General features: G+C 32.6%; 2 protein-coding genes and 3 long non-coding RNA genes across 5 annotated transcripts in view; 2 read left to right on the forward strand and 3 right to left on the reverse strand.

The window, feature by feature from the left end:
- Positions 1-16,567: 16,567 nt before the first annotated feature.
- LOC128291483 (uncharacterized) lies at positions 16,568-19,282 on the reverse strand. Its single transcript, XR_008281275.1, has 3 exons — positions 19,220-19,282; positions 17,750-17,832; positions 16,568-16,636 (listed from the first exon to the last, which is right to left on the reverse strand). It is a non-coding gene; the product is annotated as an uncharacterized LOC128291483 (long non-coding RNA).
- A 418-nt stretch (positions 19,283-19,700) lies between these two features.
- LOC128291877 (uncharacterized) lies at positions 19,701-21,282 on the reverse strand. Its single transcript, XR_008281845.1, has 2 exons — positions 21,137-21,282; positions 19,701-20,220 (listed from the first exon to the last, which is right to left on the reverse strand). It is a non-coding gene; the product is annotated as an uncharacterized LOC128291877 (long non-coding RNA).
- A 2,583-nt stretch (positions 21,283-23,865) lies between these two features.
- On the forward strand, positions 23,866-25,892 carry LOC128291441 (uncharacterized). The gene is made up of 4 exons (XR_008281229.1): positions 23,866-24,002; positions 24,075-24,263; positions 24,456-24,704; positions 25,561-25,892. It is a non-coding gene; the product is annotated as an uncharacterized LOC128291441 (long non-coding RNA).
- A 4,538-nt stretch (positions 25,893-30,430) lies between these two features.
- LOC108458420 (protein BREAST CANCER SUSCEPTIBILITY 2 homolog B-like) lies at positions 30,431-37,489 on the reverse strand. Its single transcript, XM_017757808.2, has 20 exons — positions 37,115-37,489; positions 36,887-37,042; positions 35,561-36,598; positions 35,360-35,466; positions 35,115-35,269; positions 34,698-34,820; positions 34,401-34,598; positions 34,246-34,327; positions 34,104-34,154; positions 33,939-34,014; positions 33,710-33,821; positions 33,546-33,617; positions 32,732-32,927; positions 32,475-32,657; positions 32,136-32,278; positions 32,004-32,066; positions 31,711-31,909; positions 31,316-31,480; positions 31,135-31,223; positions 30,431-30,793 (listed from the first exon to the last, which is right to left on the reverse strand). The coding sequence occupies exons 1-19, from the start codon at positions 37,257-37,259 to the stop codon at positions 31,167-31,169; spliced, it is 3,321 nt and encodes a 1,106-aa protein (XP_017613297.1). The 5' UTR covers positions 37,260-37,489; the 3' UTR covers positions 30,431-30,793; positions 31,135-31,166.
- Positions 37,490-71,083: 33,594 nt separating this feature from the next.
- Positions 71,084-72,089, forward strand: part of LOC108460852 (protein SIEL) — a 6,110-nt gene continuing 5,104 nt past the window's right edge. Inside the window, exons 1-2 of the mRNA XM_017760533.2 lie at positions 71,084-71,950; positions 72,061-72,089. The exon at positions 72,061-72,089 is cut by the window's right edge and continues 52 nt beyond it. Coding sequence (XP_017616022.1) covers positions 71,270-71,950; positions 72,061-72,089 — 710 coding nt within the window. The 5' untranslated portion in view covers positions 71,084-71,269. The remainder of the gene's footprint in view (positions 71,951-72,060) is intronic.

The following is a 72,089-nucleotide window of genomic DNA, read 5'->3' on the forward strand; positions in this document are numbered from 1 at the left end:
TGTCACTTGTATCCTAACCTATTCCTAAGGTTCAAACGGGCTCTTTCCTCGATCATTCGCCTTTGCCATCTTTCTCGTGATGTCAATATTGATACTCCGGTGGCAACTCATATTTTTCAAGCATTCCACATAATTTTTATAATAATTCAACAATAATCATAGAATGCAACAATTAGTAAATAATAATCATCATACCATTATCAAGACATAAACAACATATAGTAATGTTGCATCATTTACATAATATCAAATTATTCACATATATGTATACTTACAATTCATGTAATATCATAACATTAACATTAAAATACACATTGCATTATTAAAATCATATGAACTTACCTCGTATGCGAAAATGGTCATTTTTACCAGTTTGTCCACAACTTGGTATTTTGCTGATTTTAGCCCGAATTTATTTTTCCTTTCTCTATCATTTCAAATATAGCCTAATTAGGACTCATACTATTCAAATCAACCCAAAATCATATTTTGGAAAAATTACAATTTTGCCCCTAAACTTTCACATATTTACACTTTTGTCCCAAATCTCGTAAATTAAACTTCATCCTATTTTCTTATGTTTTATGATATGTTGATCATTTTTCCCTTCTATAGCAACATCCAATTCTCACTCTAACATGTACTTATGAACATTAGGTATTTTTACCGATTATGTCATTTTACTCGTTTTCACGTAAAATCGCTTAGCAAAAGTCGTTTATCTAACACCCAACCTTCATTTTCTATCATTAGACATCAAAATACAGTATATTATTCATGGGTAAATTTTTAGACATGAACCTTAGCTCAAATTAATGGTAGAAATAAGTAGAACAAGTTACCGGGATTTCAAAAATGTAAAGAACTTTAAAACGGGGCAAAAATGGACTTACAATCAAGCTTGGAAGTTTTAAAAACCCTAGCCATGTCTTCCATCTCGATATACGGTTATGGCATGAGAAAAATGAAGAAGATGACATCTTTTTCTTAATTATTTTAGCTTTATTAACCAATTTACTAAAATACCCTTAATGAAAAATAAATAAAAACATACCATGCCATGTCCATTTTTGTCCACTAATTAAAAAATGGGTTATTTACCATTTAAGGACCCCCAATTTAAAAACTCATTACTCACAAGTACTTAGTACCTTTGTAAACTAGAATACACATTTTGCAACTTTTACAATTTAGTTCTTTTGACTAAATTGAGTGCCCGAGCGTCAAAATTTTCAAACGAGATTTTCAAAAAATTATTCCGTAAAATCGTAAGCCATAAAAATATAATAAAAATAAAACTTTTCTTCATCGGATTTGTGGCCCTGAAACCACTGTTCCGACTAGTCCCAAAATCGAGAAATTACAATAATCTATCAACTAACATCAAAACACATTCACAAACATCAATGGAAAGTCCCTCAACCTTTAAAAATTTTGTAAATTAACCCCCAGGCTAGCTAGATTAAGCTAAAACGAACTCAAAAACATAAAAATCATTAAAAACGGGGCTTGAATTCATTTACATGCATCCAAATAAGCTTGATCAAATTTTTTTTCTTCTCTAATGGCTATTTTAGGGTTTGAAACAAAAAATGAAGACGATATCATCTTTATTTAGTGTTTTATTTACTTAATTTTTCTTTTATTTACCAATTTACTAATTTAACTTTATTATTAAAAAAACTTCAATAAAACCTATCCATGCACATCCACTAACTTTAAATATGGTATGTTTACCACTCATGTCCATTAACTTTCATTTCCATATCCATTTATCCCTTTTAACTAATAGAATTCAAATTTTACAATTTTATGATTTAGTTCTTTTACTTAATTAACCATTTAAAATTTAAAATTTCTTAACAAAATTTTAATACGACCTTAATATAATCTCGTAGACATTAAATTAATAATAAAATAACAACTTACTTGTCGAAATTATGGTCCCAAAACCACTATTTCTGACACCACTGAAAACGGATTGTTACAATAGTAATAATGTTTATGACAAATGAAAATCAAATAAATGGTAAGATTTGAATTCATGGGTACTTACTAAGCTTTCACGAGCTTAACTCATTATTTTTCAACGTGTAGGTGAAAGATAGGATTGAAGTTCTCGTTCAAAGTAGCAACCTTGACACATCTCATCACATCATCAAGTCTTAGGAGAAAAGGAGTATGAAATAAATTTCATGGTATAGAGTATGGCAAGTATATAGGAGAATTAATGAAGTAAGAAAGAAAAGGTCTAGTTGTTCCAATATTTGAGTTTAAGGTGTTTTGAATAGTAAATATGAGGTGTTACATAGTTTATGAGCTTTGATTATTGTTATGAAGTATTGTGGACAATTTTGGAATGATTTAGAGGTGTTTGAAAAAAAATTTAGGTCCCTTATTCCAAGTTTCATGCAACAGCCTGTTTTCAGTAAATGAGTTAGTGGATGTGCATAGCTTGGTATTTATGAAAATTTTTAAGTTAGGTAAGGTTAAAATGGTAATTAGGTAATAAATGAATAAATTAAATAAAACAAAATGTCATCATATTTGCTTCATCTTCTCCAACGAAAATACACAAGAAAATAGAGATTTTAGGAGCTTGAATTTTGGCTAGAAGAAGTCCTTGCATGTAAGTGAAGTTTTGTTCCATTTTTAATGATTTTTATTTTTTCAAGATCATTGTAGCTTAACCTAGCTAAATAGGGGACTAATTTGCAAAACTATTGAATATTTTGAGATTTTCCATTGATTAATATGTTAGGGTTTTGAAGTTTAATGAAAGAAAATGAATCTTTGTTGTTAGTTAAACAACTTTTGTTAAGTGATTTTTAAGGAAAATGTTGATTAGGCGTTAACTCAAATAACCTCGTATGAACATACCTTTAGCTATTATGAAGTTTAACGGACACAATTCTGTTATGAGCTTATTTGAGTTCGATACAAACTAGTACAGGTATTTACATGGAAATGGTTTATATATGATATACGGATACACGGTATAGATGTTACATGTACATGGAATTTAAATAATTGTTGAATTCATGCATGATTCTCAGTTTTTATATGAATACATGGCTAACTTGGCTAATGATCATGTGTTAGGCTTTGGCCAAATTGAATTGTGTTGTGCTTTGAGTTACTTACCTGAATTGTGGTTAATTGGTAAGTTAAATTCTGTGTTATACGAACTTACTAAGCTTAAATGCTTACTCTGTGTTATTTTTCGTGTTTTATAGTGAATCAGAAGCTCGATCAGATTAGAAGTTGTCAGAGATCTCATCACACTATCAAACGCTTATTTTGGTACTTTTGGTTATATGTTTTGGTTTTAATGACATGTATAGGTCATTTTGGCTAATGGTAGCCTATATGTTTTCTCATGTATTTAGCAATTTGATTTGACTTGTATTTGGTATATTTTGTTATGTATATATGTGTAAATGGCCTTATTATATGTGGTGTATGGTTTCCATGTGAATTTCTTGGTTGTGATTTGGTACTTGGATATCTAATAGTTGAGTTTGATAAGTGTCATACATGTTAAGTTTTAGGCACAATGATGCATATATGTGTTTGACCATTTAGGTAGATTTTGGGAGATATAATTAGCATGTTTTAGATGGCATATTGAGATACCTATGAGGATCATGGTTGTATGTGATGATACTACATGTTATAAGCTTGATGTTGGTTGTTTTGAATGCCTATTTATGTCTTAGCTATATGCAAATTGTTGTATGTAAGATGGTACCAATTTTGGTGAGAAATATGGCCTGGAAAATGGCCTATTTATGCCCACACGGGTGTGTGTCTCAGCTGTGTGTGACACATGGCCATGTGACATGGCCGTATGTCCCCTATAAATTCTAAAAGAAGCAAGTCAGTGGCTTCACACGGCCTGGCACACGGACGTGTAAGGTCATTTCGAAGGGTACACTGCCTGGCACACAGGCGTGTGGTTTGGCCATGTAACCCAAGTCAGTGAGTTACACAGGCATGGACGTGGGCTGGGGCACGACCGTGTGTCCCTATTTCGAATGCCCACATGGTCTGGCCATACGGGCGTGTGTCCCCTGCACTTTGAAAATTTTATATGTTTTCCAAAAAATTTCTTGAGTACTCGATTTAGTCCCGATTTATTTTTTTAATGTCTATTTGGGGCATCAAGGGCTCGTATTAGGAACTATATGATTGATTATGAATGGTTTTTTTATTTGAATGTATATGAACATGAATTGTATGTTTGATCGATTGTAAGTCCAGTAATACTCCATAACTCTATTCTGGTGTCGGATACGGGTTAGGGGTGTTACATTTATTGGTATCAGAGCTACGATTTAGTCGATTATCGGACTAACGTAGCGTATGTTAGTCTAGCTATACATGCCATTATATAAATTGTGATAGTGTGATATCTTTTGACCGTTTTTAAATCATGTTTTCATATAGTAATGGATTCCAATCGAGCAAATTTCGATGATGTAAAAAGTAACACGCTAACCTCCATTCGCAGAGCAGCACCGTCTAGATCGAGACCCGTATCTGAGGGTCATAGAGGAGAGGCTAAGGAAACCTTCTTCCAAATGATGAACAAATGGTTCATTGAGTTTGTACGAACTAATCCGGTCATTCAGCAACCTCTACCCTTTCCTTTTCCTCAATAGGTTCTCGTAGCTCCTCAAGTTTTGGAACCTGTACGCATGAGTAAGCCGCCTGTAAATAAAATTCGTAAATATAGAGCCGAAGATTTTAGAGTTACAGTTGATAATGACCCTAAAAGAGCCGAGTTTTGGCTAGAGAATACAATCAAAGTCTTTGATGAGTTGTCTTGTACGCCAACCAAATGTGTTAAATATGCTGTATCTCTTTTGAAAGATGTCGCATACTAGTGGTGGAACACGTTAATCTCCGTAGTACCGAAGGAACTAGTCATATGGGAATTCTTTCAGACAGAGTTTAGAAAGAAGTATATAAGTCAACAATTCCTCGATCAAAAGCACAATAAATTTCTAGAGTTGAAACAGGGTCGTATGATCATAGCTGAGTATGAGAGAGAGTTTGTTAGATTAAGAAAGTATGCCCGAGAGTGCATTCCAACCGAAGTGGTTATGTGTAAACGGTTTGAAGATAGGTTGAATAAATATATTAAGCTTTTAGTTGGAATACTTGAACTGAAAGAATTTGTTGTTTTAGTCGATAGAGCACACAAAGCTGAAGAGATTAGTAAAGAAAAGAGAAAAGTTGAATTTGAAGCTAGAGATTTGAGAAAGAGATTTACGGGAAAGTCACATCAGTCAGCAACGAAGAAATCTAAAGAACATCACTACCATTTTACTGTTTCTGTTGGCCATTCTAATAGAGATAGAGATGCAAGACACATCAATCCTAAACACCAGGCTAGATCTATAGCGAGTGTGGGTAGTGTTAGAAATACTAGACCCAAGTACAAACACTGTAATCAGCCACATTATGGCAAGTGTCAAGTGAAAAGCAGAGCATGTTTCAAATGTGGTTCCTTCAACCATTATCTTAGACATTTCCCTGAGAAGTCTGAGAAAAAAAAGCTTAAACCATGAGGCCAAGCAATATAGCTACTAGAGAAAGACTACCCCGAAACACCGACAATATGAATGGTAGTCGAGGTGCAATGAGAGATTCTACAATGAGATCTGAGGCACGAGAGCCAGCTAGAGCTTACGCTATTCACGCTTGCAAAGATGCATCAGCGCCAGATGTTATCACTGGTACTTTTTCTCTTTATAACATTGATGTAATTGCTTTGATTGATCCCGGATCAACCCATTCTTATGTATGTATGAATTTAATGTCTAGTAAGAGTGTACCTGTTAGGTCCACTGAATCCGTGGTTCAGGTATTGAACCCCTTAGGTCAGTATGTCCTAATCAATAAAGTATACAAAAATTGTCCTTTGATGACTCAGGGTTACAGTTTTTCAACCGATTTGATGCTTTTACCATTTGATGAATTCAATGTGATTTTAGGTATGGATTGGATGACTCTGCATGTTGCGATTGTAAGCTGTAGAAAAAACCTTATAGTATAAAAATGTCAAAACGGTGAGACTCTTCGTATTGAATTTGATGATTTGAGTGGGTCGCCTATTTTGATATCAGCTATGTTAACGCAGTATTTGAGAAAATGTTGCGGTGCTTACTTTGCGTATGTACTGGATACAAAAGCGTCTGAATTGAAGATTGAATTAGTTTCAGTGGTTTGTAAATATCCAGATGTGTTTCCAGAAGAGTTACCCAGGTTACCACCTATCAGAGAGGTTGAGTTTGCTATTGAGTTAGTACCGGGAACGTCACCGATATCTATAGCTCCATACAGAATGGCTCCTACAGAGTTGAAAGAGTTGAAAGCTAAGTTTCAATAGTTAACAAATAGAGGTTTTGCACGACCGAGTTTCTCGCCATGGGGTACACTAGTTTTGTTCGTTAAGAAGAAAGATGGTTCAATGAGATTGTGTATCGATTATCGACAACTTAACAAGGTTACGATCAAAAATAAGTATCCATTGCGGAAAATCGATGACTTCTTTGATCAGTTGAAAGGTGCAACAGTGTTTTCAAAAATTGATTTACGTTCTGGTTATTATCACTTGCAGGTTAAAGATTTGAATGTGCCGAAAACTGCGTTCAGAACCAAGGACCGACATTATAAATTTCTTGTTATGTCATTTGGGTTAACTGACGCTCTTACAGTCTTTATGGATCTGATGAATAGAGTCATCAGACTGTATTTAGACAGATTTGTTGTTGTATTAATTGATGATATCTAGATATATTCCCAAGACGAGTCTGAACATGTCGAGCATTTGAGAATTTTGTTACAAACTTTACGAGATAAACAATTGTTTGCTAAATTCAGAAAGTACAAGTTTTGGCTCCGTGAATTTGGGTTTTTAGGACACATTGTATTAACGAAAAGCATCAGAGTTGATCCGAGTAAGATTTTAGCAGTTGTTGATTGGAAACCACCAAGAAACATATCCGAGGTCAGAAGTTTTCTGGGATTAGCAGACTATTATTGGAGATTTGTAAAATGGTTTTCAATGATAGCTACACTGATGACACGGTTATTACAGAAAGATATGAAGTTTGAGTGGTCTGATAAATTCCAACAGAGTTTTAACCAGTTGAAAGCACTATTAACCAAAACACTAGTTTTAGTTCAGCCTGAGTCGGGTAAAGAATTTGTGATTTTCAGTGATGCGTCATTGAAAGGTTTAGGATGCATTTTAATGCAAGAAGACAAAGTGATAGATAACTTATGCTTCCAAAAAATTAAAGTCGCACGAGAAGAATTCTCCGACCCACAACCTAGAGTTGGTCGCAATTGTGTTTGTATTAAAAATTTGGCGACACCATTTGTTCGATGAAAAATATCACATATTTACTGATCATAAAAGTTTAAAGTATCTGATGTTACAAAAAGATCTAAATTTGAGACAGCGCAGATGGCTCGAACTATTGAAAGATTATGAGCTGGTCATTGATTACCATCCGGGGAAAGATAATGTAGTCACGGATGCTTTGAGTATAAAATCTTTATTTTCTTTGTGAGAAATGAATACGCAATTGACATTGTTTGATGACACTCGATCTTAGCTGAGTTAAAAGCTAAACCGTTATTTCTTCTGCAAATCTACGAAGCTAAAAAATGTGATCATGAATTGCAAGCTAAATGAGTACAGTGTAAATCGACTACTGATTCAGAGTTTCAGATCAGACCCGATAATTGTTTGTTGTTCTAAGGTAGAATTTTTGTACCGAAGAATCTAGAGCTTATATAGAAAATTTTGCACAAAGCTCATAGTGGTAGCTTATCTGTTCATCCAAGGAGTAATAAATTGTACAGTGATTTGAGACAAATGTACTAGTGGCCGGGTATGAAACGCGAAATTTCTGAATTTGTGTCCAAATGTTTGATTTGCCAGCAGGTTAAAGCCGAACATCAAGTGCCTTCAGGACTGTTACAACCAGTAATGATACCAGAGTGGAAATGAGATAGAGTTACGATGGACTTCGTATCGGGCTTACCCCTATCTCTAAAAAAGAAAGATGCTATTTAGGTTTTTGTTGATTGTTTGACGAAATCTGCACATTTTATTCTGGTACGTACAGACTTCTCACTTGACAGATTAGCTGAGTTGTATATTTCCGAGATTGTCAGATTACATGGAGTGTCAATCTCTATTATTTCGGATAAAGATCCGCTATTTACATCACGATTTTGGAAGAAGCTACAAGAAGCTTTGGGTACGTGGTTACATTTTAGCACCACATTTCACCCTCAAACCGATGTTCAGTCTGAGAGAGTGATTCAGATTCTCGAAGATATACTTTGTTGCTGTGTTTTAGAGTTTGAAGGTAATTGGGAAAAATATTTACTGTTGATTGAATTCGCATATAATAATAGTTTTCAATCGAGCATAAAGTTAGCACCGTATGAAGCTTTATATGGTCATAAATGTCAAACTTTGTTGTATGGACCGAGCTTAGTGAGAAAAAGATACATAGGGTTGATTTGATCAGAGAGACCGAAAAGAAAGTGAAAGTGATACGTGATAGTTTGAAAGCAGCTTCAGATCGACAGAAATCATATGTGAATTTGAAACATAAGGATATTGAATTTTAGAAAGTATCGCCTTGGAAGAGGATTCTCCGATTTGGTCGCAAAAGAAAATTGAGTCCGTGATTTATCGGACCATACGAGATTATAGAGAGAATAGGACCAGTGGCATATCGACTTAAATTACTGTTAGAGTTGGAAAAGATTGATAATGTGTTTCATGTATCTATGTTATAGCAATACCAATCAGACCCTTCGCACATAATTTCTCCGATAGAGGTTGAGATTCAGCCTGACATGTCATATAACGAAGAACTGATCAGAATTATAGCACGAAAGATTAAAGAGCTTAGAAACAAAAGCATAGCTTTGGTGAAGGATCTTTGGCAACGTCATAGGATTGAGGATGCCATTTGGGAACCCTAGGAAACTATGAGAAAACAATACCCTAACCTATTTTCTGGTAAGATTTTCGGGGATGAAAAATTCCTATGGGAAGGAGAGTTGTAACAGCCCGTTTTCAGTAAAATCAGAACAGTAATTTCAGAACCACAAATTTAAGGTCAAATAATTTATTTTAATATTATTTTGTGACTTACAGCATGATAGTATTATTGTATAAAAATTTCGTTAAGATTTTTTACCGTTTGTATGTTCAATTTGATGAAAAGGACTAAATCGCGTAAAGTGCGAAAGTTGTGTTCTAATAGCTAAAGGTATTAAATAGCTATAGAAATTTAAATTAGATGTCTTTATGTGGTAATAACCATGTATCTAATGATATTCTAAGTGGTTCAACAGACACAATTCTGTTACGAGCTTATTTAAGTTCGATACGAACTAGTACAGGTATTTACATGGAAATGGTTTATATATACTGATACACCGTATAGATGTTACTTGCACATGGAATTTAAATAATTTTTTAATTCATACATGATTCTCAGTTTTTATATGAATACATGGCTAACTTGGCTAATGATCATGTGTTTGCCTTTGGCCAAATTGAATTGTGTTATGCTTTGAGTTACTTACCTGAATTGTGGTTAATTGGTAAGTTAAATTATGTGTTATACGAACTTACTAAGCTTAAATGCTTACTATGTGTTATTTTTCGTGTTTTATAGTGAATCGAAAGCTCGATCAGATTGAAAGTTGTCGGAGATATCATCACACTATCAAACGCTTATTTTGGTACTTTTGGTTATATGTTTGAGTTTTAATGGCATGTAGAGGTCATTTTGGCTAATGGTAGCCTATATGTTTTGTCATGTATTTAGCCATTTGATTTGGCTTGTATATGGTATATTTTGTTTTATATATATGTGTAAATGGCCTTATTATATGTGGTGTATGGTTGTCATGTGAATTTATTAGTTGTGATTTGGTACTTGGATATCTAATAGTTGAGTTTGATAAGTATCATACATGTTAAGTTTTAGGCACAATGATGCATATATGTGTTTGACCATTTAGGTAGATTTTGGGAGACATAATTGGCATGTTTTATATTGCATATTGAGATGCCTATGAGTATCATGGTTGTATGTGATGATACTACATGTTATAAGCTTGATGTTGGTTGTTTTGAATGCCTATTTATGTCTTGGTTATATGAAAATTGTTGTATGTAAGTTGGTACCAATTTGGGTGAGGAATATGGCTTGGAAAATGGCCTATTTTTGTACACACGGGCGTGTGCCTCAACCGTGTGTGACACACGGCCAGGTGACTCGGTCGTGTGTCCCCTGCAAGTCAGTAGCTTCACAGGGCCTAGCACACAGGCGTGTAGCTTGGAAGTGTGGCATAAGTTAGTATACCTTCTAGTTTTCACACAGCCTTACACGCGGGCGTGTGAGGTCATTTCGAAGGATACACGGCCTAGCACACGGGCGTGTGGTTTGGTCATGTGACCCAAGTCAATGAATTACATGGGCTGGGGCACGGCTGTGTGTCCCTATTTCGAATGCTCCCACGCCTAAAACATGGGCGTATGTCCCCTGCATTTTGAAAAATTTCTATGTTTTTCGAAAAAATTCTTGAGTACTCGATTTAGTCCCGATTTATTTTTTTAATGTCTAGTTGGAGCCTCGAGGGCTCGTATTAGGGGCTATATGATTGGTTATGAATGGTTTTTTTTTTATTTGAATGTATATGAACATGAATTGTATGTTTGATTGATTGTAAGTCTGGTAATGCTCCGCAACCCTATTCCGACGTTGGATACGGGTTAAGGGTGTTACATTTCAAGACATACGAAATATGTCTCGAGACACAAGAACTTCGAGGCTAAAAAGCTATAGTATTAAGGTCATGTCTCGAGACATATTGGAATTTGTCTCGAAATAAATTGTCTCGAGATAGGAGAACTTCAAAGCAAAATTTTTACAGTAACATGATATTTCCTAAGACATTCAAGGCCTTATCTCAAGACATACAAACCTAGAACTGAAAAGTTTTAGTTGGGCCAAAAGAGACCTGAAACGAGTTGGGAATGGAATTAAACTATATTTTTAGTCTAATTAAGTTCTAAAAAGAGTAATGTGACCTTGATAAAGGCCCAAGTCATAAGTATTTTGTAACACCCTCTAACCCTTATCCGTCCTCGAAACAGGATTATAGAGCATTACTGGTCTGTACAGTTCAATTATAATCTTTTATTAAAATAAATGTTTCTAATCCTGCAAATTAAAACTTCAACCAATACAATTTGCTAACATTCAAACAATCCAAACACACTTAAATATGCTCAAATCTTACCAATCTAAAACATTTTATAACCTATCCAATGAATCTTTTTAAATATATCACTTACTATATCAATTATTTCAACTTCATACTATATATCATTGACAACCATAATTTACTTATTTCATCAAGACTTTCACGACCTAGATGACTCTCATAAGACGTCTTAGTTACATGCCATTACCAATACTCAACATGCTTTACCTCATTGAATTCGGGATCGGCCTGGGATGCTGATTCAACAGTCTAGCCTTAACCTACGCACGGAAACAAACCGTACGCTGAGTATACACTCAGTGATATTTCTATAATCCGAACACTTAAACAATTATAAAACATATTAATTTATATTTATTGAACTTTTCAAACTCAATGAGTATTCAAACATTCACTTTCCAACCAATGTTTTGGTCTAATTTAAATTCAAAATCATTTATTATTTTTCAATAGCAATTAATCAATCAATAATATTCATTAACAATCAGTCAATCGAACAATTAATTATTTAGTAATAGTCGGTTATTCGGTAACAATCAATTATTCAAGAATAATCGTTATTCAAGATCAATCAACTAATCGGTTATCCAAGAATATCAATTATTCAAGAAAATTAGATATACAAGAACAATTAAATTATTCAAGAATAAATCGATCTTTCCGGTTCCTTTATTTACCCTATTAACATGACTCGGACCTAGACGGATACACGGATCCAACCAATACACCAAGATAAAGACATAGTGCCTCATCGGTCAAGTCGAACAAGAATAAGAATAAGAGCGAAGACGGTACACAGAGTACCTAATCGGAACAAATCCAAACAAGAATAAAGAATATTACGGTACGAGTACCTCATCGAAACAAATTCAAACAAGAATTGAATGATAATAGTAGTCGGCACATAAGTGCTCGATCAAGAAGCCAAGCAAAACCCGTACTCTTCCATATCCGATGGCATGCCAACTATATCCGACTAGTCCGACTAGTTAATAGGGTATTCATAAATATTCAATTTCATAATAATCACAATTTTCTATATATTTTCAATTCAATATAATTCCATTCACTTTTCACTAATAAATATTCAATTTCATAATAATCACAATTTTCTATCAATTTTATCACACTTCCAACTACATATATTTTCCAATATAACAAATATTTATTATTCAATTTCCACCTCAATATTCATTTCAATTCAAACATTTATATATATTCATAAATCAATTCAATATAAATTTATCACACACTAAATTAATCCATTTCCATTATAAACACAATAATTCTCACTTCAACATTTATTAATTGCTTTGAATAAAAAAATATAACAATTAATAACTAGGTTCGGATTATAGAAATACAAATCGTATTTTCTCGAGCTAACTCCCGTTGTCTTTGCCATTTTTCCTTGCTTAGTCGAGATTTCCCGAGACAATGTTAGCTATGGGAATTAAAACAATTCATATTCGTTAATTCACTATTAATTTATATCTAATTAATACAATTTCTATTCAATTTCTACTTTAATTTCAATTTAATCTTAACTAAATTCACTTACTTTTTCTATCTCAATTCATACTTCATTTCTATTCAAATTTTGTCCAAACTCATACTTAACTATTAAATTTCCAGCATATTTTCTTAATTTCGAAATTTCATCAATTTAGTCCCTACAACATAAAACTTATGAATTACTTTACAATTCAATCCTCATTTCATTTCTAACTTGAATTTCTATCAATTTAACCTTTATTTCATCATTTTACTCAACATGAACATTATCTAGAAATCTAGTAACTTTCAAAATATTAACTTAATTTCATCAAAATCTTGTTCCAAAGCTTCTAAAACATCAAAATTAAGTAAAAAGGGCTAAATTGACATACCTATTTAAGCCTCAAGCTTCAAACCTTCAATTTTCCCTTTCTTCTTTCTTTTCTCCTTTCTTTCTTTCTTTCCGCTTTTCGTTTTGCCTATTCTGTTTCTATTTCTATTCTTTTCTTTTATATATATATATATATATATATATATATATATATATATATATTATATAATAACTTAATAATTATCCATTATAAAAATCTATTTAATAACAAATATTCTTTTAACATTTGTATCCATTATAATATCACACTTGTCTTTCACTAATCTATTTATTATATAAATATCTTTTACTTAATAATAATATATAATTTAATAATATACTTATATAATAAGTAAATATACATGTATTTTACAAATGTATGTATATTAGTATCACACATGTCACTATACATACCATACATTTGTCAACTTTTTATTTATTTATCATATAATATTAATTTAATAATAATAAATACATTAATATTTACTTAAATAATAAGCAAATACATATATGTATTACAAATATGTGTATTATATTTATTATACTTGTATTTTATTTTTGCCATACACTTGGCACTCTTTTTGGTTTATTTACTTATTTAGTCCTTTTAATTTTTTTATTCTATAATTAAACTTTCACACTTCATTCAATTTAATCCTTTTATCCTATTATTCTTAATTAAATTAAATTCACTTAATTAAACTCTAATTAACCACTCATTTTACTTAGTAAATATTTTTAAATAAATATTTACGAATCCACTTTTCAGAAATAAAGACCCGAACATACACTTTTTCGACATCGGTAAAATTCAGGTAATTACATATTTGGTATAGAAAAGAATGCTCAGTGCTAAATGTAACATTCTTTAGTCGAGTTTCTCGGGTAAAGGGTGTTACACTGAGATTGTACCACATCATAACTTGAAAATTTATATAGTTTTTATTTTTAAAATTTTCAAGTGATGATGTGGCATAGTCTCAAAGTACCATATCATCAAATTTTTATATTTTTCAATCCTAGGGACCAAAATGAACCTAGATGTCAAGTTCAAGTGCCAAAGTGGACAAAAAAAAGTACAAGTACCAAACTGAACCTAGTTACCAAGTTCAGGGGATAAAATTTGTATTATCCCTATTTATTAAGTTGTGTCTCCAAAAGTTATTTTTTAGAATATGTTTTGTAGGAGTACCTCGATATTCATGGGTGTTGTAACACCTCCCAACACCTGACTGGACAACCGACCAACGAGGATGTTACAAAAAACTAAATTCTGACTTGAAGTGCTTCGCATGTATACAAACAGCTCATTTTTGAAATTCAATAAAGGCTAGCCAAAAGAAACTTCATATACTAGAGTGAGATATACTCATAAAAATACATCTTTTACATCATCCATGACATTAAAATTAATACATCATTTTCATAGTTCAACAACATAACAAATATGAGCATAAAAACTCAAGTCTACAGGTTGCCCTAATATGTACATGCTACAAACGAAAGAAAACAAGCTTACAATAGGTTTGAGGATTCTGGCTTAGTCCCCCTTACCCGTCTCAAAATAGCTTATATACCTGAAAAGACAAAAACAAAGAAGCAAAGTTAGTTCAGGATGAACTTAGTGAGTTTGTTAACATAACCTGCCCAACATGATATTATAGTATGATTTATCCACTACACTGGCTAGTCTGTGTATCTGCCACAGCTCGCACATTGACATGTTTGCATATTGATATTGCGATCTCCTTGGCATTAGCCGCATATTGGTACAACTCATATGTTGGCATAACTCGTATGGGATTTAACTTGTTCACATAAGTGGTTCGCACAACCAACATCTTACGCTATACAGTAAGTTCGCATGGTATATGACTCGCATGATAAATGGCTCACACATATAGACAACTCGCACATATAAAAATCCCTGCACATAATGGTTAATTCCACGAACAGACCCATAGCGCCTAGTCTCTGCGTAAAGACATGTTGTGGAAAGCGCCCGTGAACATACTTACTACGGATAGCCTTACGTATAAACATGTTTTGAATAATATTGGATAATCCCATGGATAGACTTATAGCAATTTGACTTAGTGGACAGTCTTGCATATTGCCATAGCATAAAAACTTGGTAGATAATCCTGTAGATTGTCAAAGCACAAAGGCTTGGTGGACTCATACATGCAGATTCATACTTGGTGGACTCATACATGTGGATTCATACTTGGTGAACTTATACATACGGATTTATACTTAGTGGACTCATACATGCAGATTCATACTTGGTGAACTCATACATGCAGATTCATACTTGGTGGACCCATATATGCAGATTCATACTTGGTGAACTCATACATACAGATTCATACTTGGTGAACCCATATATGCTGATGCATACTCACAATTTGTTCTTACAGACTCTTTCTTGAAAGTTAGATTCTACAGATCCTTTCTTGAAAAGTTAGTTCATGCAAACTCTTGCTTGAAAAGTTAGTCTATACGGACTCTTGCTTGAAAGATAGTCCATATAGACTCCTATTTGGATGAATGTCCTTGTGGACTCATAATATAGACTCCTATTTGGATGAATGTCCTTGTGGACTCATACTTGAAGGAATTTCCCTGTGGACTAATACTTGGAGAAATGTCCCTACTGACTCATACTTGGAGGAATGCACCTGCGAGCTAATACTTGGAGGAATGTCCCTGCAAACTCATACTTGTAACTTGAGGACAAGTCCTACGGACTGTCTTATCTTGTAAAATGAGCATGCTTGGTCATTCTCCGTACCATCCACTCGAAACTCTACAAAGTAAAATAACTTATAAATATACATTTTCGTTCATCCCAGCCAAACTTACGCAAATCCAGATAACATGTAGCACAAAGTACACAACATGACATCCCTTATTCTTTCATCTCCAATCATCACATACCTCTCAATCTCTGCATGCAAATCATTATCATCAAGATAAGACTTATCTAACATTCAACAGGTTCATACTTTCAATTAACCATACTATTTACTGGCACAATAGAACATACCTAACATTTCACCGCAATCACTAAAACACGTTAGAACCAATGAACCGTTCAACAAGACAACATAATCTATAGCAATTTACCAGTAAACATCAAATCATACCACAAGCTTATACTTGCAACCAAACATGCATATGCATACCAACACTTAACATACATCACCGTATTAAAAAGATCTCACAATAGGCCACATTTTGACATCAGTAGAACATGCAAAAGAATTTTCCTAGAACCATAATTCAAATCACTGCACTGAAACATGCAAGACAAAAACTGAAGGTTTGAATTCAGGAACTCACCAGCAAAATACTAGGAAGTTGAATGCTCCTCTATCCAGTTAAACTTTCCTTTGATGTTTATACCTTCTCCTTCAGCTTTAATAACTAAACATAACAAAATAGTTACAATCAAAATCGGAGGCATGCACGAGTAGTATAATTGTAGTACATGAACATGTAGAGCCATTTCTAAAGTTAAGAAAGGTTTCATTCTTCAAAATCCACAGTGGTGGTTTCTACCAAAAACATACAATTTTTCTTTCCTTTATCCACAATCAACTATACAGGAGATAAAGAAAGATTACTAATTCACAAATTCGACAATTTATCCAACTAAATATCTCTACCCATATGCAGGATAATTTCTCCACGCTTCTTTATCTATTGCCTAAAACAACCGGAGAAGAGAATGGAGGAAAAGAAGAATGAAAGAATAAGAAGAATGTCCCAGATTCTCCTTCTCATACTCCTATATCCTCACTGTCCATCACCTTCTCACATAACACAAAAAAAAATTAAAATCATAATCATAATGTCTTTCACTCATTAACCATCATGTTCTAATGCATGGAAATATAATCAAAATCTGACTAGACTAGATCATTCCCAATTAATTCCCAATCGGCCACACTAGGATTCAATAATTAAGTCTAATTCCTACTTTAACCCAGAAATTTACACTTTAGCCTAGATAAAATATTATAAGATCAAATTAGAAATTTTAAAATAAACCAAGCTCTGGTTAGAAATTTGGGTGTGACAGGTGTCAAGTTCAAGGAGATGCCAAATCTTCATAAGAGACTGTGTCATGCATGTCAAGAAGGACGTATTACGAAGTGCAGTTAACAACACCTCAACACTTATAAAAGTTGAGTTCATTGTCTAGTAGTTGATCTACCATGATTTACACTATTATTTACATCCTTCTTACACATAACTTTAGCTTGTTTAATAGTTAAATTAAAGCATCTTAGTATATATTTAGGTTTTCATGCTTAAAGTAGTATTTTTTGCTTTTTAGTAGTTTTTATTATATTTTATATATCTAAATAAGGTTACATGGTCTTGTAGGACAAATCAGGAGCTAAAGATGCATATTCAGGCCAAAACTGATGCCTAGGTCGTGACATCATGTCAAGACACCAATGTCGCAACATTAAAGACAGAAGCAAAAATAAAGTCCTGGAGTGAAACTACCTTTGATGTCATCGTACTGACCTTTGATGTCGTGACACCGGACCTAATGTTCCAAAACTGCAAGCATGTGTTGCAACACCGCCCCTGCATAGCCCAAAAACTCCCTACACGAGATAATTACGTTTTTTTAGGGAAATTAGGAGTATTTGTCCTTGTCAAACTCTAAGGACTTCAAGGAAGATTTAGGCACTTTAATATTCCGAGTTTAGCCTATATAATGGCCATTGTAATCAAGTTTAAACAAACAAGAGGAGGGAGACGAAAATTATTCTTAGGTTTTTATTTCATTCTTAGTTTTCACTTAGGGTATTTTATGTTCTTGTAATCGAAAGATCCTATTCCAAAGTGAGACATTTGCGAGGGGAGATTATTCCGGAACCACCTTTTCATCGATAAATCCATAAGCATCTCTTTTCCATTATTCTATTATTTATATCTCTTTCTTTAAAAATTTTTAATTGAATGTTTGTGTAAAGATTATAATCAATTTATGCTTTATACATATCTCACATGTTTCAACTGTTCTAATCTTATTAATTGATTGAAGGATAAAGTTCCTTAATAGATCAGTTGTTTGGGAGAGGAATAACTTAAACCCTAGGCTTGACAACCCTAGGAAGTCATTTAGGTGAGAATTAACCCAAAATTGGTATGACCTATCCGTGAACACCTTAGCCCCGAACCAGTCTGGACTGTGAGGTCGAGAGATAACAGTCCAGAGATAAGTAGTTCTTGCCGACTCATTAATTTAGTGGAAGATTGAGAGATCCTGCTAAGGTAATGACTAGTTGATTGATTAGAATCCAACATCAATAATTAATTAGGTAAAACAATTGAATCTAGGCTAAAAGAAATAACATAGTCCAAATAAGAGATAGGAGAAGTTGATACATGAACTTAGGAGTAGATTTAGGTTTAATTCAATTTATTTAGTTTATTAATATTATTATCAGTTTGGTTTCATATTAACACTACTAATTCGTGACTCAAGTAGATTAGTAATTATTTGTACAAAAAAAAATTTCCATTCTAAGTCCAGAAAATCGTACTTGATGTTCAAAAGATTAATTTATTAAAGGTTAAAGTGAATGGAAGATGTGCACCAGGTAGGAAACCGGAAAAGAGGTGGTGAGTCCATCGGACTGCTTAAGTACCAAGCTCCCTTGGGATCCAATCCTAGACATGCATACCGCCATTGCCATACCTTAACGTCATGGATATTTCTAGGAAACCGATTCGATTAAGTCATTTTTAAGAAAAGTTATTAATTTTGGAAAATACTTTCATTGCGGAAGCTTTGCTTGTTGTCGTGTTATTTTGAAATCAATTGTTGTTTTTGAAAACGCGCCCTAAAGCTATCCAATTTTAACAATTAAAATAAGTAATACCTATCTTAGTAATACATATTAAAACCATCAAAAATAATTAAACGGCCTTATTACATTTAAAAACCCAAAACTTCAAACGTAAATAAAAGGATGTTCAGTTCACCAGAAGAAAATCAAACTTTCAGAACGGGTGGCCACTCCGAATTCCCTCACAGCTCCAAGCCCACTATGGTTGGGGATTACTGCGTGGATGAAAATAAAAGGGTGAGTTTGGGGAAACTCAGTGTAAATTAACCCAACCATAGCCTATATCAGCTCAAACCACAGAAATAGAATAAGTTGGCCTTAGCCCAGAACAGAATTCAAAATAAAGCCCATAGGCCCATAGCAGAACAGAACAGATATTACATGTTTATGCAGAAACCCAACCATATCCAACCGTATACACCCCCGTACCAACCTTACACCGTGTAGGGAGACAACTCGACCCACCCAACCGCTACACACCACAGAATTTGCAGCATGGCTGCCAGAACAGATAATGTGACAGAGTCACCAGATACAGATAATTGTGGCAGAGCCACTAGAACAGATATATGTGGCAGAGCCACTAGATCAGATATTTGTGGCATAGCCACCAGAACGCTTCCTCCATAATATAACCCATGTCCCCATGCAACAGATATATAATCATGGCATACATCATACAGAATCAGATCGTCATGCTTTTCAGTCAAAATTAACCCTAGGGGTATAACGGTAATTTTGCACCTAGGGGTATAACAGTAATTTTCCATACATAGGGGTATTATAGTAATTTAGCTACTTTTAGGGTTTTCATGCATATCCTAACTATTTACATACTATCAGAACACTTACCGCGCATACTTACCGAATTGGGCCCGTTGGCCCATGAACCCGATCTTTGGCCCATTAAGCCCAAATTATCAAAATGTACGAAATTGCGCGTACTGCTGTTTATTACTTTAGATTACCAAATATACAAACCCAACTATCTTACGAGCATTCGCACACTCGCAAATTCCCAAAATACCGACTTTTCGGCATTTCGGCTTTTCGACTTTTGCCAATCTAGTCTATGAGAGGGTGTCAGTTACACACCTGTTTGCGACGATATGCTGACGAGATCTACACACGAACCGCCTACAATTGGATTACTAACACGTTAATCTAACTATTCAAATACAAACTACGTATTAACCCCTTACAATATTCGGCCAACCACACCTACAGATCATAGTAAGCTTATAAGAAATCAATAAGCAACTCATTAACAAATTTTTGTCAATGTTTACCACATAATCATAATTTCACTGCAAGCTGTCTTCCTGAGCAACAGTCACTAAATCATTTATAACTGGAGCTACGAAATTCCAAATCAAGTGCCGTTAATTTTCCCTGAAAATAGACTCATATATCTTATATCCATAAAATTTTCAGAATTTTTGGTTTGGCCAATCAATACCATATTTTTCTCAAAGTTTCGCATGTTTCACTGTTTGACTAATCTGACCACTCTTCATTACGAATCAAATTTCTCTTTGTACAGAATTCAAAATATGTTCTTGTTTATTTCATTAGAAACTAGACTCAATAAGCTTTAATTACATAATTTATTCAGCTTCTAATTCTTCTCCCACAATTTATGGTGATTTTCCAAAGTCACGTTACTGCTGCTGTCCCAAGCAGATTTATTACCAAATCACTCTTTCACACCTAACTTGCATGCTTGTTAATTAAACATGTATATCACCAATCAATCATCACATATCCATGATTTTACTTAAGTATAATCTCCATTTCATCATTTTAAAGCACAACATGTTAGCCGATATTTCCCCTTAGCATCTAAGGCACATGCATGCTCATTTGTTTGGCTCAACTTCACCTATCTTCCATTTTTCATCAAAAGAACATGAAACAACAACCATTTCCTTCATTTTAATTCATGACTAAATGCTCACAACACAACTAAAAATCAAAATATACTTCAAGAGTTAAGGTAGAATCAAGAAGAACTCATGAACCTCAAAATAGAAGCAAGGTACCAAGAACTTACCTTCAATTTTCCTCCTCCTAATGACCGAATACTCAAGAGCTTTCTCCTCTCATTTCTCTTCTCTAACTTTCAGCTATGATGAACAAATATGGACAAAACTTTGTTCTTTTCACTCCTTTTTCTTTTAATAAAACTTCATATTTCATCCATTTAATTCTTTAATACAAAAGACATGAAATTGTTATCATGAAACATTTACCTAACCCATTATCATAAAACATTTACCTAACCCATTATCATGAAACATTTACCTAACCCATTATCATGGAACATTTACCTAACCTATTATCATGGAACATTTACCTAACCTATTATCAATTTGTACCATAAATTATGGATATCAAGTGTATATTTTGTCTACAACAACATGATGGCTGGCCACTTCATGTAAAATGGGAGGTTTGTCATGCAAATCCTCCTATTTTGCACTCCTATTTATTTGGTCACTTCAATTTAGCCTATAGCATTTTCAAACATTTTCACATAGGTCATATTTCATAATTTCACCCCCTTTTTGTTATGGAACAAAAATTAACTAAAATTGTCGGGTTCTATCTTAAGCTTGGGCTTTCTAGAGGCCCACTAACATAATTAAACCTATGCCAACATTCACAGGATTCCCGAAAATTGGGGCGTTACATTATTTCTCATAATTGGTTTGATAATAGTTTTCCCCAAACTACAATCCCTTGGGTACGATCCTCAGAGTACTTACCTACTTCGTTGCAATTATATTACAACCTGACCCGTATACTTGTTGACATGGAACAACGAAAATATGCTAGTGTACACCATTGTTATCAAGTAATAAAGTGACAAGTAAATGTCGAGTTATCGTACCTACAGGGACTGAGAAAGAAAATATTTATGAAATACAATTTTAAAACAATTTGGTGAATGAAAATATTTGATTTTGAGGAAGTGATTAAAAACTAAAATTTAACTAAGTAAAATAAAATAAAATAAAATTTTCAATGCATGATTTCAAAAGATGGGTTTAATCAATATGACATAAATATGTTGGATCCATCACATTCTTTAACTTAGAATTACAAAACTCATGCTCATGTTGTTACGAATAATTTCATGGCAACTCGATAACTTGCTAACTAGTGCACATACATACTTATTAAATTAACCAACCTCTTGAACATTTTCCAATGCCAATTCAAACAATTAATCAATTTTCATAAGCACGTATAAGTTTAAGTGAAGTAACAACATATACCTATATTGAAACAATTTAATCACAATAAACTTGCAAGTTATGCAAGGCTAATATATTGTTTAATACCGTCATTAATTTAACCTTCAGCTACCTTAGAAGATTAAACATGCTCCAATTAAGTACTGCATCCATTAATTACAATTTCATTCCATTTAAGTAATTAATTCAATTGCTACCTTACAATTACAATGCAAGCATAACATAAACATGATTTTACTTAATTGAACAACTTACCAAGAACTATAACAACACAAACATGATTTCGGTAATTTAAGCGAACAGAATGCAATTAATCCAACACCAATTTAATTTAAATAATTTTAATTAAATCAATAATAACAACATAATAAATATTCATCATCATGCTCATAACATAAACAAGAAAATCTAAAGAGAAGGAAACTAGAAAGTAATCCCAGTGTTTCTCCGTAGCTAGACTAATATGCTCCTCTTCTTCTTTGATTATTCTATCGATCCAAGGTATATATAAATACTTGAATGTTGCTAATCAAAGGTGGATGGCGGATCTTTTCCAAGGGAGGAAATCAGCAAAGAAATGGACAAGGGAAATGGGAAAATAAAGGAAAATGGAATAGAGGAAAGAAGAGATATGTGGGAAACGAAGGTGCGTTAAATGAGGTAACCAATGGGGGTATTTATAGGCGCGAATGGCTGCTAAAAATAGCAAATAATTGGCAGTCATACACTCTTCCTTGGTCATCCAAAAAAGGAGCAAGTTTGAATAATTCAAACTTTTCTATATTTAACTTGAGGCAAATATTCAAAGGCAAAAAAGTGGAAAGGTTTGAACGGAGTTTAAAGAAACTTTGATGGTTGTTTTGCAAGCATAAAAAAAAATCAGCTGATTGGGTCAACTTATTGGACGGTTTTGAGATGCCAATTTGCTTTGTGTATCAGTCTTCTCCTCTTAGCATACTAGGAGGCTTTCTTCTTCAGGCTTTATATTAAATTTCAACCCAATTAATTTTGGATAAAAATTAAATATAAAGTACATAAAATAATCATCATTTGGACCATCATTAGCTGGAAAAATATTCAGCCTTGGTCTTGGTTCACTTGATGCAAAAATTTATCCAACAGTTCAAGCCTTTCAAGGTGTCTACAGAGTCAATTTTCACATTTTGTACAAAATTGTCGAAAATAAACCAAATTTGTGTAAATTTATTATAAAAATAATTAAAATTCAATATGTTAATAATTTAAGTGCAAATTAATTATTTTATAATTAAAGAATGAATTTCAACAAAATTTACTACGAAACTGCATGAATTAAAGCTCAAAATGTGCTAAAAAAATCTATATATTTTTGTGTTTCCAAGACACCGCCTCATTTATTTATCTTTTTTGTTACGGTATTCACACTCTAAACGTTAGTTTAAATTGAAAATTTATTTGGTCGTTGGCTCAACCAACCTATTAAATATAGTGGAAATTAACAACCATAGGTGTCGACCACTCTATAAATACCCACATGTTTCTATTTTCTTCCTATCCAAAATCCTCTCAAACTCTCCAACTCTCCAAAAAAAAAAAAAAAAAAAAAGGTGTTATAGGAGGGACTTGACATGGATGCAACGAGAAATTATCAATGAGCCGAGGAAGAGTTGTGTTGATGTGGTATTTGTATTCAATGAAATTCAATATTACTGCTAATAAATATAAATATAATTGTAATATTTTACAATTTAGGTGGTTTTCCTAGCAAGACAAAATGGTGTTTGTCATCATATCGGAGACTACTTTCAAGCAACATATATTATTCAGAGGGTGAGTGCCCATCATCTACTTCCACATTGTGGAGTGGCAATAGCTTGAACAGATGAAATTCTAGTTTGGATTCGTCCAAGAAACTTCAATAGAGCCCCAAAACATCAAGAGGTGAGAAGTACTCATAATTTATATATTTTAGGTCTTATTACTTTAGTTTTCATTGATTCTCAAGTAAAATATCATGTCTTTAACTTAATTTGCATATTTAGTCACATTTTCATACATTAGTATTTTAAGTTATTTATGCTTTAATTTTATATGTATTTATTAATTAATTAAGTGTTTTGAGACTTTAATTAGGTGCATACAATCTTGGGAAGTGAGTTCGAGAACCATTAGAAGCAAAATATTGAGTCAAATTCAAGCAAAACACAGAATAGGAGAGCAAGGATGTGTAAGCCGCGGCCTAGAAATCTAACACTATAGCAAACCCAAGCCTTGACTCGAAAATTTTAAAGCATTTGGTTCCACAATGCGAGAGCTCATGAGTCCCAACACCGACGCACGTTTGTGAAGGCAAAATTGGCATTCTAACTTCGAAAAGCAAAGGTGTTTTCATCCATTTTCAAGACTTTTAGCTCAAGCAAGCGTGTAAACCTAATTAGGTCAAATAAAATTTTCAAATAAGATCATTTAGAGGATTTGAAACAACTTTTACTTTTTTTAAATTTCCAGCTTATTTCAATTTTCATATTTTTGCTTTCTTCCTGTTCATGGATTGCTAAAATCTCTTTTCTAGTCAAAGGAACTTAAAAGTTTGATTCAAAAAGTTTGTGAGATCTAATTGGTCTTCATATTTTCTTTATTTTTTTTAATTACAAATATTCAGGCTTATTGAATATAAGGCCCATATTTGATAACTTATAATATTTGCCTTGTCAGTTAGAATAGTTAAACTCATAATTGTTTAATTGATTCTAATGTTTAGTTGTGTGGACATGTGATCTAATCTAAATACACCCCATTTTTATGTGTTTATTGATTAGAATTAGGTCACTCTCGTTCTTAATGCTATAAGGTTATTATCGACAAAGGGAAATTTTTCAACAAGCTTCTTCTTGGTTATGAACAATATAAAGAAAGATTGGTTGCTAGGCATATCTTTCATTGATGAACAATTTTATAAACCAAACGGAGATTTTACCTTTGGCTAAATCTACTTCTTATTGATTTTCCCTCAATTTTAAATGGTTTATTTACTTTTAGTAATTTGATGTAATAACTTTGGTTTTATTTTTTACCCAAAAAAATTTGATTTTTGTTTGGATCCTATAAAATCCCCTCATCATGTTTGCGTAGCTTGTTTTTATTTTAAAAAATAAAGTTATTACCGATATTTTTAGATACAACCCTACTTAGCTATCTATTAAATTTATATTTTTTAAGTGGGATTTTATTTTTGTAGTTCTCACCAACCATACAAAAGGCTCCGTATGATAGATCTAAGAAGGCAAAAAATGCATTGGACAACAGGGCATGCACTGTGGGTTGAGCTTCAAGACCAACGAGCTAAGGAGAGCATATATAGGGAATTATCCATAACAATAATTTTCGAGCCATTGAAGTATATGAGCAATAGTTCAGCCAGATGGCCCACCTAAAAATATTATTGTACGTAAAAATATCCTAACTTAATAATTTCAGTTTTTTTATATGTAATGATATTTTTTAAATTGTATTTACGTTTACCGATCAAATTTCAAAATTATTGAGTTAGGATATTTTCAATTTAAATAAGGTTCATTTTAGGCTTTCTAGTTTAGGATTTAAGGAAATAGAGGTTAAAATGCAAATCTAGAATCAAATTGTGATTCCGCAATTCAAATTTAATCACAACATTACGATATATGCAAATAGGGAAAATTTATCACAATTTACCAAAAACAGGAATAAATCTAACATATTTTTTCATATTAGTAACATTGTAATCGAGTCATGTTTTCATGTGAAACCAAAGGATCTTGTGGTAGTTGGGTATCTTCCACCTAATTGAAGAATGAAGTGAGGGAATGAATTATCGAGCCAAAATTGTGTTTGATGTTACCAACACTATGAAAATGACTTAGGATGAAAAAACCTAAATCACTCTGTAGATTCCAAACCATTCCACTTCAATTAGAGTGAATTTAAAAAATAAAAATAAAAAGTGGATGTGGGGCGTGATAAGGCAAGTGAAATTTTTTGGACAATGAATATGAAGCAATTATGGTAAATACTTACATCACTCTGCCAGATTCCACCATAAGAAATTATCATTTTACTCTTGTATATATATAATTATTACAAGGGTAAATTTGTAATAATGGTGTATAGAAAAAAGCAGATGCTTTATGTTTAAATATTCGTTGGAATTTAAAAAGATTAACAATATTAAAAATAATTAATAAAAATTAAATTGACGTGAAGTGGAGAAGGATATTATGTGCCCTGGGATCAAGAAAATATCAAAAGAAATGTTTAAAGACAATTACAACTTAAAACAAAGGAAAAAATTGAAAAAATAAAGACGAAGAAAACCTAACAGCCTTGGTTGATAAGAAAAATCTGCCACAAAGAAAGAACAACTAGGTTGATTCGCCACACTTTAAGAAAGAAAGAAGGTAGAGTGATAAGAATCAGGTTACTCGCCACTTAAAAAAGGAAGCTTGCTTAATACGAATAGCAATAAGCTAATTCTAAAATTAAGAACATTCAACATCTATCATTTCATTACTATGAAAGGGTATTTATAAGAACTTTGACATCCCCCCAAGCATAGGTAACTTAAAGGCTAAGTACATGGATTAATAATTACAGTAATGACTAAGTACATGCATTCAATCCTACATACATGCATAATTACAAAATTCATGCTTTTACATGCATAAATACTTACACTAATGACCAAACACATACATCTAATCCTAAATATATACATAATTACTTAATTAACTAAATACACGCATTTAATGTACATTCATTCATGCATTCTATTTTATGTAATGAAAGCATTTAATTAAATAAATTCAGAAGTTACTTAGGAATCTTCCAATTCTCTTGCAAACCATAAATGAATTGAACTTGGACTTCTCTTAAATGGGCTTGGATTCATCACTTTTAAGCATCTGTAATTGGGCCAAAATTTCTTATAAGTACAATGCAGTTGTTCAGCCTTATCATGAGTAATTTGCTCAAAGTTACCCACTTGAACTTAGACAACTTTATCTTCTTCATGGGTCACATATTCATCTAACACATGCACAAGATATTGAATTAAAAGAAGGCATTTAATTAACTCGTCTAGATTCATTCTCTTGAATATCCTTCATTAAAATATTCATAACTCTTTGTAGAAAACTCCAAAAGACATTTCATTTAATGCATTGGAAAAAAAGCTCTCAAAACTTTCCATGTACATATGATTCATAATTTTTGGGCATGTGAATCAATATGAACAAATGATTCAAGTTGATATATGAATCTTGGATTTTTTTGTAACTTTTAACTCTTGACTAGCAAATATTTCTCCAACTAAAGTGCTTCCAACTTCCATCCAAATTTGCCTCTTCATAAATTGACCCATTAGTCTTTCAATGCCCAAAATATTCTTAGCTTCATTTTCTTCAATTTGGATCATAGTTAGCAACTTAGTAAGTGCTCTTACATAACTTTAAGTCCATATTAATGGGCTTGGGCTTGGGCTTGGGTCTATCTTTATTAGGTTTCTTAGCTTGGACCAACCATGATGTGGCATATCAAGTGGGACGAGCGATGGATACATTCAGCACCCAAGGAGGTGGTAGTTGTTTCAAAATTATACATATGTAGTGAAGCGGAGTGGGTAGTAAAGCAGAACATGCTAAAAATAGAGTGGTGGTAAATTTGGCAACATTCATCCTTGCTCTGCTCCATTGTCATTCCTAAGTCAAGCATTATAGGATGAATCAGAAACTAATGGATATACATTGTGCATACCATCTATTTCACATATTCCTATCGGTGTCAGTAACAAAGAAATCTACAAAGCTCATGAATGTCCAACTAGTAACACTCAATGTAACTTGTAAATACACTTTAAACTGTATTAAGGTCTCTCTAAAGTTTTAGCTATTTATTCAATTTGTATTAAATCGGATTTGAACAGGTATTTTTTTTAAGGCTTAATTAAAAAATTACACTCTAAACTATACCACATTTACCTAAACTTTTTTTTTTGTTAGAAGTATTACTTAAGTTATTCCTCTATTTTCAAATCACCCCAAATCTTAACACTGTTAAAAAAAACCATTGACCAATTATATTGTGCCCATCAACACCCATGTGTTATTTTTCTGATTTTATATTAATATTATTAAAAAATACTTCCCTCTCCTTCCCCTACCATCCCCTCCTCCCGTCCCCCCCACCCCCACACCCTGTCGTCCCTCTCACTCTACTCACAAGCCTCTATCAACAATGGTTGAAACCCAAACTTTATGAAAATAGATCCTTTTTGATGAAATCATGTAATCTTTTATTTATATAGAAGCACATAAACAATAATTAATTGAATTTTTTTAAAAAATTTAATTAATTTAATTTCTTGTAGTTTGATTTGGTATGAAATTCTAGGTTTGTTAGATTTGGACATCTTTGAGTTTTTGTTTAAATCATTGAAATTAATAGCTTTTTTTAGGTTAAATTTCATCTATTTTATGGCATTTGAATGTTAGGGAGAGAGTCAAGGGAGGGAAGGTTGGTAGGGAGGAGGGATAGATGTGGTGGGGAGGAGGGAGCCGAGAGGGAGAGGAGATAGGGAGAAGGTCAGGGTGGGGGGGGAGGGGAGAGAGACAAGGGCAGGCGTAAAGGTAGAGGGAGGGAATTTTTTTATTTTTAATAATTAATATAGTTATTTTTAATTAATATTAATATAAATTTATAAAATCAGAAAAATAATGCATTACTGCTAATGTGGCACAATATAATTGGTCAATAATTTTTTAACGGTGTTAAGGTTTAAAGCGATTTGAGTAATAGAAAAATAATTTAATTATCACTTTAACAAAAAATATATATATATAATTACTGAGTTGGGGAAAATAGTATAACTTATTGTGTAATTTGTCAATTATGTCTTTCTTTAATTTAATTCAAATCAATTATAGATAAAAATATTTTATTTAAATTTAACTATAAAATGTTAATGTAAAGACAATTTTAAACAATAATACAAACTTTGAATTAGTTTAAATTAAATATAAATATGTTTTTTTTTCAAAATATACTTCATTAAAAATACTTGCCTTTAGACTTTTGTCAAAATGAGGGGCTCCACTTTCAAATTTAGTAAGTCAACGCGACCTATTTGGTCATTAACATTCGTGATTGCTCTAAGGAATAAAGAAAAAAATTTCTGACCGTTAAAAGACCTAAGCTAGGGTGAGTTTAGTTGGATTAGATGGATGAATTTAGTATTATTTTTAGAAATATTTTTAGGATAAAAATACTTTTATCTTATTGCTAAATGAGATATTTTTAAATTTTTAAAAATATTTTTGAGACACAAATATTTTGTAAAAACACTTTTTAGCAAAAATCGGAATCAAAAATTTTAACTTTTGCTCAAAAATATTTTTTGCTCAAAAACACTTTTGAAAAACAATACTAAACTAAACATGAATCTTTTACATTTTTCACACCATTCATGATAACTCACTTGGATTCAATTTATTTCTCAATTTTTTCATACTAGTTTGTGTGGACTTATTTTAATAACATGAATTGATTTTAAGACATTATTTAATAAAATTTTAAAGTTTTTTATAAATATTTCTTTTTAAAATTATTTTCAAGAAAATAAAAATAATCAATAACTAATTTTAGGTAATTTGGGGTAAGTCCAAAATTTGAAGAAAAAACATTCAAGGAATAAAGAGCACATACTTTTATAAGTTTAGAATCTTTTAAAATGAATTTTGACTTCTTTTAATTATTTTCATAAATTTTTTGTTTTTAAATAATTCTTCTTCAAAGTTTTTGTTTATTTATTTATTTATTGTGTAGTTCTAAAAAATAAAGTTACAAACGTATCAAAAGCTAAAAAAGTGATCCAACTCTTAAAATTACCACTTGAACACAAACAACAAAATTAGACGAAGCCACGAAAGGTTATTAAATAAAAAAGCACCACTTTTGTTGAGAGAAAAAAAGTACAATAACTTAATGTTTAAAAATTAAATTTAAAATAAAAAATACAAAACCTTGACACATTCAAACTTTATAAATTAAGCAAGGCAAAGATAATCAGGCCCAGGTCGTTTCAACAAAATAAATTCTCTCTTTATATCAAAAATTTTAATTTTGGCAGCTAAAAGCCTAAAACTAACGATGGGAGTGGAGAAATGGAAAACAGAATATACGTTCATCCTATGTGTTAAATAAGAAAATTAGCAGATACCCAGCTTATAATATTTACTTACAAAAAGTTATTAGCACAATTCGTTCCCCACTGGATTTTTACCTAATAAAACACTTGCCCCTTCCACCCAAATCCCTACATCATTCCAACTCAAAAGCCAAGGACTGAATCCCAACTCTGGCAAAGGATTGTTCTATCTCCAATTTTAACTGCATTCATTCACACCTTTCAGACTTCTCAGGGGGGTGTTAAAACAATGTACCTTCATACAGATCATGTAAATCATCAATTAAAAGTCATATTATCTGCACATTCAAGCATATAACCCCCAAAACCTTTTTTTTTTCCCCAATCAAGCTACCTTTTTTATGTTTTGCTATTTTCTGCTCAAATATATATGAACTGGATTACAGCTAGCAAAAGTGTTCTTAGTTACACTCCTCCAGCCAGCCAAGTCCATTTTTTTCCAATATTACAGCAAAAAACACGTAACAGCAATTAAAGTTAGACTGAACAGAGACGAGAAATACAGAGAGGTACCTCATCTTTGATGTTCAAACGATCTAAGATGAAGCATCCATTTGATATGCAAAGGGTGCTTACTGTTGGTCAGGCCAAATCAGCTTTTTCACATGCTAGCCTTCACAATTGCCAATTACAAATAAAACCTTCTTCCGGAGTTCGTCAATAATCTGCATGAACAAGTCAAGTAGTAAAGGTAAATTAAGTAGCAGCATCAAGGAATAAATTCTGTCGTATCACTTCTATGTTTGACAGTGCGCACCGAGCTAGAGGCCTTTGCCCATGCCTGAACAGAAGCGCCGGCACTTTGGAGGTGAGAAATTGAGGGTTTAAAATTTAAATAATATGTAGAATTTTCTGTTGCTTCAGCAACCCAGAGATGATTCATTTGATCCTTTGGTTTCTTGATAAGGTTACAGAAGCCTACCTGAAAAGATTTTGTATTAGGGTCACTCTTTAAATGAAACAAGTCGAAAAGAACTAGTATAATGACTTGTCTATAGCCATTAAACAAGGAGAGTATCAATTAGTTCATCATGCATCGGCTCAATAATTAAGTTGGAAAAGTACTTATCTGATAACCTTAATTTACTTGAAGTGTTCAGTGAGCCTGTTAATTCTGGATTTTTTTTAAATAATAATAAAACTACAACTCACCATGGATCCCACTAGGTTAGGGTTGATTGGTGCAAACGAGTCATCATCAATGGATGGTGAGCAAAAACTGATGGCAAGTAAAGAATCTGACTGTAAATCGGAAATGGAATCATCTGTCACAAACACCCACTGTTTCTTCTGATGAGAAGCTGTATAGACTTCTCCCACATACACAACATATGCAGCAATGTCAAACTCACTGAAGAACCCAAAAGGAACATGAGTGAGAAACCAAGATCTTCAGGAGAAAATAGCTACACATTTGTATACGAAGGTAGAGGACAGAGATTCACCTGGAAAGAGAAATTTCACCTAAATTTGACAACTTCATCGACTTTCGTGGGCAGAAAAATGCCCTGTAAAGACACAAATGAGTTTAAAGCCCGTAACCAATTGTTGTAAACAGAATGCAGATGGAAACTTACTCAAAACTTTCCATTGCCAGGGGAGATAGGGGCTGCCATTTGTTGGTAGATCCTCGGGCTTGTAAGTAAAGGATTTCCGAATCTGAGTTCATTGGTATAAGTCCAGAAACGACATATGCCTGTCCCTCAACCAGCTCACATTCCTGTTTCAGTCATATGTATCTTCATAATCAAACTATTAGATAAACTAAGTAGTTGCATAAAACCCAGAATTTATCCTGCCAAACTAAAGATCATTCAATGATAATTTCTACAGTAAATGCTTGTAAGAGCAGAAACTGAAACCCCACATGCACAAGTAGATGAAAAATGTAGAGCAAGATAAACTCTCAGATTCACCTGCTTTTCTGTTGGATTCCAAATGGTTATTATTCCTTCTTTAGGTCTTCCCTTTCCATGATAATTCCTATTAATTAATCCAACAACTCTAACCCTCATGAATGGAACAACATCTCGCTCATTTAATCCAGCCTCCGCCAGAGCTTTCTCAATTGATTTCTCCATCTCTAACTGCCTAGTAGCCTACAATCAGATCTGCATAGTTAAATATTAATTCCTAGCTAGATCTGCCTTTCAAGCAGAGAGCTGAAATGCACCTCAAGTTTTGATTTATATGTAGCAAAGGAAGTTAGTTGCTCCGGGCTCATTTCTGCCATAAGGACTTCTGGCTCAGCAGATGTCTCAAGAATCCTTAAGATTTTCGCTCCTTCACTCTCACTGTCATTATGGATATGAGAACTATTGACCCCTCTTTGATACTCAGATATAACATGATCTACCAGAACTGAGCACCTGCAGCAGGAAAAGATGAAGCATGAAAAGCCTAATATATTATGAGCTCACAATTACACAATCATTTAAGGCATAACTTCAATTTTTTTTTTTTCAGCTAGAATACCAGTTCTAATTTACATCAGTAAAAGTTCGGTTTTCCTCTGTTATTACCAAAATGGAGCAAATGAATTTTTAAGGCTGTTAGGAAGAATCATACTGGTTGCATTAACCAGGTGATATTCTTAAGAGCACATCATAGTCCCTTATGCAACAAGCATTGTTAGAATGAGAATTATCAAATGTATAGTAAACCCACATGACTAGTGAAGAATGAATAATTATGAAGTTAAAAGGCATCACAGTTCTTTTAAAAGGCATCACAGTTCTTTCTTATAAAGACAGTTAGCAAGACTAAATCTAATAAAGAGAACTATTAGTTGGTAAAAGCACAAAAGGTGGAAGTTGATCACCAAAAGGCTGGCGAAAGGCTGACTGCTGAAAGTTAAGTGCATGCCTAGATAAAGTGCAGCAGATAAAAGCATTACATCTAATTTCAACACCACTATATGATATGAAATTACATATTACGATGGAGGATTCTAACATTTTAAAACGTGTACAGAATATAGTGGTCACCTTTGATTGTGCTTTTGCACCATTCTACTCTCCATCCTCTCAGATCTAACAATTGATCCCCCATTTCTCAACCTAGATGGAAAAAGAAAAAACATAATTAAACTTAAAGCATAACTTGCAGTTCCATTTCACCTGAAATTGCAGACAGATCAGTTTGCGGTTACCTTTCCCTGTAGAGAACAGGGTATATCCGAGTGACTCCAACTAAAGTCAAAGGGACTGGACCCCCGTCACCCTTGATACACCTAAATGCCATAGGAATACGAAAACCTTTACCTAAAGACATTAACAGGAAAATCAAGCTTTAAGGAGGTAAGAGATATATTGATTTTTCTTGTTATTACAACTAACATATGGAATTTAAATTAATAAGAAAATACAAATAATGCTTACAAAATCCAAGTCGATCAGCCCAGTGAGCTCTACACGTCCCGTTCAGGTTCAAAGCTAAACTAATTGCACTGGACGCCTGAAATTCAAGGAAAAGGAAAGGAAGAAGAAATGACAAAGCATTTTCAAGAATTTAATTTCCAAAAGAAAATTCAAATCAGAAAGAACCTCAAGGGGTGAAACTGGCCCAACCCAGCCACAAAGTCCTGCTCCCCAGATCTTCAAAAGACAAACCAATGCATAAGAATGGACAATTTTTCCAGAACTCTCTAATTGAAAAGGGAAATTTAAACATAAATGAGAAAATTACCCGGAGCTTCTGTCCCACAAACAATTTTCCAACAGCAAGCTGCTTTGATAGCAATACATCCAAAATAGCATTTATAGAGTACCTGTAAGCCCAGACATCTTTTACATGCCAAAATTTCCAATGCTAAGTAAGCAATAAAATTGGAATTTACTTACCACCCATCTGTTAGTTCCACTTTTGCATTGCCACTATTATGAGTTCCATTTGTTATCTCTAGGTTGGTCTCCATATTTGGTTCAGAATTTGATTGAATTGTTGAAACACATAGCACCAACATTTTAGAAGGCGAAGCATCCCCTTCAAGTATTTTCTTTATTGCAGAACGCTGACCATGATTGACTTCCCTCTCATATCTAAAAAGATGAATTATAAATTGCTTCCATGTATATAAATATCTTCTCAAACAAAAAAAAATTCAGATGCAAAACAAACAACTCACTGTAATTGGATACCTGTACTTTAATTCCTCAAGTACATTGGAGACCGTCAAAAATTTTCCAGCACATTTGGAAGGATAGCACCTCTCATAGCATGCAAGTTTCCAAACAATCCACTTATAATGATTTGCGACCCACCTAGACATGCAAGGGGAGTAGGAATGGTTTAACAAATATACATTGCAAAATGCAGATGAGAAACAGAGTTTAAAAAATACATGGCACATATAGCAATACAAACAAGCAAAAGTCAACTATAAAGCAACCTCAGATTTGGTATATATCAAAAAATACTTAGAGGTAGCCAACTTTGAGCAAGCAACCAATAGCATCAGTTTATTCATAACTTGCTGTATACCATGAAAATCATTCAAAAAAGTTTCAAGTACTAAAGATTTGAAGTAGGCATGGATAAGAGAAAAAGGTGATTACTCTTTAGAAACGTGTTGCACAGAAGCTCCAGAATGAGACAACATGTCATAAAAAGTTTCTGCCCCAATTCGACATAAGCTAGTTTCATCTTTAAACAAATACTCGTAAGCATTCGCTGGTGTGATCTGTTTACCTTTGATTGGGAAACACTTCAACTAAAGCAAGCCAGGAATATAAACAGGTGTCAATGGTGAGGAATTAACCAATTTCTTGAAGGCAATAAGCTGTAATGAGAAGCTGTTTACCGTGCTGCAGGCTGAAGGAGGCACAGCAAAATATTCCTTTATATATACTCTTGGTACTTGAAAAGGATATTTAGTGGAAACTGTTCTTTTGCAACATGTATGATCATCTAATGAAGTAAAAAGGCATACATTAACAAAGAGAATAAACCAAAATGAGAAATCATAAAACTAAAGCAAGTTTTAGAGGCCTGATAAATTTACCATTTGCTACCAAGGAAACATCATTATTCAATGGAGCAGAGATCTTGGAACAGCGGGGTCTTTTGAAGGGAGAAACAAAACTTGATCTTCCAATTCTCCTCTTTTCATTCATAACCTGTTTGTTATTTGTTTGAGATGTAGCAATGTTATTTGAAATATCAACCAATGGCCCACCAAATGACCTTCTAGGCAAATTAGTCTGTGAACCAGAACCGCTAGGCAAAGAATTGTTAGTTGCAAAATTTTTCTCAGAAAGCCTATTGATTGATTTCAAAGCATTCTGTGGAGAAGGCATATTGATGGCCGATGCACATGCACTAGAACTTTCAACTGCATCAAATTTTTCAATCAAATTACTCCCAAAACTTAAATTTTCTGAATTGAATATGGACCTTGTTTGCTTGAAAGATGATTTCAGTGGGGATGTGAAATCCTTGGATGTGTCTTTACTTACTGGAAATGAAGTAAAGAAACAGTTTTCCTTGTTTAATGAAGCATCATTAAAATTTTCCTCCTTGTAAACTGTAAATGGTGGAACCTCTTGATCCATTTCACCGAAGAAATTTCCTAGCTCTGGGTCACCAAGAAGACTCCTTGCACGCTTCAATGCATCACTTGAAACTGACAATGATCTTCCACCTGCAGTATGAAACTTGATTGGAGGTGGTTTGGGAACTGAATCAAACATTTTGGAATGCATTGGAGTTGAGTCATTTTCACTGCCTAGTTCACCTCCTAGTAAACGATTCCTAGAGTTTAACATGTGCCTTGGTTCTGATGTAACATCCATAACCCCATAATTTTGCAAATCTTCTTTCTTCCCTGAATGAGAAAACCTTTGGCAGTCATAAGGTTCATTAGTTGCAGGTAACCTCCTTGGATGTTGAAAACCTTCAAAATTGTGATTCTCATTATCTTGTTCAAGTCCCAAAAATGTCTTAGCTCTGACCAGACCAGCTGAAGATATGTTAACCATTTTCCCAGAGCCCGTTTGAAAAAGAGAGTTACCGCAGCCATTGTTCACTGGAATCAGTTTGCCTGTGTGGCAGATAAGTTAAAAAAAAAAAAGAGCTTGGTCCCGCAATTTTACAATGAGCTTGGTCCCGCAATTTTACAATCATCTCAGTGAATATATTAAATGGTTCTAGTAACCAATGCTCCTTGGTTCCTAAAAATAGAAAAACCATTCCGAACATAAATTCAATTCCTACATTTTCCCCTTTTTAATTTCAGCTTCATATTATCCAAATGACATAAGTTTCTTCTCTAAATTGCAGAATATAGTTATCAAACAAAAAAAATGAAAGTAAAAGAGAGAAGCTTTACTTGAAGTAACAGTAGAGGCAGCGTCGTCGTTGGCGAGGATAGATAATGCTTTTGCAATTGAAGATTCTTTCAATGCCACCGATTTCCCCAATCCGGTTCTGAACATCGGATATTTCTCAAATTCTCCATCTCCATTCTCAATAAGCTTCGAACATCCTGCGTTGGATCTAAGGAATTTGAGAGCACGATAATCAAATACAGACGCGAAATGATTGAGAGACTATTTACCTTGAAGCAGGAGATCGGCCATGGATGGGAGTGGAGGAACCGGAGCTCCGTTCGGGTCATCGGCAGGCTTAATCGGTACGATAGGAGGGGAAGCCTCCCAGCGAAAACTTGTTCCGGCATGAGAAAAAATCTGCCACGTAGACATTTTTGAGGATTTTGGCTAGGGTTTGTGTTTGATGTTTTCTTATGCTATATGCTTCATTGAGTTTCGAGTATTGTAACAAATTGAAATTTTTGATGTTTTGATAAGGCGGGAAACGTAAAATATTACGGGGGAGATGAGATGATAAATTGGATTTGGAGGGGAGTATTTTCAGGTTCGTTGGGCTTAAGCTAATCTGGATGCAATTTTGTTGGGTTTTTTTATGATTTTTTCTAAGTAATTTTTCAAAATTAGATTGGTAGTTAAATCAATTAGGTTATCGGTTCAATCATTTCATCTGATTCAATTGAATAAATTATTAAAAATATTAAAAAGTAAACAAAGTCTAGATTTAATATCTGAGCCAATCAATTTTTAGTTAAATCAATTAGTCTAAAACCTTTCTTTGAACCGATATCTTGACCGGTCTAGTCAAACAACCATGAGTTTTACTTTTGTTTTCGTTTTTTCATGCTAATTGTGGATTTGTTTTCGTTTTCGTTTTCGTTTTCGTTTTCATTTTCTTTATGCCAAAATTGGAATTTTAACTTTTTTGAAGAATTTAAATTTATTTATATATAACTTTTAGATATTATTTGTTAAAATTTAACTGTGTTTTTCTTAAATTTTTAAAATATTTAAATTTAAAATAAATAAAAAATAATTAATAAATTTTATTTAATCTTTTTCTAAAATATATAAATTTTAAAATTATTTTTGTATTATAAAATTCTAATTATAAATTAATAAAAAATAAAACTCAATGCGATTCAAATAATTGTAATCTTTTAATTTATATTTTAACTATATAAACACTTCGGATGGAATCAATTTTCAATTTCTTAATTTTATTGATCAAACTTTTTTTTTTTTGTAACAATAAAACAATATCAATTACAAACTATAAGTAGAATCCGAATTGGAAAACCGAACACATCTATCAAACCAAATCTAGTCATCAACCGAGGGAGGAGCCACATGAAAGATTCGCTTGCCAATGGGATAATCTTTCATCGAATTAGCCAAGATATCAGCAACATAATTCACCTCTCTAGGTACTTGCTTTATAAGCACTCTCCATTTACACAATTCTTGGATATGCAAAATCAAATCTCTATTTGAATGTCCTTTATGATACCCATGGATACCTTTGATAGCCAAGGCACAAACTGTTTCAATAATAATGTTCGTCCATTTAGCCTCCCAAGCTAATTTGAGGCTGTCATAGATGGCCCAAAGTTCAGCTCGAAGTACACTGCATCTTCTAATATTTCTTCTTAATCCCCACATCCATTGCCTTGCTCATTCTGTGCTACTACTGTCGTATAAGCAAGCCCCAAATTCGGATTACGAGCATCATCTGTGTTCAGTTTAAAGAAACCTGTAGGTGGAGGAACCCATATCTGATCTCTGCTTCAATTCACAATATTCCCTTTATAGGAGTTTGTCCTTGCTTATGGACCTTGCCCACCCCCACGAAGAGTTGATCATACTAAATATGTTAAAATGGATATCTTAGAACACGCATAAGTTCCACTGTTTCCAAATCCTCCAACAAACAATGCCAAAAAGAAGGGACCAATCTACATCTTGAAAATTAACATCAAAAGTATTTTTCAAGTTGGTAGATAACAATACCTTCAGCAAGGAAGAAAAAAACTGGTTTGAAATCCTCTTGGGGATTAACTGCTTCCACATTTCTTTAGCTTGGCTACAATCTCGCAACATGTGAAGGCAAGATTCTTCAACACTTTCGCATAGCTTGAACGAAGGATCAACAACGAAGCGTCTCCTACACCATTCCTTATTAGTAAGGAGACACTCCTTAAACACCACCCAAATAAATTGATGAATACGTTGTGAGACATTTAAAGACCAAGCTAGCTTCCATTTTGCTTTCAGCGGGTTTAACGAATTTTTTGTAAGCATATCATAGGCTTATTTGATACTAAAATTTCCACTAGAAGTCCAACTCAATATAATTCCATTAGGGCCTACAAGAGAATTCAAGGTCGGAATGTCGCCTATAATGGATAAAATTTCTTCATTCAATAAGCATCGCATATATTCCCAATTCCATTTACCTTCCATATTCACAACCTTACAAAGAGTGATATATTCATCAATCAAAGAAGGAGCCAAGCCATGGTTAATGAGAGGACCTACCTCTGCTATTCAATTATCAGTCCAGAATTTGATAAGTTTCTCATCACTAATTGACCAAAGAATACTTTGACGCAGAAGGGGCCAAACCTTGGAAAGAGATCTCCACATGAAAAAATTTGCTTCTGGAAATTTCCTCGGGGCAAACTTCCAAAATTTTATACTTAGTTTGGAGAACTCTTGCCCATAATGCTTGATCATCAGCTAGGAGGTTAAATCCCAACTTTAGCATAAATGATTCATTTTGTTCCTTAAGGCAACGGATACCAATTCCTCCATTAGGCAAAGGTTGACAAATATCCCCTACCTTACCAACGACAATTTCTTGGTAGCTTCAAAACTCCCCCATATAAATCTTCGAGCAATCCTCTCTATTTCAGTATAAATGCTAGATGGAATTTCATGGTTTGCATGAAGTAGTTAGGGATGGACAACAAAACTAACTGAGCTAGTGTCACTCATCTTGCCATAGAAAGCATCTTAGCATTCCAATTATCTAATTTCTGTCTTACCTTATCTACCACAAACTTAAAAGTATTAGTCGTTATACGTCGATGGAAAAGAGGCAGTCCCAAATAGATACCCAAGTCATCAGTTTGACAGAAGCCAAGTACACTGCATATATCATTAGCATAGTTGGTATCAATATTGCTAGAAAAGAACACAGCAGTTTTGAGTCCATTGACTTTATGACCTGAGGCAGCTCCAAAAGTGTTAAGCACATTCTTTATGTTCCTAGCTTGATTTATATTCGCTTTTGCAAATAATAAGAGATCATCAGCAAAAAATAAGTGCGACACGGAAGGGCCATTCTTACCCAACATAATAGGTTTCCAAGTTTTATTCTCTACACTCTTGTGAATAAGTTTCCCCAATTTCTCCATACACAGCATAAAAATGTAGGGAGACATCGGGCATCCTTGTCTAATACCCCTACTTGAAAAAATTTCAGTCGACGGTTTTCCATCCCACAGAATCTGCATGGACACTGTTGTAATACATTCTATAATAATCCTAGACAAATTTTAAGGAAAATCAGTAACACCCTAACTCAGTATCCATTGCCGAGCAGGTTTGAGCATTACTACCATTTGCGATCACTAAAAAATTAAAATACTTACCGATTCAATGCATCATATAAAATAAATATATTACCATTCAATCAACAGTTTGGCACTTGTATAAGCATCAAACAACAACATTGTTAGTATACTTGCACATATCTCATATAAATTCAACATTGATATATCTATTTTCTCGACATGTCGCACTTGAGTTTAATAATAGTCTCAATTACATAATTTCCTTGTATCAACATATCAAAGATAATCATATATGTACATGTCATGAAACATATCATGCTCTTACCGCTTTCTTCACAAGCATATATCATTCCATTATATCAATATTTTATGCTTCATCATTTCCATATATTTTATGTATATTTATTCGGTAATAGCTTATATCAAACTTAACATAAATTATATTCCATGTACTTATACTTATTTCATTTATCCATTTTCATAATTATTTTATACAACGCTTTTGTACATATATTTCCATATGACCAGTTCTTGTAAACATTTCACACAACCATTTCATATAACCATTCATCATCTGATACATTTTACCTGAATATCAATTGTTCAATAGATGTTATAGCGTCTCCCATCCACGGTCTTATTTATCTTTGACGTGATGCCATAGTGTCTTTCAACTATGGTCTTACTCATTTTCTGTCATGTTGCCATGGTATCTTTCAACCACGGTCTTATTCTTTTCATGTCACGTTGCCATGGTATCTTTCAACCATGGTCTTACACATTTCATATCAGATAGCACACTCCCGCAAACCTCATCCTTACAGTGGGATTACCATCAAGCTAAATCCTCAGTAATATAAACTCATAGAGTATTGTCGGGATTACCGGTCCGGGCTAAATCTCGCAACGACAATTACTCTAATGAGCTTGGATCCAATTACTAGTCCAAAGCTAAATTCAGACCTAATTGGATTACCGTCCGGCTAAATCCATTTTACACATATTCTTGGAAGGGCTATATCAGATAAGATCACCCGTCCGGCTAGATCCTTTTACCGTCAATTCCTTTTACGAGATCCATCGAATTTTCCTTTCATTCAACCGGATTTCTTCTCCTTTTATCAAATTTATCAATGTTTCATAAATTTTCATACAATGAACATTCAAATCATATTCACATAAATAACATACAATCTCAAGCATTTAAGAATATAATTCAAGTTACGAACTTACCTCATTGCTTGTTTGTGTTTATAATTTCATTAATCGATATCTTTTCTTTTCCACGATCAAGTCTCATATTTGAGTCGTCCGGATCTTTATAAATAAATTTGATCATCATTTTCATTCATTTCATATTCTAATGCATTTAATTAATGCTCTAGGAAAAATTACTATTTTGCCCCTAAACTTTTAATTAATGACGAATTCATCCTTAGGGTCAGGAAAATAAAATTCTTGCAATTTAATCCTTATTTCCAGCTATTATTCTCATATATATTGATAAAAATCCATGAATTCTATAAAATATTAGAATTTTTCATAATTTTAACACTTTTCAATTTAATCCTAAAACATGTTTTCCCGATCTTGAACTAAATTAATAATTTCATTCAATTTTGTAATTTAAATAATAAAATAATCCATTTCATGCAATTTGGTCATTTCTGACATGTTTACAAAATTGCCCATAAAGTTTTACTTTTATTCAATTTAGTCCTTGAGCCTAAAATATGCAAATTAGCCATGCTAGATAAATATTCATACATATTTTCCTCCTCCTCCTCTCCATTCCACATCCTTAATGTAGATAACACACTTGTAAGTAACATTATCCATAATTTTTATTATTTACTTTTATGAATATTCAAGCTGTCTATCTACATCATAGTCACTAAATTATTTATATCTGGATCTATAGAACTCAAAATTAATATACGATAATTTTCCCTGAATCTAGACTCATATATATTCTTACCATAAAAATTTCAAAATTTTTGGTTTAGCCAATAAGTACAGTTTATTCTTTAAAGTTACCCCTGTTCTACTATCTGACAGTCCTGACCCCTCTTCACCAAAAATTAATTATCTTCTCATACAGGATTCAAATGTTGTTCTTGTTTGTTTCTATTAAAAATAGACTCATTCAGGATTTTATAAATATAAATTTAAGCCCCTAATTATTTTTATTCAATTTTTTATGATTTTTCAAAGTCAGAACAGGGGAACCCGAATTCATTCTGACCTTGTCTCACAAAATTCATTATATCTCAAAATTTACAAATCCATTTCTTACACTATTTCTTCTATGAGAAACTATACTAAATAATATTTAATTCCATATTTTTTTCATCTTCTAATTCGATTTCTACAATTTATGGTGATTTTTCAAAATTAGTGTACTGTTGCTGTCCAAACTGTTTTTGTGCAAGCTATTAATTACCATGTTATAACACCCTTATTTTCTTTTTCTACACCATTTCTCATCACTTACTCTTATTTTCTCTTCACTAACATATCAAAAATATAGGACCTTATGTAAGAAAACTCTACTATAACATTATTTCCATGCTTTTTCAATAATAACAAACTTAAAAACATATTGAAATCTTGATATACTTACCTTGTTCTATTGATAGTAATCTTTAACTTGGATTTTCTCTCTCCTCCAGCTTCTATTTCTTGAATCCAACTTGATATTCTAACTCCCCATGCTCTCCTTAACATTTTTGTCTCTTGGTAGCTATGGAAATTCATTTGATTTTTGGGTGAAAATGGTAAATTTTTGGTAAAAGGACCAAATTGTAAAGAAAGCAAAACTTTCTTTCTTCCTCTCTTTCTCTCACGTTAGTGCATGGGAAAATATGGATGAGAATTTCTCTTCTTTCTTTCTTTATATACTAATAAAATAATAATAAAATATCTTATTAAAATATTAATAAAATAATATTTATCTAATTAAATAATTATAAAATATCAAAATATCTCTAGCATCATTATTACTTTCTAGATTTCTCTCTCTTCCAATTGACCATTTTGCCTTTCATTATCTTTTAAAATTCCATCCTTGAGTCATCATTTAATTTGCTAAAATTACAATTTAGTCCCTCATAGTTCTTCATCTATTCAATTTGGTCCTAATTCATCCATTTTCCTTAATTTCTAGATCATTCCACTCTTAAATTATTTACACTATTCGTCCTTCAACTTTTTCATATTTACACTTTAACCCCTCAAATTATGAATATTTACTCTTGTGCAACAAAACTTTTCTCACTTTTACAATTTAGTTCTTTCTTGAATTAATATATCATAATATACTTCTCAATATTGACATAACTCAAAATTTCCCTTTTTGTCACTTTATTTCCTTATTTTACTATATCAAGGATAATATCTTACTGTAAAAATTTTTAGGGTATTACAAAAACCAATATCTGATAAAGTGTCTTCAATGAAATTCCACCTGATTCTATCATAGGCATTCTCTAAATTGACTTTGATGGCCATCCAGTTCTTCTTCTCTTTTTTTTTTTTTTGTACGCATCGAATGGACAACCTCTTGAGCAATGATAATATTGTCAGTAACATGTCTTCCTGTTACAAAGCTAACTTGATTCGGAGCGATAAGCAAAGGGAAAACTGGCTAAAGATGGTTCGCAATAAATTTTTGTGATACCTTGTAAAGAACGTTACAAAGACTGATTGGTTGAAACTGCGTGATACCTTGTAAAGAACGTTACAAAGACTGATTGGTTGAAACTGAGCCATAGATTCAGGAGCTTTAGTTTTAGGAATCAACACCAAAAAGGTCTTGTTGATACCACTATTGATAGACTGATCAGAAAAACTCCATAAACCCATTTGTAGACATCTGCACCTACTGTATCCCATTGACTCAGATAAAATAAAGCATGAAAACCATCAGGACCCAGAGCTTTCAAGGAGCCCATATTGAATAAAGCATTTTTTATTTCCTTGTTAGTCACATTTGCCACAAGAATATCCAAAGTAGTAGAACCCAAAATCGGGAAACATCCATTTAAAGGGAAGTTACCAATAGAGTGATCATCCAAAGAGTAGAGAGCAGAAAAGAACCTGATCGTTTCCTCTTGAAGGACATCCTTGTCATAACACCATTGATCTTCAACCTTCAAACTTAATTAATCCCTAATAATTTGTACTTTTGAATCTTGGAGTCAAGTTTAATTTTATAACTTAATATGGTATTGGGCTATTTCATGGCTTAAACAAATAAAATGGAATGATGTAGGCCAAAAACCCAAAGTAGGGAGTATGAATAATTGGTCTAATTTTGATTTTAGTCCTTCTACCATGTTGAAATTAAATTTTAATTCTTTGTTTTCTTATAGATATTTTTTCTATGTTTTTTTAATATAATAATAGGGGTGGAGTATAGGAGTTACACAGTTTAAACCATATTAAATGAGTATCTAACAAGAGTTTCAACCAACACTCTATACAAGTCAAGAGAGTTATTTCTTCTATGTTAATTTGACTTAAATTTATCATCACATGTTTATAACATTATCATATTCAAATTGAAAACACCATGTTAAAGTGAAGATGTTAGATTTTCTTTAAAACATACTTAAACATTTAGTCGACATATAAATTTGTCATTAGACGAACATGGTTAATTAGATTTTCACCTGGTTTGATTATGTGATCAAATAAAAGTAAGAAAACAACTAATGATGTTATCAAATTGAACCTACTAATAGTATTATAAAAATAAAGAAATCAATTTATTTTAAATTAAAGTTGAGATATTAAAGTCTAAATTTTAACATAGTAGAAATACTAAAACTATAATTGAATTTTAAAAAATAGTTTTTGACCACACTTCTCTCGTTGATGATGTATTAATGTCAATTAGGTGAAGTAGACAAAAGTTCACTTCCTAATATTATTCCTTTAATGGAGATGAAAATAGTCAATTATGTTTTTTGAGTTATAACTTCTGTGATAAGCAGACAAAGAAGATGAAAAACAAAAGAGGTATTACTTGTTGCTTCTTAAAACACCATGCAACAAATTGTTTCTTAAAATAACACAAAACTTAGTTGTGGACCTTTTATCATCAATAGCAGCTTTCTAATTGGCATCAACAAAATCTACTAAAAATTCCCTCGGTTTGCACTTGAAAATAGTGACATTCCAACTATCATTAGAACGATAACGAATAGAAAGCCTAAATACAAAGTAACGCAAAGAGCAAAATAAAGAGAGAAATAACACACAATATTGTTAACGCAGTTCAAACACAACGGTTCTACATTTTTTGAGTCTCGTCTAATGAATGATTTTATTGAATAATTGTTCGGATCACCTATTAGCTTGAGCCCAACCTACCCTTACACAAAGAAGCAATTGTAGCCCCAATACCGACCCCAATGATCACAAATCACTAACCCAAATACCTTACAATAAAATTAATAAACTCTCCAAGGAATACCTAAAAGAATGTTAACCACAAGAACACAACAAAGCTGTCGACAAAGACACTTAAAATTAATCTTAATGTGCTACACAAAATAGCCTATTTATAAGCTTCTTCAAGCAGACAATCAATAGTTTTTTGATAAGCTTTAAACTCATATTTAAAAGTTGAAAGTATCCTATTAATTATCCAGAGTATTTATCACATAAAAGTCCTCATAAATCAGTCTTCCAACTACTTCAAAACCCTCTTAAATAAATATGATATTTATTTCTAAAAGGTAACATTTTAATAATAAGAATTTCATGCTTATTCAATCACCCCGAGCAATATGATTGGGAGTCTTAGTACCCTAGTCAACCCATGCTTGTAATTTTTGTTGGAAAAAATCTGACTCGAAAAGCGGTTTTCTTACATAGCAGATTAAAATTTTGAAAACTGAGTTGGTTTGTGATATTTATAGCAATAAACTCTTTACTGAAATCGCACATGCATTTTCGACTAATGGATCCTTGTTGTTCTTGACTTTCAACCGAATAACATTCTCTGCTATTCTCGTACCACGAACTGCTTCGAGTATGGGATCGAACTAATTCGAATCAAATACAAAACCATAAATTATTTACTTTACTTTTAGTAGAAAAGCAAATCTCACTTCAATAGAAACAAGTAGAATTGTTATTCTAGAAAATACAAGTTATACTTAGAAAATAAATTCTCACTATTTTTCAGCAGAATAACAATATCTCAAACTTCTGCATTTAGCCCTACCAATGCCATCTATTTATAGGAAGAAGAAGTGAAACCCTTATTGAATTAGTAGAAGTCTATTTCAATAGAAAAACAAAATCTTAATCTAACTAGGAGAGAGAGGTGTGGTAACCTTAGTTAAATATACTAGGGTTTGTCATCTCATGTATTGGCACGAGGGCTTTTGGACCTCTCACGTATCGGGTCCAATTATAAGTAATGTAACACCCCTCACCCAGTCTGATTGTCTAACCCAAGCTACAGAATGTTACTATAATTACTGAAATAGATCACATTCAATTTAGGCTTAAAAATCTGACTAAACAATAAAATACTTCATAAACCATGCAAAACATGATTTACAAATTAAACTGAGACTCAAACGAGCTTATGAAATCTGTTAAGTTGAGCCAAGAACAAATAAGGATCAAACTAGAAATTTTTCAAAAGAAATAAAAGTTTGCGAATAGGGGTTACACGGCTATGGTTCCAAGTCATGTACCTTATTTTGCCTATGTGGATTAAAAGTTTCCTGCATTCCAATGATCACGCGGCTGTGTCACTAGTATGTGTGTGACACATGACCATGTACCAACCTGTGTGGAACCTAAATATGCCTTTTTTTATGAAATATTTCAATTCAACTTACAATTAGATCATACATATTCATTTAACCATCTTTAAACCTATTTAAAGAATTCCCAAACCATGCCAAACATATAATAATTCATCATTCTAAACATCTAACCAATTGGCCTCATTGGTACCAATACACAACAAAGTAATATAAACCATTATAAGTCATTTAATCATGCATTATAACATGTATTAACATCACATTTTCATATAAAAACATACATACCAGTCTCAATCACCTAAATTCCATTATTCACATTCAAAATTTGCCATCTAAATGTTTCAATCATAGATTACCATATGCCATCATTCACACTTATATACATGCTATATAGACATTCAAAGTTAAACACCATATCAGTTTAACTTGTGATCAACCAAAATAAAACATATACAAGATACAAAATAACACCCCTAAGTACATGCCAGGTAATTAACAGAGAAGTTCACCATCATTATTAAGTCTGGGATCTTCACTGGATGTTGAAGTCGATGTACAGAATCACATACTTAATCTAACATGTGAACGAGAACAACTGAGCGTTGAGTAATCCATATAAAGACATCACTAAGTGATACCAATACGATAAGGTTTTAAGAGAACTTTCAAGGTTTTAGTAAAACATAACATTATACCAAATGTATTATTTATACTCTAATAGCATACTATACTCTAAATTTCATACCAGTCTTTCAAAGTGAATAATTTATAACTCATCGATACGTCCGGCGCCCAGTGCCTCATCAGACAATTTGAAGTAATCCAACTGCACCCATAGCTCATTCAGACAAATTGAAGTAATCCAATTGCGCCCATCGCTCATCGATTTAATTGGCACCCAATACCTCATCGGGTAAATCGAAGAATATAATTGGCACCCAGTGTCTCATCAAATAAACCAAAGTATTACTTGCAAATTCACTAAGTAACGAATTTTCCATAAAATTTCAATTATATCCCAACAACCAAAATTTATAACTCAATTCAACAAGTTATCTCATAACATTACATTTTTCAATCCAATACAAAGTCAATTACATGTATCAAAATACACTATTTTCTATTCTATATAGTTTAGTCCTTCATCACAAGAATCAACGTTTCACAAAAACTTGATTCTATCAATTATTATCAACTTATTTTAACCTTTGGTCATGCTAAGCAATGAAGGTATATAGAAATTTAAATGAATTAATTTATGGAGTTACAAACCGTAAGCTCCAAGCTATATATATACATTTAAACTATGTAATATCACTATATACATATCAATTTCATAATCAATATCAACATCCACTAATTTCCATTTAACTAAACCAATGTACCAAATTATACCAATTCAATTTGTACAAATCTAACCTATATTATATAACATTCTACCATTTATAATCCATTCAATTTCATAGTATTTACTTCATACCATTAGTAGTTGCTACCTAGTTAATATTTATTTCACATATAGATATTCCACAACATTATGCATTACCATATTAAAGGCTACAAGTATAACTTGTATTAATACTATCTCACAACATAACCATTCGATACTACATATTTGTTCATATCTATTATATATTTCATATTTTCAATTTAATCCTTTTGATGCCAAAATCATTATATAATAACAATTCAACTCTAAACCGAACAATATAATACAAATATATCATCAATTAATAAAGTAAGCCCCATATGAACTTACTTGATTGGATCAGCAAACAAATTGAAGCTTTAGGGATTAATCGACAAATTTTGACTTTTTTGTAATTATCTTCGGTTTGGTTAAATTCTCGATCTATACAATAATTCAATTCGATTTATTAATTCTATACATCATAAAACAACCTATTACATTCATGTATCGGTCCATTTTTTGTTTTCTAATACCCTTAAAGTTTTGAATATTATTCATTTTAGTCCCTAAAACCAAAATTGTTATAACTTTCAAATTTGAGCTCCAATTTTTAAACCGATTTCAAATACATCCCTCTACGACCCTCTATTATCAATAACTATAGAAATTTAATACAAATTTTGAGATATTTACAATTGAGTCCCTATGTTAAAAAACAAACAATTAAACCTTACAAACTAATCTTTTTTTCATTTCCAAGCTTAAAATCTAACAATTTAGCATAAAAGCTTCAAAATTCAACAATGGAAACTTTTATAAACTTTAACAATTTCATGATTTAATAAACGAATTAGCTAAACCAAGTTACAACGATCTCAAAAACATAAAAATTATAAGAAACGAATTTAAAAATCCTCACCTATTGAAGGTAGATTGTTCTCAAGCTCAAAAATGGAGTTTATGTTATTGTTGGCTTTCGAACACTGAAAAAGAAATGTCAAAGATGATGGCTTTAAAATTTTACCTTTTATACCTTGATTAAAATAATAATAAACTTTAATTACTTTAATTTAAACCTTAAATTAATATTACTCATAACTAAGAAAATTTGGTGGATGAAAGATGTCATCCACCACCATTTAGCTTATTCAACATGATCCATTTACTTTTTGATCCATTTGATTATTCAAAAGCTATAGTAATTGAATTTTTCATTTTTACAATTTAGTCTTTATACCATAATTAGTTACTAGTTAAACAAAATTACTTATTAAAAATTTAATTCACCTATATACTCACTCCATGTATATTTAATAAAAATATTCACGGGCTCGATTTACGTAAACGAGATCTTAATACCTCATTTTCTAGAATCACTAACTTTAAAGTTGTCACACTTGTACTTTGATTAATTATCAATTTAATAAAATTTCTAAACCAAAATTAAATATAATTCTAAATAAACTCATAAATATAAAATAATATTTACGAACTCACTCGTCAGAAATGGGGTTCTGACACCATTGAAAACTGGGCTATTACAAGTACTTATTGGACTTCTAACCCAATAATTTATAATTCAATCCAACTCAATACATGTTTTTCTATTTTCCAAAATAAACATAATAACTTAATTGAAATAAATAAATTAATTTCTCAATTAAATAATGTTCGAACCCTATTCTAATTCCGTTAAAATCATTGCAACTTTCTCGTAAAAGAATCTATGAGAAAATATATTTAATATTTCTATGTTCAACGGATTCACTATGACCAATTAATTTAATTCCTTTTTAACTTTAATTATTAATTAAATAATAATTAGAAAAACCATAAATTAATTTTCCAGGATATTTCCATTTAGTGAAAAAACTACATTCATTTCTGAATGTTTCTCATTTCTCTAACTTTACAATTTATATCCATTTTTGTTCATTTGATTCAACATGCAATTCATTTTTTGTTTCAACGAGCTAGCAGAAGGACCTATTGGACATATGTGATTAAAGCTAAAAAAATTTATAATTAAATTCTAACTTTTCGCCTATTAATTATAAACTCATTCAGTCACAAAGTCATTCCATTCTAGCACCGTGACTGAGCTCTCCCTAATGACATATCATTATGAAAGCAACTTGATCAATGCTCGTCCAATGACCTTATCATAAGTGTGTTACCCTCATAGGATATCATTAATCTCTTGGGATAAATTTGCTCTTCCAAAATGATCCTATTTTATCTCATAGTAACCATTACATCTTTCTTTATGAAAAGTCAATTACTATTAAATAGTAATCAAGTCATTCATCACAAAGACGAACGACCCATAACTATGTTTACTTTTCATCTATCATGTAATGCCAATGAGAGGATATCATTTATCTGTGTCTTGGGCTATGAATTATACTACTGTGAATGATACTAAATATTGCAGAAGTTGTATACCTAACGCACCAGCTTTCAGTTCCTTATCTATTTAAACTTGGGTTTTTACTTACATCAAAGTATATGAGTCACTCATACATTGTAACGCCCCCGTACCCGAGACCGTTGCTAGAGTCAAGTACAAGGTGTTACTAAACTTAATTCATTAATTAAACAGCTTAAACAATATATTTTAGAATTTCCAGACAAGCTGGCTAACTGCATCACAGTCGCTTAAAAATTCATATCTCGAGTTCTGAAACTAGAAATTAAGATCCGTAAATTTTCCCTAAAACTAGACTCATATATCTATCTACTACTTTTTTCTAGAATTTTTTGTCGAGCTAATTAGTACAGTTTATTGATTAAAGTCTCCCCTGTTTCAGGGTTCGACTACTCTGGCCCCTGTGTATTACGAATCAGATATCTCCTTGTACAGAGTTTTAATGATTATGACGTTTGTTTCTCATAAAACTAGACTCAATAAGGAATCTATACATATAAAACATGACTTCTAATTATTTTTTTACAATTTAGGGTAAATTTTTAAATTCAGAATAGGGGATTCAGAGACCACTCTAACTCTATTCCACCAAAACTTAAATATCTCATAAAATATAACTCATTTACCTGTTTTGTTCCATCCATATGAAAATAGACTCATCAAGCTTCGATTTCATAAATTATTCATCCTTTAATTCCATTTATACTATTTTTAGTGATTTTTCAAATTCATGTCACTCTTCTTTGTTTGATTCATTTTGTGGCCAATTTTACCTTTCCAAGGATTTTCATGGTTTAGTTAAGACATAAAGCATACATGTTATCATATATAAACTTGATTAGCCATTCCAATAGCTAATCATTTACAAACCCTTTTCTTACCAAACCATAACCATATCATATGATAATTTACACAAAGTGAATATATTGCTATACATGCCACACTTAAAATGTACAATCCATTTTACCAATTTAGGTATTTGGATAGTGTGAACGAGCCTTCGACCTATCCCGATTCTCAAGCCGGCTTGTCAAAACTACAATGAATGAAAATGATGGAGTAAGCATAAATGCTTAGTAAGTTCACATGCAAATAACAAGTGACATGATCATGCAATCCAACATAAACATCATTAAGACACTCATATCATAAGAATACTTACTATCTTACCGCAATTTTGTCTTACCAAGTTCTTAACCAAGGATTAAACTCATACCTGTCCATTTTCACTTGCTCAACACATTCATCATCGAGTCATTTTCGTTTTAAGTATTCTCCATATTCTCTTAGGATTCTCCCGTTGAACACATCGGAATATAATTTCGGATACGCGGATAGTGTGCACGTAAGTGCTATACTCATAACTGAACAAGCTCAATAGCTTTTGAAATCTATGTAGGCAAGATACCATGTAACCTGCCCATAAACGAACTCGGACTCAACTCAACGAGCTCAGGCGTTTGCATCCATAAGTGAACTCGGACTCAACTCAACGAGCTCGGATGCCTAGTTACATCTCACGAACTCGGACTCAACTCAACGAGTTCGGAACTCAAATATCCTAGTGACATGTCACTTGTACCCTAATCTATTCCCAAGGTTCAAATGGGATTCTTCTCAATTTTATATTTTGATCACCTTCTTCGAAATGTAAAAACCGATACTTGCTAACATCTCATACTTATCAAGTTGTTCACATAATTTGCATATTACCAAATAATAATTCACAAAGCACAATATTTCATGATAATAAATATCATATCATACAAATATCATTAAATCACTTAAAATAAAATTATGTTACCTTATTTACACATGAACTTACCTCGATACAAAATATTAGCAATCGAGCCTATTCCTTGTAAACTTTGTTTTTCCCTCAATCACGACTTGAATCTTGTTTCTCTTGATCTATAATACCAAATTAATTTATTTAATACATAAATTCATCAAAACAGCCCCTAGTACGAACTTTGATAAAATTACCATTTTGCCCCTAAACTTTTGCATATTTACACTTTTGCCCCTAGGCTCGGGAATTAAACTTCATCCCTTATTCTCATGTTTTATTACATGCTGATCATTTTTCCCTTCTTTAGCAACATCAAATTCACACTCTAACATGTACTTATGAATATTAGGTATTTTTACTGATTAAGCCCTTTTACTCGTTTTCACTTAAAACCGAGTAGCACAAGTTGTCTAGCATAATTTAAAACCTCATATTCTATCATAAAACACCAAAATACACAAATTTCACCTATGGGTATTTTTCCAAATATGAACCCTAGGTTGAATTATTGCTAGCATAAGCTAAATCGAGCTACCGGGATTTCAAAAACATAAAAATCATTAAAAACGGGCATAGAAATCACTTACAATCAAGGCTTAGAAGTGTTGAAACCCTAGATATGGTGGAGAGAAAAATTTGGCAGCAACTTATGGAGAAGATGATCATTTTTGTGTTATTTTTCCCATTTTATTTCGTTTAATATCCAAATGACCAAAATGTCCTTCCTTACTAAACTTTCAAAAATTCCATCCATGTCCAATTTTTTTCCATAAATTTAGAAATTGGTCTAATTGCTATTTAAGACCTCCTCATTAATATTCCAAAGCAATTTCATACTAAAAACTTCTAGAATGCAAGTTTTGCAAATTATTCGATTTAGTCCCTAATTTCAACTTAAGCACTTTATGCATAGAATTTCGTCACGAAATTTTCACACAATAATGCAATCATATCATAAACCTAAAAATAATTATAAAATAATTATTTCTATCTTGGATTTGTGGTCACGAAACCACTATTCCGATTAGGCCTTAATTCGGGATATTACATACATAGTCTCTCATCTACTCAGGATTAAGGTATGCCACACTTTGAATGTCATAAGAGAATAAATCCATAAATGGATCCAGGATATATTATTCTTAGATCCAGTCAGATGTACTATCAGTTCAATCAGTCACATTTATGTCTCTATCTTCTGGGAGTCATCCACTTTGTTGCCCAAGACAAGGTATCTCCCCAATTGGACTTGATAGATGACATGTTAGTCTTTCAATCGGTTTGTTTATTTTTTATTAAACTAATGACATGTTTAGGTTTGTCTACTAATATAAGTTGTCTTTTTATATTACAATCCAACCACGTAATAATGCTTAGTCTTTGTTTAAACATCAGACAACCAATAAGTCGATATTTGCTTCTATTTTGCTTTACATGCAAAAACCATATGATAACATATACAAATATGTTAATGTAATACATGAATTATTCTATTAACCAACCTGTTCAAAAAAAATTACAAGTTTATGAACGAATATCCTACACTTAGGGCACTAGATCCAACAGTTTTGTCAAATATTTCACATTCAAGTAGACCAACTCTACACAAACAAAACCTATTCAAGGCCCAAGTCAATGGCCTAAATAGAGAAATAGTTTCATTTAACAAGACTTGGAACAAGTAGCAAAAGCTTTCCCAACAATCTCCCCCTTGGCATTTTTGGCAAAACCCTACAACAAATGGTTAGCCTACAATTTAAACAAGACACATAGCAAGGGAATTAGAATATGTCTCCCCCTAAGAGGTAGAACCATGCTTGACCACACACTTCCCCTATCAATATGCTTGTTCATCACGTAATCAATTAAGTATGTGCCAAGATCCTTTTTTTTTTTAAATAAGCATCATCTCTCCCTTTGACAAAGTGGAATGGAGCAACTTTAACCACCAAGAACAAAAATATCATATTATTTTACCATTCCTCCCTTTTTGACAAAGATGCCAAAAGTGCAACCATAAGAAATCAACCGTAAGTGAAAATGAATTAGACAATATCACCAAATCAACATCATTACTCTCCCTTACTCAATTCATCCCTTATTGTCTTCCATCATGCTATTTAGAGGGGATAATATCGATGCTACCTTATTGACAAGAGGAGTTGTAGCTCGTGGAACAACAAGTCTTTTCCACGAAACCTAGATGACGTTTTTCCAATCCTCGATATATCTTTAACATGGTCATCATAAGTTACATGAGCATCAATCAAATGCTAATCTTCATTACTCAAATGTACTCAATCCTTCCTTACCAAAATTTGTATATGCTACGGTCTCCTTGTTTTGTTGATCGGACATGTTTAGTAATGGAGCTAAACTTCTTCCAATCTCACATCATCTTAAAATAATAGGGTTTGGTGTATCCTTTTTTCCCACAATAATGACATACGAACTTTCCTTTCTCCTTGTTACATAAATGTTGATGTCTAAATGTTCTTCCATTAACCGTTGCAACATTAGATTGAGTGTTCCTTGTACTTCTTATTCTTTAATCATTCATCAACTTGTAACAATGTGATCTAACATGTCTGGTCTTTCCATAATAGTAACAAACATGTTTTCCATTTTTCTTTTTACCTATTTCAAAGGAACAAGTATCGATACCTCTACTATTGGCATCGATACCTCCGGCTTGATGACCAAAAACACTACATTTAAGTAAAATTTCATGTTCAAATCAAAGCCTAAGTCAACGGTACTCATAGACACAAATCAACCTACCTAGATTCATTCCAAACGCCCTAAAACATATCATTTCAAACTATTTCATTCACATTCAATCCTATATACCAATGCGCCTCAAATGGCACCCAATCAAACAATGAAGTCATATGATTCAATACTAGCCATTTAAAACAATTCAATCATACTATTAAACAACACCATATCATTTTCAATTATTCTGACCATTCATACACATCAAACAAAGCTTACAATTGTACTTCACAAATCATCACCTTTTCGCAAACAAAAAAATGCCAAATGCCGTTCAATTTCATGAAAACATGCCTTCTACATTAAGCATTCACCATATAATTTACATTTTCCAACAACCTCAAATTTCTCATATATACAATATCATCCAAGGTCTCACCACAACATAGATAGCAATATATATTACTAAAACTAAAAGTTAACCATTCATCTAAGTACATAATAACATACTTGGCCTACCTAGACAATTCAAGATCTCAAAACAACATATCTAGGTACATGCCAATAAATATAACAAAATAAGCACAAACTTTAAGGAGTCTGGGATCTCTGTTGGATGTTGAAGTAGGACTCGAACATAGCTATAAACCAAACTTGTAAATAGAAAATGAACTACACAATGAGTAGGTACTTCAACGTATTTTTTTAAATCGAGGTAAAATAGAGAATCAACTTAATCCATATTCACTTTAATTAATGTTTAAAATTCATGCTATTAAGTATTAAACTTGAATTCGTTACTCGATTATACATTTCCCTATTTAAGAACATCTTTTTATATTATGCTACTGATGAAATTTTGAACTCGTCAATCCATCTCAACTCATTTCAAATTTGTCATCCCGGATTGCTTGATAACAATGACTTACCACTCGGATTGCCCGACAATAATGGCTTACCACGCTAGATTTCCCGACAAGGATGGTTTCTTAGTTCGTTTATGTCACCCCAGGTTGCCCGACAATGATGACCTGCTATATCAGATTTTCTGGTAATAATGGTTTCTTAGTTCTGGCTTGATATCTCATTGGTCTTCACTGGCCTGTTTTGGTATGACTATATTTCATTTATTTTTAAATCTCATTCCGTATAACTCAATATGCTTTTATTGATCTTCACTTCTATTCACAAAATAATCCAATCCCATAATACTAATTGTAACATCATTTACGCGACCCGAATTACTGGATCTAGATAAACACTTAATAAAAATTTTAAAACTAGCGTGCTTAATTACAACAAGCTTCTTGTTTAATTCCTCACTACTATAAAAAAAGAGTACTCAATAAATAAAACATGTAAAACCCCTAACCCGTATTCGTTACCGAAACAGGGTTACGAGGTATTACTGGACTTATACACTAGCATTCGTATAAAATCAAGTAAAAAATTTGCATTCTAGATTAAAACTTTTCAAATTTTATGATAAAGTCCCTAATATGGGCCTACGGGCCCTAATACATGCTTTGGAAATGATTCGAGACTAAACCGGCAACTTTGGAAATTTTACCATGAAGATAGGGGCACAAGCCCATGTGGCCTGGGATATGGCCGTGTGGCCAGCCCGTGTGGAATTCTGACTTGCAATTTCCTAAGTATCAAAGGAGCACACGGCCTGGGCACACGCCAATGTGGCTAGGCGGTGTGGTAAACAAATTTTTCACATTTTTTAAGCCATTTTCACATGATTTTGACACACGACCATGCTTGAAACCCGTGTCCTTCGCACTACCAAGACACACGGCCGTGTCTTTTGCCCGTGTACTATCCTGACTTCATATTTAATGATGTAATGGACACGCGGTCATCTCACACGCCCGTGGGCTTACCGTGTGTCACACACGGCCTAGACACACGCCCGCGTGTCTAACCATGTGGACGAAAATAGGCCGTTTTAGGCTACTTTTCTCACCTTTTCATCCAATACCTGAACTTAAACACAGTTTTACACTAATAGAGTCCCACCAATCAATTATTTTAAGCCAAAACATGTATATTTCATTTTCAAACACAAAACATCACATTCAACTTACTTTGCATACTTAATCATTCATACGACTACATTATTAAATCAACCCCTATACCTGCCATATAAATCAAAAAGTTGTTTGGCAAAATCTACCAAATTAAATCTGGATAGTGTGATCCTTGATGTAGATCCGATCCTCCGTATGTATATAAGTCAATCTACAAAACAAATAACATATACAAGTAAGCTTATAAAAGCTTAGCAAGCTCATAGGCATAAATATAGATCTTACCGAACATTGTACACAATCATATATCTATTAGTTTAACTAATTCATCCTGCAAATCACAATTTCATTAATAAACTCATTTGAAAAATTTTCATGTTGCTATTCATGAATTTAATTCCTTTGGGCCCATTTCTCATTTACTTCCATTGTCAAATTAGGGAATAATAATGGAATTGAGTGCTTCATTATCACATTGCCATAGTAAACTATGGACTTGCACATTGTCACATATCACACACCAAAGCCATAGCCCTACTATGGTCTTACACAGATCACATATCATACCGATGCCATATCCTAGATATGGTCTTATACGGAATCACATTATCACATTATACTGATGCCTTGGCCCAACTATGGTCTTATACGGGAACACGTATCACATTGCACCGATGCCATAGCCTAGCTATGGTCTTATACGGGCATAAATATCACATCTATTCCATCAATTCATCATGTTCATCGAATGAAAGCACTCAAAACCATTGTTCCGACTAATTTGCACTTTTAATTAAATATCATTTGGAAATTAATACAGTTTGATAGTGTTCATCTACAATAAGATACCTTAGTAAGCATAATATTTTTATAATAAAACATTAAACTTTGCCATATGAACTTACCTGAGCTGATTTGCAAAAGTTGTAGAATTTTCAAGAATTATTCTTGTAATTTCTCTTTTCCACGATTCACTTCGTTTTCTTGATCTATAATTATAAAATCATTCCTCCATTAGCAACTATTTCAATTCTATTTTACTTCACAATCTATGCCCTTAAATTTTCAAAATTTTACTTTTACCCCAAACTTTTCAATTTTTATAATTTAGTCATTGATTAATTTATTCATCACATGAACTATTTTCTCTCAAATAACACTTTATTTAAACATTATAAACTATTTCACAGCCTTTGACATTCAAAGTTTCAACATAAAACCCTAATTACAACAACTTCCACAATTAGATCCTAAAAATCAATTTCTATAAAAATCTCTTCATAAAATCATCATATAATAAAATTAAAACCTTAATTCCATGATAAATAATCATAAACTTTAGCACTTATTCATGAAAACTTTCAAAATTACCCATGAAATAAAAAACTAATGAATTAAACAAGTGGACCTAGTTGTAAAAGTCTCAAAAACACAAAATTTACAAGAAATAATCAAGAATTGAGCTTACATGTAGTAAAAATATGAGAGACCAGCTTAAAAGAACCCTTCAATGGTGTTTTTTCTAGAGAGGATGAAGAAAAATGAAGAAAACTCTAGATTTACCTAATATATCATATTTTACAATTAAATTTTACCCTATTTCCAATTTTGCCCATTGTTCACACTTGATTTTTATTTTTCCTGCACACTCATGGCTTCCAGTCCAATAATAGGTGTTTAATTGCCTATTTAGTCCTCCTTTAATTATTACTAGAGCTATTTAATCACATTTTACAATTTTGCACTTAATTCAATTTAGTCATTTTTACCCAATTGACTACCGAAACCTTAAAATTTCTTGACGAAACTTTAATACTAACTTACTAACACTCCATAAATATTTATAAAAATATTTATGGCTCGGTTTATGAATTCGAGGTCTCGATACCTCATTTTTATCTCATTTAATCTACAATTTTCTTTTAATTCATAATTTCACTAATTCGAAATTATTTCTAAAACCATACTTAACTTTTACTTACTAATATCTAAACTCACATGTCGGATTTACTGATCTCAAATCATTGTTCTGATATCACTGGAATTTGGGCCGTTACAAAACAAAACTCAAACAAGGTAAGCAAGTTATTACAACTTAAAAACTTTGATAAAGAAAGGCTCAACATGACGTAGAATACAATTTGCCATATCCTTACAGTGTCTCATATATGCATAATATCACAACTCGAACTGCCATCTTGGCGTATTCTAGGCTTGGTCCCTCCTAATGTACCAGATCTTTAATTGAAACCTGTATCATAAACAGACGCTTGTAAGTTCGTACGAACTTAGTGAATCTTAACCCAGGTTACCTTGGAGCGTTTTTTGCTGAGTTCCTCAACTTGAAGGTTCGGGATTTCTTTCCAGTATTTGGCTAATACTATTCTAATATCGGGCACATACATATATGCTAATTTCATACTTGATCAACCTACTATCAATTCACTCATTAGGCAGATTCTAGATTTCATCACTCAATGCAAATCTCATTTCCTTTTTAGAAAACAGATACATTTCTCAGAAAGATATACATACAAAATCTACTTTCGACAGATTTCCACACCGACAGATATAAACACTTCACCCAGGATGGTGTACTCACAGATATTATTCTTGGTGGATTCTTATGCAAACAAATGTTGGATATTTATTGGAAATTTTTTTACAATAGATCCTCTCTCTAGTGAACTTATACATTATTTCTACAGTTGTCAGAATACTAATTAAATCATATCTTTAAATCAACTCAGAGAGCAACCAATTCTAATGGATGTAATATTTTAAGTCATTCAATAGAATCCCAGAATATTATATTACATAGCGAGAGATACCCACATTTGGCGGATACTGTAGAAACCAGGTAACCTTTAGATTTAGCATAAAAATACTCTGGCTTGGCGAACACTTATACAACCCAAAACTTTGAGCACATCGAATTCTCTATTCTGGCGGAACCATAGTAGATTCATATATATATTGGGTATATGTAGAGAAAACTCTTTTAGAAATTTCTTGAAACATATATTCAAACCTTGCCACAAAAATGGCTAACATGACTTATCACAAAAAAATTTTGGAATATGCCACAAAGGCATTACAGAATCTGCAACTAAGGCATTACGGAATACGCCACAAAGACCCTATTTGGATGCCACCAAGGCACCACATGAACTGACGTGTTTGCCATATGAATTTGCCTAAACTTATCATCGTGTAAAGTTTGCCCGTCATCGCCGTTGGACATGCAGAAACCCCAGTAGATCAATGCGACTCATCTACCCTTTCCAAAATACGCCATGGCCATGGTATTTTTTTAAGATTTTTCATACTGAATTTCATGTTTACTGTCCTGGCGGACTTTATCAAATACCACTACTGGGTTAACTCTCATATCATAATAATTTTTTGACACTCTGTCAAACCCCCACTTCTCTAACATTTTCAATCATGAATTATACATATAACATAAGTACACATTAATGTAAACTTTACTCATACCCATAACAAAATCAAACCTCTTTACATGTTTACCACTCATCGACACAATCATGCAACACAATATACACTCCAACTACGATCATACAATTGCTTCACATGACCACATGCAATCATACATATAACGCATCACACATTTAAATTCCTGCAGATACTTTACGAGGATCATACATATATGTTCAGTAGTCACTCAATGACTCGTGCACCGTTACTGGAACAACAACCATATGAAGGAACTTTCTAGAATGACTTGTAAGTGTAACACCCTTCACTCGTATTTAACACCGAAATAAGGTTATGAAGCGTTGCTGGACGTATAGTACAAATAATCATACATTTCACAAACATTTCTCAAATTTAATTAATCATCATTCAAAATCATTCACATCGTCCATAATACGAGCCTAAAATGCCCAAAAATTGCATTCAGAGTGGTTACGGACTAAACCAATAACTTATAAAATTTTGAGGAAACTTAGAAACATTTACAAAATACAGGGAACACACGACAGTGTGGCCAGGCCCTGTGTCTCACACGATCAAAGACACGCCCATGTCACAGGCCGTGTGGACATTTGAAATGGGATCACATGGCCTTATCCCAGCCCGTGTTCGACCCCGTGTAACTCTCTGACTTGGGTCACAAAGCCAACACACACGCCCGTGTGCCCTAAAAATGGCCACACACGCCCGTGTGCCAGGCCGTGCCAAACCTGTAGGGTATACTGACTTATGCCACACGACCAAGTCACACGCCCATGTGCCAAGTTGTGTGGAGCATACGGACTTGATTTTTAATTCAACACCAAGGTACACACGGTCGTGTAACATAACCGTGTGTCATACATGGCTAAGACACACGCCCGCGTCTCTGCCTGTATGGACAAAAATAGGCTATGTACCAAGCCATCTTGCCACCCAAATTTGCATACACCTACATCAAACCAAATGGCACCAAAACATGGCATAATTAGGCATCCAATCAACCTCAACCAAGCATCATTTATACCATTTCAATACCAACAAATACAAGGAACACAATATCACAATATGTCATTCAATTTATACCAAATTATCACATTCTTAAATCATCAAAACAACTACTTTCAACCATGCATCATTTACCCTAATCTCACAAACATACCAAATTCAATTCATAACCATTTAGTACCCATAATTACCAAATATCATCAAGCATTACATATCCATCAATAAATACATAACCAAAACCATTTAAACATATGAAAACACAACCAAACCAACCAAATTATGCCAACTCTCATGGCTATATACAAAACCAAAACATTAATATTTACAAACCATTTCAAATGACTAAATTCATTACCAAACTATATATCAAAATGACCATAATCCTATACATGTCATATACCAAAATACTTAAGTTTAAAACTACCAAAGTAATAGTTGGATAGTGTGATGAAGTCTCTAACGGTCCCTAAATCTGGGCTAGCTTTGAATTCATTATAAAACACGAAAAATTAAACAATGTAAGCTATAAAGCTTAGTAAGTTCGTATGAACATAATAAGCAAAAATCACCATTTAATTACCATTCAAATATATGAATATAACATACTACAAAATATTTAACCACAATGTTAACATATTTTTAATCACCTATTTAACCATGAACTCAATTCTTTCATATGTTCAATTCATAAACAATTTTTGTACATACCTGTATTGATACATATCTATTTCTCACAATTTCATATCTTCGATATACCCATTGAACCATTTGGAATAAAATCGGATACTCGGGAAACTCGCACCCTAAGTGCCAATACATAGCCGAAGCTATTTCAATGAATCTTGCACACGAAGTGCCAATACATTGCTGAATCTATCTCAATGAATCTCGTACACGAAGTGCCAATGCATAGTTGAACCTATCTCAATTATGCTCACTCTCAAGCTATAACGGGTCTGCTCACACAAGTTGACGGTCATGACATAACTACACGGTACTGCTCACACAAGCTGACGAGAATCTGCAACACATGCCGGATAACTCAGCCACCGGTAGGATGTACAGACCAGCACCCAATCACAGTGTAACCCCTAATGACATGTCATTCTTATCCTAATCTATTCTTAAGGTTCAACCGGGATTTCTCGTTTGTTGAATCGTCATCGAATATGTCCCCAAGGTCGTTTTCACAATTTATGCAATATCAAAGCATTTAAAACACAAATACAAAAATGTTTATAGCATACGAACTTACCTCGAATGCAAAAACAGCGTATTAAGTCGATTAATCGGAAATATTATTCTTTCCCCGATCTAAATTCGTATTTCGCCTTTCTTGATCTAAATATAATCAAAATTAAGTTATTTAATAATCTCTCTATTCAATTTAATCCAAAAACATACATTAAGGAACTTTTACATTTTTGCCCCTAACATTTCAACATTTTTGCAATTTAGTCCTTATTTCATAAAATCACAAATTCATGTAATTCAACCAAAACCCATGCTAGATGAATTTCAATTAGATCCCTAGAAGCTCATATTTTTCATTTATTTCACAATTTAACACAAAATTTATACATTTCACAATTTAATCCCTAATTGGACATTTTACTAAAAATCACTTAACAAATGTTGTTTATCTAACAACAAGCATTTATTTTCTATCATTAAACATCAAAACACACCAACATTCATCAATGGAAAAGCCCTAAAAATTTAAAAATTTTGCAAATTAATCCCTAAGCTAGGTAGACTAAGCTGCAACGATCTCAAAAATATAGAAATAATTAAAAACGAGACAAAAACCATACCTAAATAAGCATGAGAAGCATGGCCGAATGAAAAGCCCTAAGAATCGCTATTCTTCATCCAAAATTCGGTGGAAGAAGATGACAATGAATGAGAATTTTTGTTTTATTTTATTTTATTAACCTTATTTACTAAATACCAAAATTAACCTTATTACTAATTTAAAATTTCAATAATGCCAAGACATTAACATCCATTATCTAATTAATAGGATATTTACCACATAAAGACCTTCATTTTAAAGTTATATAGCTATTAGACACCTTTAGCTAATAGAACTCAAGTTTTATACTTTACGCGATTTAGTCCTTTTTATCAAATTAAGCATTCAAACGATAAAATTTCTTAATGAAATTTTCACACGATTATAATATCATGCTATAAAAATTAAAATAATAATAAAATAATTATTTTGAATTTAGATTTGTGGTCCCAAAACTACTATTTCGATTTGACTAAAAACGGGTTGTTATAGTAAGAGTCGAGACTAAGGACTTACTCAAGAACTCACCTTCACTTCAAGTCAAAATTTAGGTTTCGATGATCTTACCTGAACCCGCAACATCAACTTCTTAAAAATTTATAGCAATTCCATTAAAATCCCATTTACAAACAATTTACTAACATCTTAAATAAAAACGACCCCCATGTAGAGCCTCTTACTCACACCCTACTGTTTTTATTTCTCTTAAAATCTTTACTTTTTCAAAATCATAACTTGCAAATCTATCAAGCTTACCAGGAGGTTGAAACATCCATCAATTATCCCAAAACCTTAGCTTTCAATTTAACAAAGAAAAAGAGAATATTTAGGCTCAAGAAGAAGAACCAAAGCTTAGAACGGAAGAAACAAAAGAAACCCTCTGAATGTTCCCTTTTCACCATATATATACATACTCAGTTCCTTTTAGTGGATCTTGACAAGTGTCATATGCATACAGATATTGTCCCTTTAATGCCCTAGCAAAACTGGGAAAAATATAAAAAAGAATATGGTGTATATACTGTTTGACCAACCTAGCCCGTTTAGTTGACTTCCAACCAAACAAGTTACAGAACCTACATTGCACAGTGTTCGAGCAAACCAAGCGTACCATACCTTTGGTAATAACTCTTATAAGGCATGCTCTTGAAGAAGACCTACTATCCCACAACTTTTTCACACACTTTATATACAAGCCGTGCTTAGTCAAAATTTTGAGGTGTATTCTTCAGTTGGCGTACTCTTCTTCAATTGGAAAACATCCTAAGATGAGATCTTTAGAATTTGAACAAGCGAGTAAATTATGCACCAGGAATTAACTTGTTAAAATTCTGAGAAGTGGCGGGCTATACTACAATAGTGCATCAAATCAGGTAACCTACATATCTATATGTCTCTTTCTTGGATTAGTCGATTTTGGGGTGTTACACTAATTCATTCATTTAGTACTTAACTTAATATTCAATCCAAATTACCCAATTCATTTCAAATTATCACTAGAAGACTACTTCAATAGTGCACAAAGTAAAATATCATAAAAGTATAGAAATTAATTAAGTTTTATATCGTAGAAATACTTACAGAAAGTTCGAATTACTCGTTGTCGATTTTTGCTTTCCTCGTTCCTTTTGATACTCTCATGTCGTCTTTTACTACGAATAATAATTCAAAAATGTTTAACGTTAATTTCCAGCTCAATTCACAATTAATTATAAGATCACACATATTTTGAAATTTATTCAATTTGGTCTTAAATCGAAACTAACATAACTTTTGATTTAGAACTCAAATTTTCAATCCGATTTCACTATAGTCCATTTAGGACCTCCCAATTGTCATTTTGACTACAAAATTTTCAATTTATGCTATTTAGTCCCTATTGAACAAAACTATAATTTAACTTCACAATTTAGTCCCCCTTTTACTCTTAAGTTTAAAATCTATCAATTTAGTACCTAAAACTTCAAGAATTCATCAATGACATCCTTTTTAAACTTTAACAGTTTCAAAAAATAACACACGGGTCAACTAGATTAAGCTCTCGAGATTTCAAAAACATAATAATTACAAGAAAAGAACTAAATTGCATTAACCAATTGAAAGTTTAAGCTTTGAAATCCCTAGGATGAACAATTGCATTAACCAATTGAAAGTTTAAGCTTTGAAATCCCTAGGATGAAACTTTTCTCTTCACCTTCTTATTTTGGCTTTGCATGAGAAAGATGGGGAAAAATGCTTTCTCTCTCCACTAACTTGGTTTTATCTCAATTTATTTATTAGTTTTAATTAAATTTTTATCACATTTTCTATATACTATCACTGAGACACTGTCCACTAACAATTTAAGAAGGTATAATTGCTTTTTTGATCCCTACTCCTTGCTTCTAATTAAAATTTCCCTAACAATTAAACTTTTACTACTCTTACAATTTAGTCCCTATACTTTAATTAATCACGAATTTGATAAAATTACCTATAAAAAATTCAATTCACCTATAATATAACTTTATAAATATTTAATAAAAATATTTAGAAGCTTGATTTACAGAAATGGGATCTCGAAATTGCATTTTCTGATACCACTGACTTTTGGGTCGTTTAATTCTTTTTCTCCTTTGAGAATGATAACCTTTTTCCCTTAAGGACTCGTTCAATTGATAGCGCTTTCATGTTCTTCAACATATGGCTGAACACACCCTCATCAATGTCATTGTTTGAATTTGATGCTTTAATCATCGAAGGTGGATGCGGGATAAAATAACCTTTCTTTTTGGATTTCATTATTGCAAATTGTAGCTTAGGATCTCATTTGAACAACTCTTGAAGCTCGCTCTGGTACCAATTGAAAAATCCATCTATTTACACTTGAAAAATAGTTTAGTTCCAACTATCATTATAATAGAAACGAACATAAAGATTAAGTGCAAAGTAACGGAATGAGCAAAGTAAGGAGAGACTTAACACATAGTATTTGTTAACTCAATTCAAACACAATGGTCCTACATTTACGGAGCCTCGCCCAGTGAATGATTTTATTCAACAATCCTTTAGATCACCTATTAGCTTAAGCTCAATCTAACCTTACACAAAGAAGTAATTGCAACCCCAATACTTACCCTAATTGCCACAAATCACTCACTCAAATACCTCACAATACAATTAATAAAATCTTTAAAAAACACCTAAAAAAGTGTCACAAAATAACCATAAGAGCACAACAAAGCTGTCGGCAAATACACCCCAAAAACTACTCTTGATGTGCGGAAAAAAAACAACCTATTTATAGGTCTCTTCATTTGGTCAATCAATAGTGTTTTAATAGGCTTTAAACCCTAATTTAAAAGCTAAAATTATCATGATTATTTATCACACAAAAGTTTTTATAAATTAGTCTTTCAACAGCTCTAAAATTTTCTTGAATAAATCTAATATTTATCTCTAAAAAATAACATTTTAATAATAAGACTTTCATGCTTATCCAATCACTTCAAGCAATTTGGTTGGGAGTCTTAGTACCTTAGTTGACCCATGATTTTAGTTTTGTCAAATATGTTACATTCAAATGGATCGAACTCGGCACTAATAAAACCTATTTAATGCCCAAATCGATGCCCCAAGTAGATAAACAATTTTGTTATCACAAAACATAGAATGAGCAACAACAACATTCCTAACACCTACGATTAATAGTCTTGTAGCAAGTTTAAAATAGATGCCATGATCAATAGTTGCCTGTTAAATATGTATAAATCAAACAAATGATACTTTTAATTGACATTATATAAATATTACATCGAGTCGATATCTGTAATACCCCTTACCCGTATCCAATGCTAGAACAGAGTACGAGGTATTACCAGACTTAACAATACACATAGACGAAAACCGGGCCATAAAATTTCATTTAATTCAAAACTTTTTGAACACATGCATAACAAACAAAGCTAACTATATCATCACATCAAAACAGAGGACATGGCATGATTAATTAAACTTATAAACCATAATGGATAAGGACTACATCTCATGATCATATACGATAACTCAATGCAGACTGATACGTATGGTCAAAATCATAATAAAAATACATATCACAAACCAACTTCCTATACATGACACTCACTTGATATTTCTAATATTTGAATTAATTCTCCCAAAATGATAGTTTGATAGTGTGATTTTGCCTCCGACGATCTCTAACCCCGAGCCGACCTGCCAATACTAAAGAAATGGAGAGGATGGGTAAGCTTTACGCTTAGTAAGTTCATATGAAAATAATAAGCAATTATATGAAAATAATAAGCAATTACTACCACGCTTTTCAAGATAAAACACTATAATTGTACAATTATACATGTTCAGGTTAAGCTGTGTTATCGAGTTACAGTTACTAAATCATTCATATCTGAAGCTAAAAAACTCCAAATTTAGTTTAGTTAATTTTCCTTGAAACTAGATTCATATATCTTTCTCCCATAAAATTTACAGGATTTTTGGTTTAGCCAATTAGTACAGTTTATTCATTAAAGTTTCCCCTATTTCAGGGTACGACTACTCTGACCCCTGTGCACTACAAACCAAATTTCTCCCTATACAGAATTTCAACGACCATTCCGTTTGTTTCCCTTAAAAATAGACTCAATAAAGAATCCATTCATGTAAGGTATGACTCTTAATAATTTTTGTAAAATTTATGGTGAATTTCTAAAGTCAGAACAGGGGATCTCAAATTTATTCTGACACTGTCTCACAAAAATTATAATATCACATAATATGTAACTCTTTTGCTCCCCCTGTTTCTTTTATATGAAAATAGACTCATTAATCTTTAATTCCATAATTTTTTTGAAATTTAATTCAACTTACACAATTTTTGGTAAATTTTCAAAGTTATGCACTACTGCTGTTCAACACTGTGTTACTACTAAAGTTCACTTTTACACAATTCACTTAATCCATTCCATTTTACAGAGGTTCGCTCAAATATCGAGCATATTGCTCATAAATTCAAATAAACATATACTTGCACTTGTTCATCACATAATCACTTTCACATGTATTTTCATTTAATCAATTTCCTGTTGAACTCATCGGAATAATAACAGATACACAATTGCCTGCACATTTTCCCATTTCCACACTTGTAGCCGAAGCTATCTGGTACGCATAGTAGCTTGCAATTAGTACTACACATGCGACCAATAATCTGGTACACGTAGTAGCCTGCATTTAGTACTACACAAGTGATCACAGTTTTCGGGTACGCATAGTAGCCTGCACTTAGTACTACACATGCGACCAATTATTCGGTGCGCGTAGTAGCCTGCACTTAGTACTACACACGTGACCTCACAATAGTTCATTTGTATCCTTTCTATTCCGAAGGTTCAACCGGGAAATTCCTCACTTTTCAACATTTTACTAAATTGTCCGTAATCAATTTAAATTCATAACTTACATCAAATAACCATTTGATAAGCAACCACATTTCATATGATATCAAAATATAATAACATAAAAAGAATCGATAGATTATTTATGTACGAACTTACTCGAAGTGTCGATCTCACTATCCATAGTACCAATTGTTCATTCATAGTATAATAAGACACAACTCAAATACCAAATCAGCTTTTAAGAATTTACATAACATATATCACATATTTCATATATCACTTGTCATGTATCATCATTTTCTTGCATTTCATGTAACATTCTTTCATGTCATATTTCCACATCATAAACACCATTCCATCAACTTTTTCAATATATTAAATCATTCAATATATGCAATAATAGTAAGAAATATAATTCAAACATAACATTGCATTATTATTATCATACGAACTTACGTCGATCCAGAAACGACAATTTACCATTTTAGTCCATAACCTTGTATTTTTCCGATTTAAGCCCGAATATTGATTTCCTTCATAATCGAGCTTGGAAGCTTGGAAACCTTAGCCATGGAGTCTCCCTTGGTATACACGTCCATGGTGAAGAAGATGAACAAAATTGGCTTTTAATTTTGTATTTTAATTCATTTTACCCCTAAATGACCAAAATGCCATTTTTACTAAACTTTCCAAAAATTCTATCGATGTCCAATTTTTGTCCATAAACTTAGAAATTGGTCAAATTGCTATATAAGATCTCCTAATTAATATTTCAAAGCAATTTCATACTAGAAACTTCTAGAATGCAAGTTTTGCAACATATTCAATTTAGTCCCTAACTTCAAATTAAGCACTTTATGCATAGAATTTCTTCACGAAATTTTCACACAATCATGCAATCATATCATAGACCTCAAAATAATTATAAAATAATTATTTCTATCTCGGATTTGTGGTCACAAAACTACTATTCCGATTAGGCCCTAATTCGGGATATTACAATGTCCGTTTGTTTAAATATAAAGATACGTGCACAAAATTACTAAAAAGGTGAATTAATTTATTTGTAACTGTTGTACATTATGAAGAACCCATAGCTAATTTTTTTTGAGAAAACCTGAATCTAAGCAAGATTTGCTAGTAAAATCAGATTAAAATTGAAAACCATGAAACAAAATTGTACATGAAAAATCAATATACAAATGTATACCAAATTTCTTCTTGTGTTTTACAGTCATACCATTCAGATTGAAAAAAAAAAAAAAAAAACATAACTTGGGTTTGGCTGAAACAGTGAAACACCTCCAATTAATGCTCGGTATTAATCCCTTCAATTACAAAATTGTCAAATTTTGTCTTCCCTGATGCGCCTCCTCATTAATTCAATCCTGTGAAATAATTAGATTAATAGATAAATGTGATCTCAAAAAAAAAAAAAAAAAAAGAAGGTCAAAAGCTCTCAAAAGTGAATTGTACGCCCTTTTGCAACAATAAGAATGAACAAATTAGACACACAATCGAGGTCAACATATCATAGAGAAAAGAGATAACAATCAAAATCCTTTTTCGAGCATATCATGTTGTTGAATCAAATTGCGTTTTCCAATTCAAATCCCTTTAAATTTGTGGTTTTAAATGAATTATTTAAAATTAAGATTAAATTGATAAAAATATGTAATTGTTAAGTATTAAATATGTAATTATTGTAATTAAAAAAACACGTAATTAGGAGAGAGTGACCGAAACAAAAATTGTTTGTGAGTAATTATATAGCTTACGGAAGTAAATTTGCAGAAAATACATAAATAGGCAAATTTGACTACGAAGGAAAAAAAACATATGGCGGGATTCATAGAAGTGCAATAAGCCATACAGCAAAGCAAAACGAAATGATGCGCTAAACAGGAACTTCTTGCTGTAGGCCACTTGAAGTTTCCCATATTCAAAAACCAAAATCTATGGGCATGGTTGCAGAGCTTGAGCGCAGGCAGTCGGCAATGGAGCTGCACGTTATAAATTCAATCCAACAATCCCTCGACAATAACCAACCCCTCTCTTTCCAAGCTCTAGCTTCCCTCAGATCCCTCATTATCAACCCTGCCGCCCCCGATTCCACACTCTCCTCAGTTCTCGACGCCCTAACTCGCTCTCTCCAACTCAATCGCGACCCCGTCTTCCTACATCACGCTGTTAAGCTCCTCAGCGACCTCGCCTCTCACCGCCCCCACCTATCCCCTTTCGCACTCGACTTGCTCCGTTCCGACTCACTCTTCTCCTCCGCTTCGCCTCGTCTTGTTGGTGAGTCACTCTCTGTACTTCTTTCTCTCGCTTCCATCGGAAACGACATGGACGCCGCTCGTTTCGTCTCTCTCTGCCTTGGCCCTTCGGTTTCTGTGCGACAATGCTTATTGAGAAATGCTGAGAAGCTTGTCTTTAGGGAATCGGTGTTGTTAGCCGTTTTTTTAGGGTTTACAAGGGATCCGTATCCTTATGTGAGGAAAGAAGCTTTGGATGGATTGGTGAAACTGTGTAAGAATGGTGATTTTGATGATCGTGATGTTATCGAGGGATGCTACTGCCGTGCTGTTGAGCTGCTCCGTGACGCAGAGAACTATGTTAGATCTGCAGCAGTTCGCGCCGTAAAATACTCTGTCTTTGAAGTTTCTTTCTTAGATTAGTTTCCAGTGCAACCGTTAGTTACTTTTGAATTTGCTCTGATTACCTCTTCTCTATCGCTTTCTGAATTTAGGTATGTGAATGGGGTAGATTGCTTGTTAT

Source organism: Gossypium arboreum, chromosome 4 (assembly GCF_025698485.1).
Source record: "Gossypium arboreum isolate Shixiya-1 chromosome 4, ASM2569848v2, whole genome shotgun sequence".
NCBI lineage: Eukaryota > Viridiplantae > Streptophyta > Magnoliopsida > Malvales > Malvaceae > Gossypium > Gossypium arboreum.

Excerpts from the sequence above, each read along its gene's own strand:
- LOC108458420 (XM_017757808.2), bottom strand. The coding sequence starts at position 37,259 with ATGTCTACGTGGCAGATTTTTTCTCATGCCGGAACAAGTTTTCGCTGG. Across the intron at positions 37,043-37,114 it reads GGCCGATCTCCTGCTTCAAG|GATGTTCGAAGCTTATTGAG; the intron begins GTAAATAGTCTC and ends GATCCAACGCAG. Across the intron at positions 32,067-32,135 it reads CTGGCAATGGAAAGTTTTGA|GGCATTTTTCTGCCCACGAA; the intron begins GTAAGTTTCCAT and ends GTGTCTTTACAG.